Consider the following 72,089-nt stretch of genomic DNA (forward strand, 5'->3'; position numbering starts at 1 on the left):
ATGCTGAATAAAGCGAAATTTTTGGGGCTCGCGCTTTGACACAATACCCAACGGGGACACCACTAAATCTTTTATTGGCGGATCAACAAAAGGCCCCGCCATACGACCCAACGAAACCTCTTTAAACAATTTTTCCGATACGACCTCGGCATGCAAGTAGGCCGACTTAAGATTCCTCCGCGTAAACGGGACCTCATAAGGAGGCGGAGGAATAATAAAACCAACACAAAACCCTTCGAAAATTAACTTGGCCGCCGCCCTATCCGGATACTCATTTAGATAAGGGGCCATCCTTTCCACCCTCACCGGTGACAACCCCTTGACTAGCCGAGGAGGGCTGGTTCCCTGACCTCTTCTTCCGCATACATTTCGCAGCCCCGTGGGATGCACCGTTACACTCTGAACACACGTGCTTGAAATTGCACGTGGCCCCGAACTTACACTGGCCATCGTTGAATTGCCAGCAGAATCCCAACTTTGCCCCTGCACCTGGCCCGGCCTGACTGGACTGGCCTCCCTGGCAAGGACTGCCTAACCGGAGCCGTAACCCTTAACCAAAGAGCAATATCCTTCTGGTCCCACCGAATCGCCGGCCGAACCGCTTTTCGCTGACGGAATTGCTCGTCGTATCTTAGCCACGCCTGCCCCCCGTACGCCCTACGGGCCTCCCCAATGGCATCAAAATAGCAAAACAACGCCGAACAATTTTCCGGCGCCTTTTCCCCTATCACACTGGCTAATATGGCAAACGCCTGCGACCAATTGACGAACGTCTGCGGGATAAGCCTATACCGCCGACGTTCCTCCTCATCCTTCTTACTCTCGTCCCGCTTGCTCTTATCCAAATTGAATTTAGAGAAAAAATCTCGACATATTCGTCCTTCCAGATACGCTCACGCACCTCCTGCTTTAAATGCATCCCCAACGGACCATCGAAGCAAACGTACACCTCCCCACGAGCGCGATCATCAATACGCACCCTATCGCCATCTTTTTGGGCCTCAGTCTGTACTGACACCGCGACCGCCTCCTTAGCCGCCATCCCAGAACGCGCCTGTAACGATCCAACTTCCCGGGGACCCTCCCAAACTACCGCCGGGGACACCTCCGTAACTACTGGAGCCGCCGCCCTATCTAGACGTCCGACCAGCTCCCACAAGCAACCCACTAAATCCGCTAGACCCGCACCGTCGCGCCCGACCGCGCCGCTACCGGCAGCCAATGCTACGCTTACCGCCCCCCCACCGACACCCGACATAAAAATCGCTGGATATGGCAAAGACGGAGTTATACACTCACCGGGCTGCCCAGGCGCTGTGTTCCCGTCAGCCGGACCATCCTGACCTCGCCTATAAACGTCCAGTTCGCCTTCTTCCAGATCCTCTCTCGCAGACGACTGGCCATCCCACCGACATCTCCTACACGGGGACGACGACGCGCTGGCAGATGGGCCGGCAACCTGCCGCCCGACCGCTGGGACCCAGACTTCCGACCGGACCTGTTGTCTCGTCGTCGCTGCAGCTCTAGGCGTCCGTCTTGACGATCTCGATGAAGCCTGCCCCCTGGCCGGAATATCACCAGGTGGGGCGGCCGTAGATAGTCCTCCAACTCTTGCATCTGATGGGGGAGGGGTGACAGGGAGCCCGGCCTGCGACTCCCTGTTTATCGCCGGACCTCGTCGCGGCTGGGGATTCCTGCCAGGACGCAGGGCCTGGGAAGAGGCGGCCCTCCCAGCTGCCTGGCCTGCAGCGTCCTTTGTAGGGCTCCCCCTGCGACGCCGTGTCCGCGGGACCACCTCAGGGCTGAGGCGTTCTGGAGGGCGGGACCGCCAGGAGCGACGGGGAGACCCGGCCTGAGCCACCGTCGCCCCTGGAGACGCTCTCTGCCTCCTCTGAGCAGGAGCGGGTGTTTCCGACTCCCCCCCCGCCGCCATATTACTAATAGGGAGGGGGCCGGGGGAGGGGAGCCTGTCCCCATGTGCAACAAACCTCGGGTGCCGGGCCTGACGTGGCGATGCTTCGGCCTCCGGGATCCTGGTAAGTGCCGCCACGGTCTCCTCCAACCAGCCGGGACCGTGGTGAACAGCTGCAGCATGCAGCCGCTCGAGTATGTCGGCATCCGACATTACAGGGCACAGAGCGGAACAACGCAGGGAGCTTAAGAATTTCAGTGTTACTCCTCCCGCTGCTTCCGGCTCAATGCCGAAAGCAGCGGGAAGACCAGTAACGGCCCCTAACTCCTCCCTGCCTCCCATCCACCTCCCCCTACCTCTCCCTCACAGTTAACTCTTTCCCTACTAGGTCCCGTCATGGAGGCTTCCCTCTGAAGCCCTGCAGGCTGCGTCCAGCCTCTTCTGTCTCATCGTTCCACCGCCTCTGGCAGAGCTACCTCTGCAATAGGCAGCGGCAGCAGCAGCAGCAGCAGCAGCAGCCAATTCAGTTTGGAAAATATGATGACAACATTTTTACATCCAATACCCCGACCTGACACACATCGTAGTCAGCAAAGGGATGTTCACCATCACCAGCACCTAAACAACCAGGTTCACTCATACCTAGACTGTGCCCTTTCTCCGTCAGAAATCCTGATCCCAGACCCCATGGACTTCTGTGTCAGCAGATTGGATCATTGGCAAGAACTGGCCCAGTTTGCCATGGGTGTACTGTCTTGCCCACCCTCCAGTGTAGTGTCAGAGAGGGTATTCAGCACGGCAGGGGGCTTCGTCACCCCTAAGCGAACAAGATTGTCCGCCAACAGCTTGGAAAATCTCACGTTTCTGAAAATGAATCAAGCGTGGATCGGTGAGGATTTTAAAACTCCTGTGCCTGATGCCACTGATTAGATCTGACACTGCCGCCTGCTACTACGGGATTCTGTCCTGTCCACTCTTTTTTTAATGTGCCGCTGTTGGTGCTGCTACTACTTCTACCACCAATCCACCTCAAGTGCCGTCTGCTACAAGCAGGCCTGCCCCACCACAGGGCTTTGTCCTGTGACTGTCCAGTGTCTTTTAATGTGCTGCTACTACTACCACCACCCTTGCTGTCCGTTGGCTACCTCTACTACCACCAATACACCTCCACTGCCGTTTGCTACAAGCAGGCCTGCCCCACCACAGAAGAAATACAGGAGGAAAAAACGGGATACACGGCGCTGCTTAAGGTAAATGATTTAATAACGATAATTGCTACGCGTTTCGATACCGGACCGGCATCTTCATCAGGCATATCAAGGGGATAGTACAAAAAGACACATATATATACACAAATGTACAAAATTGAAAGCAAGTTCATTGGGCCAGTTCAGACCAGCCTCCTGGCCAGAAAAACCGCCAAAAACAGCAGGTCAAAGTTCAGCAATGTCAAAAAATAAAAAACATAGTAAACTGTAAAAATGGGGTGAATAAAGTCACAAATGGGTTGCTAACAGATAATAATTGATATTAAAGGCCACATTTAATACAGTTAATAAATAAACATAATGATCCATTCAGTCAAAGAACCACAGGGAATTGCGGCACTCAATACAAACGTTATGTTGTTCATACAAGTTTTTTATATGTCGTATGTGGAAGGGATAGATGATGTGGAGTTGTCAAGGGGATGGTGAGAAAGTATGTTGTTAAAATAATGTACGAGATCTTAATACAGCGCATAGTAGCGCGTTGTCATGGTAACCTGCAAACACAGACATACCAGAAGAGAAGGGAAACTATGTTGGAACGCATAGTGAAGCGCAAAGCGTGCAGGGGGGAAGCTTTACAAAAAGGCTAATGAGCCAGTCTTCGTTTTTAATAAATGGCAAAATAGAAGCAGCAGGGTATGTGTTTATTATAAGTGTAACAAAACTACTATAAAGACTATGTTAAATAGTAAGGTTTTGTAAATAAAGTGGTCATGACGAACACTAACAGCTACAGTGGCTGAACAGGTTCAATGCAGGGAAATATACCATGAGTCAAATGGGCAGCTTGCAGGAGCATATCGCATAATTATATCATAATTAAAGCTATTAGACAAAAATGCAATTGTATATGCAGTATAAATGTATAAAAAATAAAAATTATATAATAAAAATAACACTTAGTTGTGAGGATATATGTATACCCTCAGCATCGGACAGATCTGGAAATATTAGTAAATATAAATAACTAGATGTAGACATTAAAATATAATATATCAATGAAATTGAAATTAGTGCATAAACATTAATAAAATTAGATTAGTATAGACATTAAAATGCAACGTATCAATAAAATTAATAAATAAAATGAATACATTATAATAAATGAAATGAAATTAAATGGTTGAAACTGTAATGAGGAGTATTGACATTAGTCCAACGCGGACTCTGCAATGTCATTAAGGCCATTGGGGTATAAGGTCACCAGTTTATATATCCAAAAATTTTCTCTTTGCTTTAATCTAATAAATCTATTAGATATATCAAGGGGTATTTTTTCAATGGGAGTCACAGTGATAGAGTCAAAATTGCACTTATGTTCAGTAGCACAGTGACGGGACACGCTGTTTTTCAAACCCTGTCCTAACATTGAATCTATGTTTGTTAACCCTACATCTAAGGGTTTGGGTGGTACGACCCACATATTGTCGATCGCACGTGCATTGTAACAGGTAGATGACGTAGTCACTACCACAGTTGAGAAAACTTTTTATCTGAAAACTTTAATTCGTAATCATGGAAGTGAAGTGCGTTTTTTTATTTGCAATATTTAGACAACAAAGACATCTAGATTTGCCACAACGATACGACCCATTAATAATTAATGATGTTTTTGGAGGGTCTTGAGTAATTTTATGCAGTTTGCTCGGCGCTATCATATTTCTTAGCGTTTTTGCCCTTCTATATGTGATCTTAGGCCTGATGGGAAGGATACTTTTCATGAATTGGTCATTTTTTAGAATGTGCCAATGCTTCAGAAGTATAGCATTAATTAGTTTACTCCCTTTATTAAAAGTAGTGATAAAATTACAGTTAAAATCGGTCGGTTTCACAGCAGCTTGCGCTTTGAGGTTGATACACTCAGATTGCGTTAACGCCTTTGCTCTAGACTCTGCTCCCTTAATCAAACTAGTTGGAAAGTTTTTTTGTTTAAATCTTTTTTTCTAAATATTACATTCAATGGAGAAATCTTTATCGCTAGTACAATTTTTTCTTATTCGTTTGAATTGGCCAAAAGGTACTCCTTTAAAATGTGTCTTGGTACTTAAAAAGTGGCCATTTTTTTCAATTGTTAAGTCTAAAAAGTCTATTCGTTCAACGGATGATGTATGCGTGAATGAAATACCAAAATTGTTGTTATTAAGGTGGCTAACCCAATCAAAAATTACAGTTGCATCTCCTTTAATGATGAAAAAAAGGTAATCTATATAGCGTTTGTAAAAAAATAATATTATCCTTAACCCCTTAATGACCGGGCATGTTTGTACCTTAAGGACCAAGCCAGATTTGTTAAATCTGGTATGTGTGACTTTATCAGAGAATAACTCTGTGAAAGTTTTGAATATCCAAGTAATTCTGACATTGTTTTTTCGTCACATGTTGTACTTTATTTTAGTGGTAAAAGTAGACTGATACGATTTGCGGAACTTAATTAAAAAATTGAAAAATGGAAGAAATTTTGTAAAAATTACCATTTTCCCCTATTTTTAACTGCAATATGTCACATATGTACACACATACTGTACAATTTTTTTAATTAAATATATATTTCTATCTCTTTACTCCATTTTGGCAGCACTTTTGAAAAAATAAAATAAATTTTCAGCAATTTAGAGGACTTACAAATTGAATAATAATTTTATAAATTTTGAAGTACATTTTGTTTTCCTGCACGAAGCCAGGTTTTCAGAGGCTCATAGGTGTCAGAATGGTGGAAACCCCAACAAATGACCCCATTTAGAAAACTAGACCCCTTAAGGTATTTACCTAAGGGTATAGTAAGTATTTTGACCCCACAGTTTTTTGCTAAATTGAATACATAGCAGGTGAAAAAAAAAAAAATTCACTTTTTTTCATAAAAGTATCAGTTTGAAGACCAATTTCTTTGTAAAGCGACCATGAGAATGAAGAAACACACCACAAAATCTATCACCCTGTTTCTCCTGTTTTCAAAAATACCAACATTGTGGCCCTAATGCGCTTCCTGGACAAACGGCAGGACCCAAAAGGAAGGGAGCACCCGGAGGCTTTCAGGACTCATATTTTGCTTGAAAATGTTTTAGGCCCCACTGTACATTTGGAGAGGCTTTGAGCTGCCAGAACGATAGAAACTCCCCATAAACGACCCCATTTAGAAAACTAGACCCCATAAGGTATTTATTTAGGGGTATAGTAATTAATTTGACCCCACAGTTCTTTGCTAAATTTAATGCATATCAGGTGAAAAAAAAAATAATTTCACTTTTTTCATAAAAGTATTTGTTTGAAGACCGATTTCTTTGTAAAGCGACCATGAAAATGAAGAAACACACCCCAAAATCTATCACCCTCTTTCTCCTGTTTTCAAAAATACCCACATTGTGGCCCTAATGCGTTGTTTGGACACACGGCAGGGCCCCAAAGGAAGGGAACACCCGGAGGCTTTCAGGACTCATATTTTGCTTGAAAATATTTTAGGCCCCAATGTACATTTGGAGAAGCTTTGAGCTGCCAGAATGATAGAAACTCCCCATAAACGACCCCATTTCGAAAACTAGACCCCTTAAGGTATTTATCTAGGGGTATAGTTAGCATTTTGACCACACAGGTTTTTCACTAAATATATTGAAATTAGTCTGTAAGAATTAAAATGTACTTTTTTTCTGAAACAACATAGAAATTTTTATTATTTACAAGGAATAACGAAGAAAATGCACCCCAACATTTGTAAAGCAATGTCTCCCGATTACGACAATACCCCATATGTGGTAATAAACTGCTGTTTGGACCCACAGCAGGGCTCAGAAGGGAAGGAGCGCCATTTGGATTTATGATTTTGCTGGAATGGTTTTCGGTGCCATGTCGCATTTGCAATGCACTGGAGGGACCAAAACAGTGGAAACCCACCAAAAGTGACCCCATTTTGGAAAAACCTTCAAGGAATTTTTCTAGGGGTATAGTGAGCATTTAGACCCCACGGGTCTTTTGCAGAGTTTATTAGAATTAGGGCGCAAAAATTAATATCAACATTTTTTCCACTAAAATGTTGCATTTTCTCATTTTCACAAGGGATAAAGGAGGAAAAAAACAACCATTTTTTTATAAAGCAATTTCTCCCGAGTACGGAAATACCCAACATGTTGTCATACGGTTTTCATTAGAAATGAATTAACCCTTTCAGGACTGATCCATTTTTTGCTTTCATATTTTAGATTTTCACTCCCCGCTTTCCAAGAGCCACTTTTTTTTATTTTTCCATCAATAGAGTGGTGTGAAGGCTTATTTGTTGCGGGACAATCTGTAGTTTTCATTGGTACCATTTTGGGGTACATGCGATTTTTTTTTTTTGATCACTTTTTATTCAATTTTTTTGCAATCCTTAGCAAAAAACAGGAATTCTGACACCGTTTTTTAGGTTTTTTTTTTTGCGGCGCTCACTGTACGCTATAAATGACATTTTTACTTTATTCTGCGGGTTGGTACGATTACGGCGATACCATATGTATATAGGTTTGGTCCTTTTTTTTAGCGTTTGCGCAATAAAATGACTTATTTATAAAAAAAAATAATTCTGTGTCACCATATTCTGAGAGCCATAATTTTTTAATTTGTTAGTCAAAAAAGCTGTGTAAGGGCTTGTTTTTTGCGGGACGGATAGAAGTTTTTATTGGTACTATTTTCGGGTACATGCGACTTTTTGATCACTTTTTATTCTTTATTTAGGGAGCGGTGGTGACCCAAAAAATTGCGATTCTGTCGTCGTTTTTTATTGATTTTGTTTGGGGTGTTCATCGTGCGGGAAAAATAACATTGTAGTTTTATAGTTGGGGTCGTTACGAACGCGGTGATACCAGATATGTGTACTTTTTTAACGTGTTCATTTTTTTTCTATAATAAAAGTCTTATTATAGGAAAAAAAGCATTTATTGTTTATAGAACTTATAACTTTTATTTTTACACTTTTTTTAAAACATTTTTATTACTTTTTTTTACTTTTTTAACTTGTCCCACTAGGGGACACTTAGTCTTGCAGCTTTGATCGCTGCTAGAGTACATTACACTACACACGTAGTGTGATGTACTCTAACTGTCATTGTGACGTGACTGTCACACTGACAGGAAGCAGAGGAGGAACGGCCGGAGGCTGTTCCTCCGAGGCTTCCGTGCATGGCAACCCGGAGGTCATTATCTGACCTCCGATTGCCGTGACAAGCATCGGTAGCCCCCACGATCACTTAGTGGGGGCTGCTGATGTGCTTCAAACCACTTAAATGCGGCGACGGCAATCCGTCGCCGCACTTAAGGGGTTAACTGCCGAAATCAGCGGCGATGGTCCGCTGTCCGGCAAGACTGATGTCTCAGCTGTCGGGGACAACTGTCAGCGCGGGTCTGTCACTCTGTGTTTACACAGAGTGACAGTTTGAAATGCGGACGAAAATGAACGTCATGGTGCGGGAACTAGCAGCCGACCATGACGTTCATTTTCGTCCTTGGTCGTTAAGGGGTTAAAATTATGGTCACCGTATATATAAAAGTCTTCAAAGGCCCCCATGTACAGGTTAGCGTACGACGGGGCAAATCTTGACCCCATCGCACAGCCCTTTACCTGTCTATAAAATTTGCCCTCAAAAGTAAACACATTGCGTTTAAGTATAAAATCAATACAGTCCATCAGAAAATTGATCTGATTATTCGGGAAAAGAGGGTTAGAGGTTAAATAGGTTAAAGACGCTTTCATGCCAAGATCATGTGGGATATTCGTATAAAGCGATGTCACATCTACAGTTAAAAACCATAGATCCGTAAAATCGTGGGCGGTTTGTAATTTGTACAGTTCTCTAATTAGATGGGTAGAATCTACCACCACAGGGCTTTGTCCTGTGACTGTCCAGTCTCTTTTAATGTGCTGCTACTACTACTACCACCACCCTTGCTGTTAGTTGGCTACCTCTACTACCACCAATACACCTCCACTGCCGTCTGCTACAAGCAGGCCTGAGGCCAGCCCCACCACAGGGCTTTGTCCTGTGACTGTCCAGTCTGTTTTAATGTGCTGCAACTACTACTACTACCACCACCCTTGCTGTCCGTTGGCTACCTCTACTACCACCAATACACCTCCACTGCCGTCTGCTACAAGCAGGCCTGAGGCCTGCCCCACCACAGGGCTTTGTCCTGTGACTGTCCAGTGTCTTTTAATGTGCTGCTACTACTACCACCACCCTTGCTGTCCGTTGGCTACCTCTACTACCACCAATACACCTCCACTGCCGTCTGCTACAAGCAGGCCTGCCCCACCACAGGGCTTTGTCCTGTGACTGTCCAGTGTCTTTTAATGAGCTGCTACTACTACTACCACCACCCGTGCTGTCCGTTGGCTACCTCTACTACCACCAATACACCTCCACTGCCGTCTGCTACAAGCAGGCCTGAGGCCTGCCCCACCACAGGGCTTTGTCCTGTGACTGTCCAGTGTCTTTTAATGTGCTGCTACTACTACTACTAGCACCACCCGTGCTGTCCGTTGGCTACCTCTACTACCACCAATACACCTCCACTGCCATCTGCTACAAGCAGGCCTGAGGCCTGCCCCACCACAGGGCTTTGTCCTGTGACTGTCCAGTGTCTTTTAATGTGCTGCTACTACTACTACTAGCACCACCCGTGCTGTCCGTTGGCTACCTCTACTACCACCTATACACCTCCACTGCCATCTGCTACAAGCAGGCCTGAGGCCTGCCCCACCACAGGGCTTTGTCCTGTGACTGTCCAGTGTCTTTTAATGTGCTGCTACTACTACCACCACCCTTGCTGTCCGTTGGCTACCTCTACTACCACCAATACACCTCCACTGCCGTCTGCTACAAGCAGGCCTGCCCCACCACAGGGCTTTGTCCTGTGACTGTCCAGTGTCTTTTAATGAGCTGCTACTACTACTACCACCACCCGTGCTGTCCGTTGGCTACCTCTACTACCACCAATACACCTCCACTGCCGTCTGCTACAAGCAGGCCTGAGGCCTGCCCCACCACAGGGCTTTGTCCTGTGACTGTCCAGTGTCTTTTAATGTGCTGCTACTACTACTACTAGCACCACCCGTGCTGTCCGTTGGCTACCTCTACTACCACCAATACACCTCCACTGCCATCTGCTACAAGCAGGCCTGAGGCCTGCCCCACCACAGGGCTTTGTCCTGTGACTGTCCAGTCTCTTTTAATGTGCTGCTGCTACTACTACTACTACTACCACCACCCGTGCTGTCCGTTGGCTACCTCTACTACCACCAATACACCTCCACTGCCGTCTGCTACAAGCAGGCCTGGAGGGCATGTGAAAAGCCATTGCTTGTTGCTTTTACATCCATGTATGGATGAACCCCAGCAGGCATCTGCCACCATAAAGGGTACATTTTTTGAGGGCTTGTCAAAAGCCATTGCTTCTTCTTTTACCACCTTATTTGTATGAACCCTGGCAGGCATCTGCCGCCAAAAATGGTTAATTTTTGTATCTTTTTTAACAATGCATTAAGCATACAACATGCACAAGTGCAGTGGTTTCTGTTAGTTATCACCGTGTCCCATCCGTTTTCCTATAGCCATACATGTTGGCGTAATTTTGACACTAACTTTGCCTTAAAGGCAGCTCAAAAGTACTTGGATACACTCATGGGTGACCTAAGAGTGTTATACAGGGCTTCTAGGGCTTTTAAACAGTGTTATACGCGGTTTTTAGGGGCTTTCTTGAATTACAGGTTCGGTCAGAACTAGTTCGGTCCGAATCGAACTTTTTCATGAAATTCGGCGAACCAGCCGAACCGAACTTTTCATAAGTTCGCTCATCTCTACTGGCTAGTGCCAGGAGAAAGGAGGGGATTGAATGGTCAAACCTCCTACACTGTGTGTCGCCATTTTTTGAGCTAACACACAGTGTAGTAGGTTTACATACAGTAGTAATCACACACTAAAACATGTACATACACAGACCTAACTTACCTGTTCCTGCCGCCGCCGCTCCCTCCGGTCCGTCCGCTCCGTCTGCTCCCTCTGCTCCAAGTGCTTGCTTCAGAACACAAGTCCGGAAGCCGCGACCGGAAGTAGTAATCTTACTGTCCGACCGCGGCTTCCGGTCCACAAGAAAATGGCGCCGGACGTCGCTCGGCCGAAGACCTTCAATTTGGACTGTGTGGGAGCGGCGCATGCGCCGTTCCCACACAGACGGCGTACAGCATAATGGATGGAACGGGTCCCGTTCGCATTCACTATGGGGCTGTATGTGCCGTATTCCATGTCTGTATGTGTCGTTAATCGACACATACAGAGATGGAAAAAAAAATGGCAGCCCCATAGACAAGAAAAAGTAAAAAAATAAAAAAAAGTAAAACACAAACACGCAAATAAATAAACATTTTTTTTAATAAAACACTAAAAGCAAATTGATATTAAAAATATTTTTTTGCGAAACTCGTCCTTTGAGGACCAATGATGGGCAGATAAAATAAAGCAGCTGCAGCCTCGCATCACCAGGGTGGGAAGGGCCACGATTTTTGTCCCTTCCCAGCCTCATAATATCAGCCTGCGGCCTAACCGTTGTTTCAGATGGTCAGGCACTGAATCGTACTCGACTCTTTCCGGTATCCCTGGCGGCAGTGGGAATTGGGGTAATAATAGGGGTTAGTGATAGCCTTGTTACTGGCTAATGCGAAGCCCCAGCCTTAGTAATTGAATGCTGTCAATCAGACAGCAGCCATTACTAAGGCCATAATAAAGTATTAAAAAAAACAGCCATAAGAATTTTTTTTTATTGAAATGAAAACTCCCCCATGCAACCCTCTTTCACTATTTTTTTTTTTTTTTTTAAAAGTAGATCATTGAAGTAGTCCAATGAATCTACGACGTAGTCCAAACGGTCCAGTGGAACCTACCAAAAAAAAGTTAGCAGTATAACATTTAAAAGAACTTACATTTGCCACAATTTGCCCTGATCCTCCTTTTGCTGCGTTGTTGATCTATGATACTAAAGTAACACAGTAAGTAGAATTCTTAAAATCTTTTCTATACCTCAAACAGCACTTTAGCAAATAAACAACAAATGTTTTCCTATTTAACCCCTTAATGACCGGGCCATTTTACACGTTAATGACGAAGGATTATTTTTTGCTTTTTCATGGTTGCATTCCAAGAGTCGTAACTGTTTTTGTATTCCGTCTATATAGCCGTATAAGGGCTTGTTTTTTGCGGGACGAGTTGTATTTTGTAATTGTATCATTTTTAGATGCTTATAATATATCGATTAACTTTTATTAACTTTATTTTAGGAGAGAATTGAAAGTAAGCAGCTATTCCAGCATTGATTTTCACGTTACAAATTTACGCCGTTTACTATGCAGCGTAAATAACATGTTCACTTTATTCTATGGGTCGGCACGATTACGGGGATATCAAATATGTAAGGGTTTTATATGTTTTCCTACGTTTGCACAATAAAAAGCCTTTTAGAAAAAAATTACTTGTTTTTGCATCGCCGCATTCCAAGAGCTGTAACGTTTTTATTTTTCCGTCAATGTGGCCGTATGATTTTTGCGGGCCAATGTGTAGTTTTCATTAGTACTATTTTGGGGTACATAAGACTTATAGATTAATTTTTATTTATTTTTTTATGGGGGAATGGGAGAAAAGAGAGAATTTTGCCGTTGTTATTTGCGTTTTTTTTGGACGCCGTTCATCCGGCGGTTTAATTAATGTGTTCATTTTATTGTTCAAGTAGTTACGATCGCGGGGATACCATATATGTGTATGTGTGATTTGTTTTGACACTTTTACTAAATAAAACCACTTTTTATTTGAGTCGTTTTATTTGATTGTCACTGTAATTATTATTTATTTTTTTTCACCAACTTTATTTAACTGATTGACATTTTTTTTTTTAGTCCCACCAGGGGACTTCACTATGCGATCTGCTGATCGCATATATAATGCTTTGGTATACTTAGTATACCAAAGCATTATTTCCTGTCAGTGTAAAACTGACAGGCAATCTGTTAGGTCATGCCTCCGGCATCGCCTAACAGGCAGATGCTGAAGGCAGACCTGGGGGTCTTTGTTAGACCCCCCGCTGCCAAGGAAACCTGACAGCGACCCGCGATTTGTTTGCGGGGGCGCCGATGGGATGACAGAGGCCGTCTAAAGAGTTATTCCCAACTGGTGAGGCGCCCATTGGCCACAGATTCCAGATGGAAACTAGCAGACAGGGGGCAACGGCCTCCTGTTCACTAGTTCCAGCCTGGAATCTGCAGTCAGTGGCAGCCCCACTTCAGTGTGTGAACTACGGCATTAGGAATTTTCTCATTAGAAAGGAAAATAATTTCTTGTTTTGAATCATTTTCATTCAAGCATTGACTTCTCACTTCTGTTCAGAAACAAACCATTATCAAGTCATTTCAGTTGTATTATAGTCAGTTCCGTCATTAATTCTGGCCTATTAGGCATCACCCGGCAGTAACAGGATCCCAGCATCATTATTCTTCATTGTTGTTCATACTTAGATGGCCAGTGGAATTATTAGACCTGACATTCCCCAATATAAAGATAAATGATATTAAGGTGTACCTTGTGTACCATTTGTGACCCGCTTAAAAACCTTTTAGGATATGAATCTCAGTGTAAAAAATTCAAGTATCTAGTCTACAATAAAAAACAATGAGTGCTCTATACTTTTTATTAGCTTCAGTCACTTGCAGGCTGCACGCCCATTAATTTCAATATAAAACAGAGTAGACTTTTATTTTTTGATGTGTCATTACATCTGTATATTATATGTGGAGTTGTCATTATACACCGTCTCTATGATCTGATGACGGGCATATTCCCCAAACTGCACCACCATGCTGCCCATACACTGACTGTATAGTCTGTCTCGCCAGCTAAGTCCTTGGTCTCCGTCATCTAATGTTGACGGATAACTGGCATCGCTGGACTCCACCGGCCGGTGAGTCCGCGCCTTGTTCACACTCCTCGATGTAGGCCTGAGGCTCGTTCGCAAGTCAGACTGCTAACTCTGCCCCCTAGATGTTAATATTGATGTTCAGGTCTTGACAGCTGATATTGATGTCCACAATCATTGGATAGTACATGGGGAAGTGATCTACAACCTTGATGTCTCTGTCCTCAGCGGTTCATCCCTGATAAATGCATTTTATTTGTTGGCACTGCCGATGTAAAACCACTTGGTGGCCAGGATGGAGATGGCCCTTTCAGTGGCTTTTCTGATATTACATGAGAAGCCTTCGCAGTGCAGTGTGGCCAGAGCTAGGCTGAGACTATATAAGTCCAGGTCTTACATGATCATGGTTGATGGCATCTTTAAGAAATTCAACATGTCTGACTACAGCCTCCTTGTCCTCTGAGTTGACCAGATAGCTTGTGATCTGGAGGTGCACGGTCTTCATCAATTTTGGGTGGTTATGAGCCAGACAGCTGTAGATGGATTTCAGGTCATTGATGTTTGGAGAGATTTCCGTCCGGAAAAATCCCCGAATGTTGGCTCCTTTGATGTAGGAGAGGCAGCTCTGCAGAGATGAAGTACTGGCTGCTACTATCTCCTGGTTGTCACTATGTAATTTCAGGAGTAAAGTTGGTATACAGCTTCTGACTTTGGCTGTAAAATATCCAAATAGCGGAAGGCGGCAGCTCTCTGTCAGATCCCTTAACAGGTTTATGGCCGCAATCTGGACTTCTCCATCCGGATAGTCTATATGCTCCCGGGATATTTTAATGAATTGTCTACTGAGGACAGAAAGCTTCAGGCGTCTGATAATGGAGGACAGCGCCCTCAGTGCCGCCATGATGATCTTGATGCTGCTGGTTTTTGATAGTCTAAACTCCATGTGGGCAATGATCTTATTCTTGTAGCTCTCCACCAGTCTTGTAGCTCCGGTGGTGGCATTCCCCAGTGCCTCCATGGCGATGCTGCACAAGATGTTATCGTCCTCTTCTATGATCTTCAGCAGATGTTGGATTGCGCACTCTTGGTATTTCTGCTTTATAAGTCTTGGATGCTTCAAAGCCTCATTGAAGAACATAGCTGCTGTCATTTTGGCCTTTGGGTCCGCATTCTTCAGGGCATTGAGCAGAAACTGAAGGAAATCTTTTGTTATTTTCCTGCCAGATACCAGAGATGTCACAAGCATGTTCATCCCAATACGCTGCTTCTCTGTATCTTCCAGTTCCTTATTCTCTGCCGCAACTTGCTCCCTGTACTTTTCTAGGAGCTCGGCGTGAGGAAGGGTCTGTAACTCGTCATTGACTGGCTCGGTCGGCTGGTTCTCCGATGATTCGGGTACAGTAAAGAATTCCAGGGCAACTTTGGTGGAGTCTTGAAGCTCAGCATGGACATCAGGCAACCAGGTGGAAATGTTGGCCTTCATGTTGCTTATGGCCTTCATAAGTTGCACTTTGCAGCTGCCACCCTTCACAATATATTCTTGGATGCTGCCGCATAAACGTCTTATAGCATAGCACAACGTCTCCTTAGATAGTTGGTCAGGAGCATTTTTGACCACTTGGCCCAGCACTGGCAGCATGTCCAAGATGTGTGGCATGATGACTGTAGCACACGGAGATGTCACTTCTGTCAAAGTGTCGACAATGGCAGCATTGAAATCCTCATAAACGATGTTGTATCTCAGTTCCCCGACCACCGCTTCAAGATGGAGGATGCTCAGCCAGACAATAACCTTCTTAGTCATGGCGTAGGAATAGTATTGTCCCTTCATGTACTCCACCTTCAAGTGCTCACATAGCACATTGATTATATATTCCTTCAGGTAGTGTGCCGCGTCTCTTCTGTACTGAATGACTCTGATGAAGAAGCGGCACATGGCGGCGTTGTATTGAGATGGTAACAGGCTACTCAGAATGGCTTTCTGAAACACATCCGTATAAGTGAAGAGATCTTCAGCCACCTTCTCCTGGATGAAATAAGGGACACAGGCTCCTAAGACGTCTTCTTCCACCAAATTCCAGGTGTCCAAAGCATTTCTGAGCTCTTGATTTGTGTCCACACAGAATGTCTGATGTTTTCTATTCATGATCTTCATATCCACAAATCTGCTGAGGCGAGAAATCATCGTGTGGTTACTTGTTTCTAAAACATCTTCCAAAAAGAAAATAGATTCTAGACTTCTATGTCCTCAATTATCAGCCCCCTCCCCAATAAACATGTGATAACTGCATGAAGAGCGCCCTCCCAAGGCAGAGACAGGACAGTGCAGCCAGAGGAGACAGCGGCACTCCTCTACACTGCGCCCTCTGGTGGTGTAAGAATTTAAAGGTTTCAGAAAATGAAAGCCACATATAAGGTTATATGTAATATTATATAGGATATTTTATTTGGGTAAATCAAAGATGGGTATAGTTGCGTTTCTTAATGAAATGCGTCTCATCAGTTTGCAAGATTTATATTGTTTACCCTGATTCTCACACTAAATGACCCCGACGTTCACAGGTATCTCTTACAGGTGCTAACCAGTAGTGTGAACCCAGTCTTACCCATGGACAAACTCAGGATGTCATAACTGCTAAAGGTGGTTGTTAAGTGGCACCAGTATTCTATATCCGCATGTTACATGAGGGGGGAAGTTCTTTTTATCAGGAAGGTCACACTATTTGTCTCTAAGAGGGGCAGACAAGGGGGCATAAAAGACCCAAGCATGACATGAGGGCAGCCACTTGGGAGGCCACTTGAGGAGGGACATACTGGAAAGGAGACTTCCCGGAGTGTGGGGAGACCATGGATGGTAACTATAACCTGTCATGTAATTGTTGATGATAAGGAAAAAGTGTCTCTGTAAAGTTCCTTGTTTATGGCTGTCGCTATGTACAAATCTCCATAGAAGTCTCAGAATAACTAACAGTCATTTCACTCTTTATACAATATACATTTTCATACACTCAATCTTGTATTTCATTTATTGCGCCTGACCTTAGAATCTAACCCAGTAAGAGAAACATTCTTACAGTGGCAGCACATGGAACTCGCTGCAATACTTCACAAGAAACATTCTACATGTTCTCCTCTTACCTCTGAAACGTGGATCTGAAGCTTCTGGATAAAGCAAGACTTCTAGAAGTCACAGGACTCAAGAAAAAGTCAAGTGAGAGCGACGTACCAAAAAGCAAGAAACTATTGGTCTATAGCGGCTCAACGGAATGTGACTGATCTGCAGCTTTTATAGAGAAGGTGAATTATGACATCACTGATGACCTCACACTTACCTTACATTCTAACACACATCTAATGTTTTTTGTTTTTTTTCACATATCTTTATTGAATTTCAGTAATAAAAACATTACAACATTTCAATATCCAGTGATTATAAATATCATAATGCTCAACAATTTATCTGCACAATTTACATCAGGCAACATAGATCTCCCCAATCCCATCCCCCTCCCACCCCAAAGATCATTAAGTACCATAAAATTATAACCTTTTTATGATAAAATAATAATTATACCTTCCTATAGAACACCAATCAATTCCATATCCCCAATATTTCCTCCCACTTTGTTATACAATTTTTCTTGTCTGCTCTTATTTTCTCATATTCTTTAATTGTCTTAACCAACTTCAACCAATCCATAACAATTGGGGATTTACCAGCCATCCAATTTCTTGCAATTATTATTTTTGCGTAAAAGAGAACATTAACCCCTTTGTGCACCGTGACGTGCTATTACATCCGGGTGCGAGTGGTGATGTTTAGAGTGCGCTCCATATGCTGCGTGTGTCGGCTGTGTTTTACAGTGGACACCCGGGACTAACAGTCGGGAGCAGTGATCGTGCTGTTCCTAGCTGTTTAACCCCTCAAATGTTGCGGTCAATGGCGAGCATCTGAGGCATTGAAAAAAGGGGGGCGGCCCCCTCTGACAGTTCATCACCCCCCCAGTTAGATCAGGGGGTGACAATGATTGTAATGGCAGCTCATGGGCCTAATGATGGCACCCAGAGCTGCCTTCACTTAACTTAAGCCTGTAAAAATGACAATATACTGCAATACGTTAGTATGATCGCTGGTTCAAATCCCCTAGGGAGGCTAATAAAGTGTGTAAAAAAAGTGAAAAAAAGTTTTTAGTAGTGAAAAAAAGAAAAGACAAATAGTTTAAAAAAAACTTTTCCCATTTTCCCCCTAAAGTATTGTAAAAAATAAAAGAAGTAAACAAAATTGGTATTGCTGCATGCGTAAAAGTCTGAACTATTACAATATAGCGTTATTTAATGTGCAAGGTGAATACTGTAAAAAATAGAAAATGTAAAACGCCCAAATCGCTGTTTCTTGGTCAACTTAGCTCTAAAAAATTTTGAATGAAAAGTGATCAGAAATTTCTACGTACCAAAAACTGCTACCAATAAAAACGACAGCTCATCCCGCAAAAAATAATCCCTCACACTGCTCAATCAGTCAAAAAAGAAAAAGTTATGACTCTTAGAATGTGGCGACACAAAACATTTTTATTTGAACTAAACGCTTATTATCAATAAAAGTAGTAAAATATTTAAAAAAACGTATATAAAATTGGTATCACCGTAATCGTATTGAGTCACAGAATAGAGATAAGTTGTCGTTTGTACCGCACGGTGAAAGCCGTAAAAACGAAACCCAAAAAACAATTGTGGAAAAAGTTTGTTTTTTATGTCATTTGGCTGCTCTGAATTTTTTACCTCAGATTGTGTTGGTCATCAAGGCTTTTCTTAGAAGGATGGGTTTTGCTGTCGCATTACCACTGTCATGTTGGTATCTCCACACGTTTGATGGCTTCTGCTTTCGGATTATTAAGAATGGTACTGTGCTTTTCCTCAATTAACGTCAGAGGACTTAAAAGCCCCTTTAAAAGAAGCTTGCTCTGGCGTGAGGCCAAGGCTTTAAAATGTGACGTTCTATTGGTGTAGGAAACACATTTTCATGTGGAGAAAATTCCTAAATTCTCGAATAAATTTTTCCCACATATTTTCACCTCTTCGTGCCCGGCTAAACGTAAGGGGGTTATGATCGCTATTAAAAACTCGGTAGTTTTCACTTTTAAATCTCTTATTAAAGATCCCCAAGGAAGATTCTTGGGATTGGTGTGTGAAATCAATAACATACTGTATACTATCTTTAATGTGTATTTCCCCAATAAACGGCAACATCATTACTTGAATTCCCTACTCCCGAAAATCAAGGCGTTAACACAAGGTATGCTAGTTGTAGGTGGAGACTTTAATATGACTATTGACCCAGATATAGACTCCACTGCTAGAACTAGACAGTCTTCTCCTTTTGCATCGTCTTTGTTAGAGGGAGGCCTGTATGACGTGTGGAGATGCCAACATGGGGGTGAGAGGGATTATACTTTCTTTCATGTTTCTAGGATCGATTTGTTTCTGGGTAATAATAGGGCACTCCTACAGTCACAATCTTCTGTAATTGGACAGATAACCTGGTCTGATCACGCTCCAATCTCGCTTTCCATAAATGAGAAAATGTCGTCTTCTCTTCCTTCACAATGGCGTTTGAATGATTACATACTCCATCACTCTGATCATGCCCCAACCTTGCTAAAAGAATTGAAGCATTATTTTTCAGGCAATGTGGGTTCTGTTTCATGTCCTTACATTTTGTGGAATGCGCATAAAGCATTTATGAGAGGGTTATTGATTAAAGCTTGTTCTCAGGCTAAGGCCGGGTTTACACGAGCGTGTGCGTTTAGCGCACACAAAAAAAGTGCCGTTTTGCGTGCGCAAAAGGCACTTACCAGCTCCGTGTGGCATCAGAATATGATGCACGGCTGCGTTAATTTCGCGCAGCCGCCATCATTATGACACTCCGTTTGGATGTTTGTAAACGTGCTTTTCTGTTTTCATTCATCCTTTTCAGTGCTGTTGCGCGTATCACGCTTGTCCCACGGAAGTGCTTCCGTGTGACATGCGTGGTTTTCACGCACCCATTGACTTCAATGGGTGCGTGATGCGCGAACAGCGCACAAATATAGAACAGGTCGTGAGTTTTTCACAGCGGACTCACGCTGCGTAAAAATCACGCACCTATCTGCACGGCACCATAGACTATTATAGGTCTGTGCGACGTGCGTGAAAATCATGAGCGCTGCACGGACGTATAACACGCTCGTGTAAATGAGCCCTTAGAGAAAGAGGGAAAAGGAGATTTTTAATATCACTAATCAGATAGCAGTTATAGATTTAAAAAATAAAGCTACGCCCACACCTGCTTACCCTTCAGAATTGAGGACCTTGCGTTTGACATTACAGTCATTGCTTGCGTCTCAGTACGACATTTATCTCAAACGCATGCAAATGACTACCTATTCACATAATAATAGAGCCGGTGCTTTTTTGGCTAAAAAAATAAAAAACAGTCCTCGCCACGCTCCCGCATTATGTATCTCTTGGATAAAAAGGGTAATAAAGTTATAGATCCTAGGCCAACAGCCGAACAGTTCCAATCTTATTATAGTGCCCTTTTCAATACGGTAGTCACCCCTCCTAAACCAGATAAGGATCCCACGTCCCCAGCTAATTTTCGTCCTATTTCTCTGTTAAACTCAGATATTAAAATATATGCAAAAATCCTCTCGACTAGGTTGTATCATATTATTCCTCAACTGGTTAATTCAGATCAAGTTGGGTTTGTGGCGGGACGTCAGGCCCCTGATGGAACTCGGCAGTTTATGGACTTGGTTCAGTGTGCAGAGACCTCTCGGACGCCTTCTCTGCTTCTTGCTTTGAACGCAGAGAAGGCGTTCGATAGAGTACATTGGGGCTATCTGTCTCAGCTTCTTGAATATTTTGGATTTAAGGGTCGTATAAAATCCTCCATTCTTGCATTATACCTATTTCCCTCTGCTAGAGTTCTCTCTTAGGGGTTTTTGTCTGACCCTTTTATAATAAAGAACGGTACGCGTCAGGGTTGCCCACTCTCTCCCATTGTGTTTGCCTTAGCGATGGAACCCCTCGCAGAACGAATACGACTTAATCCAAAAGTTCAGGGCATTAAAGTAGGATCTAAGGCTCATAAAATTGGTCTTTAGGCTGATGATGTGCTCCTGGCAGTCTGTGACCCCTTTAATTCTCTATCCGCCATCCAAGATAACCTTTCTCATAGTTACATAGTTACATAGTTAGTACGGCTAAAAAAAGACACATGTCCATCAAGTTCAACAAAGGGACGATCATGTCCCCCTTAGTCGTCTTTTTTCAAGGCTAAATAGATTTAATTATTTTAATCTTTCCTCATAACTTAGATTCTCCATGCCCCTAATTAGCTTCGTTGCTCTTCTTTGTATTTTTTCCAACTCCAGGGCATCCTTTCTATGGACTGGAGCCCAGAACTGAACTGCATATTCTAGATGAGGCCTCACTAATGCTTTGTAAAGTGGCAATATTACATCCCTGTCCCGCGAGTCCATGCCTCTTTTAATACATGACAATATCCTGCTGGCCTTTGAAGCAGCTGATTGACACTGCATGCTGTTATTTAGTTTATGATTTACAAGTACACCCAGATCCTTCTCAACAAGTGAATCCACCAGTGTAGCTCCCCCTAGGACATATGATGCATGCAGGTTGTTGGTACCCAGATGCATAACTTTACATTTATGTACATTAAACTTCATCTGCCAACTGGATGCCCAAACACTTAGTTTGTTTAAATCCACTTGCAATTCACGAACATCTTCCATAGACTGAACTATATTACATAGCTTGGTGTCATCTGCAAAAATAGAAATAGTGCTATTAATCCCATCCTCTATATCATTAATAAATAAGTTGAATAATAGTGGTCCCAGCACTGAACCCTGGGGTACACCACTTATTACCGGGGACCATTCAGAGTAGGAATCATTTACCACAACTCTCTGGATACGGTCCTTGAGCCAATTATCAATCCAATTACAAACTATATTTTCTAAACCTATAGTCCTTAATTTACTCATTAGGCGTCTATGGGGGACAGTGTCAAATGCCTTTGCAAAGTCCAAAAACACTAAATCCACAGCGGCCCCTCTGTCTAGGCTTCTGCTCACCTCATAAAAACAGATTAGGTTAGTTTGACAACTTCTGTCCTTAGTAAAACTGTGCTGGCTGTCACTTATAATACTATTTTTTTCACATAATCCTCTATATAGTCCCTCAATAGCCCCTCAAACATTATCCCCACGATAGATGTTAAGCTTACTGGTCTATAATTACCCGGGGAAGACCTAGAGCCCTTTTTGAAAACAGGCACCACATTTGCCCTGCGCCAGTCCCTTGGCACTATTCCAGTCACTAGAGATTCTCTGAATATTATGAAAAGGGGGACAGAAATAACTGAACTAAGCTCCTTAAGAACTCTAGGGTGTATTTCATCTGGTCCCGGGGCCTTGTGCACATTTATTTTGTTTAATTTAGCTTGGACCATATCTACATTCATCCAATTCAGTATATCAACTGATATATTAACAGCACTGGCACCGGCTACATCAGCTGCTCTTTCTTCTGTTGTATATACAGAGCTAAAGAACCCATTTAGTAACTCTGCCTTCTCTTGATCCCCTGTGACCAACTCCCCATTACCATTATCTAGGGGTCCTACATGTTCAGACCTTGGCTTTTTAGCATTTATATACTTGAAGAATTTTTTACTATGTTTTACTATCCTTGGCCACCTGCCTTTCATTTTGTATTTTTGCTAATTTTATTACATTTTTACAGATTTTATTAAGCTCTTTATATTTTACAAAGGCTGCAGATGTACCCTCAGATTTGTATTTTTTAAATGCCCTTTTTTTGTCATGTATTGCCCCTTACACAGAAGGTGTAAGTAAGCCATGTGGGATTTAGTTTTAGTCGTTTATACTTGTTACCTATAGGAATACATTTTGCACTATAATTACCCAAAGTAGATTTGAAAATCTCCCATTTATCATTTGTCCCATTATTTGACATTAGTTCTTCCCAGTCCATATCCTGAATTGCAGCCCTCATCTTGGGGAAATTGGCTTTCTTAAAAGTAAATGTTTTTGCCCTCCCAGCCTGCGTTTGTTTTTTACAGTATAGGTAAAATGTAACTATATTATGATCACTGTTACCAAGGTTTTCACGAACATTGACATTCCCAACAAGATCTGCATTATTAGAAATGACCAGATCCAACAGAGCTTCACCTCTAGTCGGGTCTTCCACAAACTGGCCCATAAAATTTTTCTGCAACAGGTTCAGGAAATGTCTCCCCTTTACAGTTGAAGCCGAACCATGACACCAATTAATATCCCGGAAATTAAAATCTCCCATTATCAGTACAGTACCCGCCTGTGCAGCCCACTCCATCTGTTTATATAGCTGACCTTCCATCTCCTCAGTTATATTGGGGGGTCTATAGATTACACCAAAAGTAATTTTTTCAGTGTTTACCTCCCTTTCTAGTTCCACCCACAAGGTTTCAACCTCCTCACAGTATTCACCCACTATTGTCTCTTTCACGCTCGCCTTCATATCACTTCTCACATACAGACATACACCACCGCCTTTCCTATTTATCCTGTCTTTCCGAAAAAGTGTAAAACCCTGTAGATTTACAGCCCAGTCATGTGAAGAGTCCAGCCATGTTTCAGCAACACCAACTATATCTATATTTTCTTCCAGTACCAAGGCCTCCAGCTCCCACAGAGAAAAAAAATAAAATGTCTAACCAACCTGAGTCCATATTTGGACCATCCACTCCAGTTATCAGTTATTTTATTAACCTCTAATATATTAAAGTTGCCAATTAATGTTGTGAAACTCAATGCTCCATTTAAATGAAACATTTTTCTTAATTTAACCCCAATTTCATGCATCATATATATTGTTGGATACTCCTTACAATTTCTCAATTGCCCGGACTCCATTACCTCAAGTGTATTCTGAAGATGGCCCCTACTAGACTTAGTAATATTTTGTATAAATGGAGATTGTTTCCCTCTCAAAATATTTCTCCAGTCCTGACAAAAAATATATTCTCAAGTCAGGTACTGCCAGTCCACCCTCTTCTCCTCTATCCATCAAGTATTTTAACTTTACCCTGGGTTTCCTTCCTCTCCAAATTAGCTCCCTCATTAAACTTTCTATGTCTTTTCTCCTATCCACATGGGACTGATAATCAGTGGATACAACAACTGGGGTAATACTATCATTTTAATTACGGCTATTCGATCTGCCATAGAAGGGGGTAACCTATTCCATATCTTACTTTTTGGGTGAGAATTTTGTAGCGGGTGTCGATCCACGTAGGGTAGTCTCTTCAATCAACCCATCGGGTTGACCACCAGATCATGGGTGCAGGGGATTTAACAGGAGAGTAATGGCTGTTTTTTCATTTCAAAACATTCCATGCAACTAGTTTAATTTCTCGGACAATCCTTTTAAGGAAATATTTATCGGGGCACAATGCACCATTTCTGGGCGCTGTATCCAATGTTTATCTGGACAGTCGTCTGGTTATTTTTCTGGACTTTGTATGCACTATTTACCTGGATGCTGGGTAATAATTATCTGAGTTAGAAACAGGAGGACCTGCAATCTCATCAACATTGTCCTTTCCTCATAAAATGTTCTTCTTGAGACATCTGATGGATTACTCTGAAAATATGGCGTAGGTGCCAATCAAGCTCCAAAGGTTGACATACTCAATGGCCTCCAGGATCTGAATTATACCTTTTTCTTTCACTAACCCATTTCTCTAGGAGTCATATATAAAGGTTGGGTCTATGGAGCCCAGATGAGCTACATTAGCAACTTTAAAAGAGAAGCCTCAGAGACATTCAGCTCCAGGATGGTCTGTGCCAGATAAGTAGTGGTTCAGAACGCACTGGACGATGTAGGTGCATGAATAGGGTCCCAACCCAATCGTAGTCAAAATAAGTATTCGGCAAACAAAGCTGAGGTTTAAAGAAGAAATCTTGTTTTATTTCAAGTGGTTGTAGATGCCAGAGGCTAAGGCTGGATTCACACGAGCATGTTACGTCCGTAATAGACGGAAAGTATTTCGGCCGCAAGTCCCGGACCGAACACACTGCAGAGAGCCGGGCTCCTGGCATCACAGTTATGTACGATGCTAGGAGTCCCTGCCTCGCTGCAGGACAACTGTCCCGTACTGTAATCATGTTTTCAGTACGGGACAGTAGTTCCACGGAGAGGCAGGGACTCCTATCATCATACATAACTATGATACTAGGAGCCCGGCTCCCTGCAGAGTGTTCGGTCTGGGACTTGCGGCCGAAATACGTTCCGTCCATTACGGACGTAACATGCTCGTGTGAACCCAGCCTTAGTGAGACGCTTCGGTCATTACATGACCTTCATCAGGCACTGTGCCGTTCTGGTTGCTGGTACATCCAGTAGTTGGCGCTTCGTTCCGAATGGCGGCTGACCACTGTAGTTGGCGCACTTGAGATTTCTTAAAACTTTAGCTTTGAGTGCCGAATACTTATTTTGGTCTGTGTCAGATGTTAGGGATGAAGTCTACAACTGGCCAGACCACCTATCTTTCCTTCGCTCTGGAAATATAGGACAGTCCACGAGGCAGCACATCATGTCTGGTCAATTCCCCTACTACTCTGTACACTAACATCTTCAAAAGAGAAGAGGAAGGTGCAGATGTGACGTTCAGGTTAGGTATTTGCAGTATTGAAGTTGTATTGTGCTCCCCTTGGAGCACTGTGCAAAGGCAAAACTCCTTTATTGGCATGATGTGTAGATGGTTGGTACTCTATTTGGGTGTGCAGGCTTACTTTGTTGTGTGCTCACTTGGCTAGGTTGGCATTAATGAGTGAAATGTATACAGTACCTTAGGAAAATACAGTGTGATAAAAAGATGCTAACAGGAGCGCTCCCTAGGGTAATACCTTGAAAAAAAATGTAAACTAGTCTTCTCACCTTGTGAACCTCTTGGTTGATAAGAACATCGACTGGATGCAGTTGTCTCTCTTTTTGTAGATTCTTGTTCTTCTGACACGGAGTACAGTATGTCTCAGGCTGGGGGATTTCTTTGCTGGACTTTGTTGTATGGTGGTGTACGTTCGTCCTGATTATGACCTGTTTTTGTAGCAGGAAGATGTCTTTCTTGTTTAGATGTTACTCCACGGGTTACCCAGCCTACTCATTCTTCAGTGAATCAGTGACCATGTCCACAATTGATTACACATGTATAATATAGATTTCATGATAGTTCTTTGGAATTAAAACAAATTCTTTTTATGTATTTGTCTATCCATTTTTATTAGAAATACAATAATTACATTGAGGTATGTTTTTATTGACATGTCTTGCTATCAGCCAGACAGGAAAAAAAATATAGAAGGCCTTGGGAATCTGTAGAGGCAGCTGTTCTACAGGAAAGGGAGTGCAGAGACCCTACCAAACAGGACGAGGGGAGGCAGTCCATTGCCAGGCATCTGAAGAGACTTGCCATTAAACACCCAAAACCATTGTACTTCACCGCAGCCCTGCGAATCATGGACAAGGCTTCATTTTCAAAGACTTCTGGACAGTTGTCTTTTAATTGGATGGATCTTAAAAACCCCTTCTGGACAGTGGGGGATGGGAAGGAGGAGGTGTGGACGGATGACATTACGGCATTCTTAGATGGACATTAGTGGTTCATATCTGCTGCCTCTTTAGCTTTCAGACCTTGATCTGGCACATCCCTTTCCATGGCTGACGTTCTCGACACCAGGGCTTCCTCCTGCTGATGTACGGTACATTCCCTTCAGTTCTGAAACAAGAATAAATAAAATGTCCTAGTGAAGAGTTGCTCTCTTGAACATATTCCCCGTGACCCACACCAAGACCCTTTGTCTGCCAGGTAGGTAGATAGTGCGTTCTATGTTCAACTAAGTTAAATAAATTCACAAGTAAATCTGCTCAACTAAGATGCGGTTAACACAAATGTTTAAAAACGGGGACAGATAGGGCGCCAAGCGATGGTAGAATTTTATTTAAATACACGTTTCTGGCACGACTGGTCCCTTTATCTGATCTTAACCTGACGAAGGGACCAGTCAAGTTTAGTCCCGGACCAGTCCGGTCCAGAAATACAGTCAAAATAAAATGGGCTTTACTTTACTGTCCCCGTGTGAAGTATTTGTGTTACTCGCCGCTTACCTATTTTTGAAGGGGAACTCCAAGAAAAATGTGTCATGCAATCAAAGGCGCAGTGCCCACCCAAACTACATCGCAAGATTTAATTAAAAAAATTGGCTGTTATCTATTGGATTACTCCAATATGTAAAGGCCAATATCACTAACAGCTCCTGGCTTAGCCAGCAGAGGTGGGGTCCGGAGCCGAATGGGACCCAGAGCTGCTGAAGGAGCGGGAAGTACATAAAGGGGATTTGTCCGGGGTCTGAATACATTTTAGGGTTTGGTATTAAAGGGGTTTTCCAGGCTTTATAAAAATTGTAATTCAAACTGAAAATTGCACCATTTAGCAAATACCCACCTTCTAATTCTCTGCGGCTCCAGTGCCGGCGGTTCACAATCCCCTGCCGGCCTGTTTACATAGGCCGGACCAGTGATGTCCCGTATCGGCACATGATCGCACTAGTCAATCACTGGCCACAGTGGTCACGTGCCATACTTACTTAGATCACTTCTGCAGGCGATACCCTCCCTCTATACTGTCCTTACTGCAATGTTTTTATAGTGAGGACAGAATACAGGGAATATCTGGTACACAAAGCGTATTCTCACTAACCCTGCCCCATGACAAGCCATGCCCAATGACCCACGTTCTGTCAAAGGTACGCCCTGTCAAGTCCTGTCTCAATCCATCTGAAACCGAAGTGTCCCTAGAAAGAAATTCCAAATGTTGTTAACTATGCTATATTAGGGTATAGTATGAAGAATCAGTGCAGCACGGTCTATATACTACTATATACACAAAGCTGCCATGTGCTGAACATTGCAAAACACACTTTTCATAAAAGAGCGTTAATTCCAGTCCTGCAGTCACCCTGATGACCTTATACTGTGCCAGTACTTCAGGTAGGTGTGCCCCTTTATATATTACTTGCAGTCAGAATTGGCACCGGGATTATCAGCTCATTGACGAATTCTTGAGGTCACATTTGTGTCTTGATGTCACCAGACTTATCCAATCCTACGCCACTTGCTCTTTATAGAATTTTCAGAAAAAAAAATACCCCTAACAATAAATACTGCATGTAAATAATATTCTCATTACAGTACAACAACAAATAAATGGAAAAAGAGCCATATCCATATTAGGTCCCGCGGACATCATAGAGGTGGTCCTTGACTTCCAGTCCTGCAGTCACCATGAAGACTTTGTGCTGTCAGTGAAGGCAGAATAAACCTGACATGGTGACAATGTAATGTTTTATATGTACTACTACTCCCTGTACTGACTGATAGTAGAGAGAATGGACTAAGCTGAAGGATTCCCGACTCTTATCAATTCTTTAAATAGGGAATATGCCCTGAATACTAACCCCAAATTTATATTACATTTATAGTAGGGCAGATTTACTATTCAAATTGAGCCAGAATTATGGCGTACATGTTGTGGGCCATATTTATTAATTGTTTTAGACACATTTTGCGGCGTGCTTGACAGGGGGCGTGGCCTAGAATAAAGGGGCGTGTCTTAAACTAAGCCAACCAAGAGGTGGTATAAGGAAGAGAAAAGTGTCTAACATGTCTAGCAAAATCTATCATACATCGTGCACCACTGTGATAAATTTGGCGCAATTTCTGACTTCCTTGTATCAGTTTACACTGTGTAAAACTCAGATAGTTTTAGGCCCCATGCACACTAACTTATTTTTGCGGCCGCAATTCACCCGCAAATCTGCAGGTGAATTGCGGCCCCATTCATTTCAATGGGCCCATGCACACGACCTTGGTTTCCACGGTCCGTGCATTGCCCAGGAACCTGGACCGCAAAAACAACGGACATGTCTTATTACGGTCGTGTTTTGCGGTACAGGCTCATAGAAAATAATGCACGCGGTCATATGCACGGCCCGCGATTTGAGGGCGGCCGCGGGTGACACTCCGCGGACGTACGAGCCGTAAGTCCCGGTCAATGCACCTCACTATGGTCGTGTGCATGAGGCCTTAGTAAATCTGCCCCATGGTAATACCAGTGACAGCCCGCTCTTTCCCGGTGGGGTACAGTCCTCCGCACATCTTCATCCACGTCTCATCTTGTCTATGCCGGTTACTTTTCTTCTTATACCTGAGAAGTAACAAAAATAACATCAGAAACTAAAAAACACAATTCCAAGTATTTCTCCCCATTTCTAAAAATAACATTTCCTGCAGGTGAATAATGGAAAATATAAAGATATAAATATATTCAGGCCTATGTGTCTGTCCAGGGGGTCAGTGAGGGTCCTGCCTGTTATATGTGGGGAGGTCGTGCTGCACAATAACGGAGGGGAAAATGTCTGTACATCAATATATATTTGTCTCTAGGAGCCCCTACAAAGTCTCAGTGAGGGCCCTGTCTGTTATACGTGGGAGCTTGTATACAGCGTTAGTAACACGCATGTCACTCCAGTATAGATATTTTGGGTGCCGGTTCTTCGACCTCACTGTCCATAGTTTAATTAAACACCTTAAGAAAATGGATCATCACTAAGAAGTTTTATTTAAAGGGGTACTCCCATCTTACTATTTCTCTGGGACTCACACCTATGTGGAAAACGGAGGTCTCTCCCTGACCCTGTCCTGCTTTGTTCCCAGATCCCTGTCCCGTCTAATGGCTGCTGATTCCAGGTGGAGAATGACTTGGGAAAGGCCTCGCACGTCCCTCTCCCTATTCTGTTCTATGGAAGTTTCGGAAACAGCTGAGCGCTGTTGAACTATTTGTGTAACTCCCATAGTACAGAACGGAGAGAGCTGCGTGCATGAGCATAGGTGGATATCACATAAACGTCTGAGATGGAGAAAACCCTCTAAAGAGATTATTTCATTAAAGGGGTTGTACATAATTAGAAAAATAGAGCTGATATCTTCCAAAAACAGAGCCACACCTGTCCACAGGTGATGTGCCGTGTGTGGACAGCTTAGCCCTATACATTTCAATACAGAAAAGCTGCAATACCACACACAGCCTCTGGACAGAGGTGGCGCAGAGCTTCCATTTGGGTCATAGAGAGGGTCTCCAGCGTGATACCCCCCTCTATGATATCTAAATACCCTTATAGGGCATTTCAGGTGTAACCAGAAGTTAAGGTGATACAAAAAAATATTCCATACATGAGATTTCCTTAATGGAGATATTGTAACAATAATTACTGAAAATATGTAATTGACTTTTTCCCCCATTGTAGGAATAGAACCCGAGAAGTGACGTTTTGGACTACGGAACAGTCGATCCTCCGGATGAAATGTTGTGTGGTTGGAGCGCAGTCCCAGGAGCGCTGGTGTTGATGTGCTGATCCATGTTCTTCTTATCTGGAGCTTGTATACAGAACACGCGATCCTTCTGGTCCGACCTACTAACATATATAAGCACAGCCTAAACACACACGTAATGATATATAATAACATAACATTAACATAACATTACTATGTATCAGCCCTGATACGTCAGTCTCATCATATTTCTGGGGTCCCCGCACACAGGATATACGTTACCTCCTGTGATGATGTCACTTCCCTGTATTTCCTGTATGACATGGCTGCTCTTCCTCTTCCCCTTTCTGATGTATTTCCTCTTCCTGTGTGATAAGACGTGTGCTGTTGCCTCCTGCTGTGTATAACACGAGATGCAACATGTCTTATAAAACATGTCAATAATAATCGCAGAAAGCGAAAAACATTTTGTTCATTTCCATTCACACCAATGGTTATTTGTTTGCAGCCGTTTTTCTGAGCCATACTTGTCTGTTTTTAGAATCAACTACAGGGAGATTTGAGATGTGGTTTGAGAATTTCTTTCCTATGTAAACCCCATCGATAAGGACAGCTAAGAAGCCTCAGTTATCAGCGAGCGACCCCATCATTAGACTAAGCAGAGTGCCCCCATACAGTGCCAGCAGAGTATTGTCCCTTAAACAGTGCCAGTATACTGCCCCCTCATAAACAACACTACCAGCAGAGACCCCTCAATAACCCATATTGCCAGCAAAGCGCCTCCAATAATTAGTGCCAGCAGACCCCCCAATAACCACTACAAGCAGAGTTCCCCCTCACAAATAGTCCCAGCAGAGTGCCTTCCTTTATGCAGCTACATCATGTAAGATCTTCCCTAGTTTGGAAGTCTCCAGGACAATCTGGGAGAGAAGACAAGTGTGATGTAACCTGGTTGCAGTGTGTAAATGTAGCCTGAAACATCACATGTAGCCCCTAAGTCTATGTTCACATGTTACATATTTATTGCAGATTTCCATGGTCAAATTGACACATGAAGTATGAATGTGAATAGGGTTCTAGAAAACTGCATAAACTTGCAGCAGTAACAATCTGCAGTAGATTGTAATGAAAAGGATGCACAGCCAAATATGCTGCAGAAATCCACATGTAATATATGGAGAAATATTAGGCCTAGTTCACACAGAGTTTTTTTGGAGCGTTTTTGACGTGGAAACCGCATCGAAAACCGCATCGAAAACCGCATCAAAAAACGAATCTTATTGATTTCAATGGGATGCAGAGGCGTTTTTCCCACGAGAAAAAAACACAGGAAAAAGCAGCGTCAAGCCCTTTCTTCAAGCGTTTCAGTCTCTGACCTCCCATTGACATCAATGGGAGGCAAAGAAAACGGTTTTCGCAGCATTTTTGTGTGCGGTGCTCAATGGCCGTGGTCGAAAAATGCGTAAAAAAAGCGGCAGAAGGAATTTTGAGGCAGATTTTTCCACCTGCAAAAAACTTGGTGTGTAAACAGGGACTTCGTGTCCACATGTGACCTACTCTATCCAATCACAGCTGTAATTCCAGCCAAGGCTGCCTAAGATTATGTTCACACCCCCCACTTCTCCTGCGGTTTGGCCGCTGCAGCCCGATGAGGAGGGATTATAACTAGAAATTGTGGATATAAAGAACATGCAGAGGTTTCTGTGTGACAGTCTAAGGGCATGACCAGACGTGGCGTAGTTCTGCATACACTGTCCGCATCAATGCCGCACATAATCTGCGTTGCAGATTCTGTCGCGGCTTTGCCTAAAATGGGCATTAAATTGATGCGGACTGGCCGTTGCGTATTGAGGGGGAAAGGGCTTCCCTTCTCTCTATCAGTGCAGGATACAGAGAAGGGACAGCCCTTTCCCTAGTAAAAGAAAAAGAAATTCATACTTACCCGGCCGTTGTCTTGGTGACACGTCCCTCTTTCGACATCCAGCCCGACCTCCCTGGATGACGCGGCAGTCCATGTGACCGCTGCAGCCTGTGATTGGCCTGTGATTGGCTGCAGCCGTCACTTGGACTGAAACGTAATCCCGGGAGGCCGGACTGGAGGAAGAAGCAGGGAGTTCTCGGTAAGTATGAACTTCTATTTTTTTTACAGGTTGATGTATATTGTGATCGGATGTCACTGTCCAGGGTGCTGAAACAGTTACTGACGATCGTTTAACTCTTTCAGCACCCTGGACAGTGACTATTTACGGACGTCGCCTAGCAACGCTCCCGTAATTATGGGTGCACACACGCAGTCACCCGTAATTACGGGAGCCCCATTGACTTCCTCAGTCTGGCTGTAGACCTAGAGATACATAGGTCTAGCCAGAATGAAGAACTATCATGTTAGTAAAACCAATACGCTCCGCAGCAAATATAACATCTGCGGACTTCATTGCGGAATTTTCACTCTCCATTGAAGTCAATGGAGAAATTCCGCAATGAGTCCGCTACACGTCCGCAACAGCCAAATTCTGCACCGCAGCCTATGCACCGCAGCGGAATTGTCCGCAACGTGTAAACTAACCCAATTAAAAAGCTGTGGAAAGCAATGGAGAAACGTGTACGCTGCAGATTTCTGCTGCGGACTATCCGCAGCGGAATTCCAGAGCAATTCCGCCACGTCTGGTCATGCCCTAAGGCTCTGTTCACATCTGCATTGGGGTCCCGTTCTGACGTTCCCGTCAGAGGTTTCCGTCAGAACAGGACCCTGAGCAGACACAAACTGACACAGACGGAAACCAGGGGTTTCCGTTTCCATCACCATTGATTTGAGTAGTCGACTACGCTATTGCTTCCGGCAAAACGAAGGGTCCGGTGCACAAAAGAGACAAACCGAAACCACGGGCACCGGCTCCGTCACCATTGAAATCAATGGTGATGGAAACGGAAACCCCTGGTTTTCGTCGGTGCCTGCTCAGGGTCCCGTTCTGACGGAAACCTCCGACGGAACGTCAGAACGGGACCCCAACGCAGATGTGAACAGAACCTAATATGGATGAGAAAGGGGAGGTGGGACTACTCATTGTTTATTATGCCCGGATACTGAACTGGTATTACTAGTATTATACCCTGTTCTATGAACTCTACCCGCTGGAGAACCCCAAAGATGCTTGTACCACTGATCGAGGTGCTATGTGTTTTGTAGTAAAATTAAATTGGTATTTGATTATTTTTTTTACAGTTAATATTTATTAAAAATGAGGTTTTAAAGTTTTTTGCCTGGCAGTGATAGTTTGATATTTGTCCAAAACCTATTTATTTCCATTTTTCATGGATATTATGAGGTGGGACGACTCACCTAACCAGTATGTACCTGACGGGAGCTGCATGCAGGGCCGCCATCAGGAATTTCAGGGCCCCCTACAGCTACATTTTCTGGGCCCCCCTACCGTGGCACCGCCTGTTAACGGTACTCCGTCCAGCACCATATCATGGTACCCAGGGCCGCCATCAGCGGGGGTATTATGGGTACTGATGTGAGAGGCCCGGCCAAACCTAATTGAAAGGGGGGCCCGGCAACTGCCGCGACTTGCCTTTGGTAGAAAAGAAAAACAAACCCCTGCAATGGGGCTTGTTTTTTTCACCAAAAGAATGTCGTGAGCTGCGAGCCCCCCTTTCAATTAGGTTTGGCCGGGCCTCTCACATCAGTACCCATAATACCCCCCCTGATGGCGGCCCTGGGTAGCATGGGGGTCGTCATGGGGGCCGTCAAACACTGCCGCCCGTGCGACCGATCGCGCGCACCCGCAAACTCCCGCGCATGCGCACCGGCGACCGCCTGGAACCGCGCACCGAATTTTGAGGCAGATTTTGACCTGCCCACACTATCTTGCTGCGTTATTTGTCCGCGGCGATTGAGGACAGCAGACAAAAAACGCAGGGAAAAATGCATTTTCTACCTCCCATTGATTTCGATGGGAGGTCAGAGGCGGAACCGCGGCAAGAAAGGACGTGCTGCTTTTTCTTTTTGCCGCGACTGGCTCCCATTGATTTCAGATTAAATCAATGGGAGGCGGTATTGGAAGTTCTTTGGTGCTGATTCTGACGCAGTGTCCGAGTCAATATCAAGGCCCAAAAACTCTGTGAACTGGGCCTTATTGTTAGGGCTTATTCAGACGAACGTGTAATACGTCCGTGCAATGCGCGTGATATTCACGCGCCTCGCACGGACCTATGTTAGTTTATGGGGCCGTGCCGACTGTCAGTGAGTTTCATGCAGCGTGTGTCCGCTGCGTAAAACTCACGATATGTCCTATATTTGTGCATTGTTCGCGCATCACGCACCCATTGAAGTCAATGGGTGCGTGAAAATCACGCCCAGCACTTCCGCAGCCGTATAAACTATGAATGAAAACAGAAAAGCACCACGTGCTACAAACAGAGTGTCATAATGATGGCGGCTGCGCAAAAATCACGCAGCCACGCATCATACGCTGCTGCCACACGGAGCGGTTATGGACCTTTTGCATGCGCAAAACGCCATGTTTTTGCGCACGCAAAAAGCACACGCTCATGTAAATCCGGCCTTAGGGTAGGAACACACTAGGTATGAACACTGCAGATTTTATGCAACACATTTTATTGTGGAAAATCCGCAGCGTATTACAGTCGCAGCAGAGTGAAAATCACTGACAGTCTGCACGGCCCCATAGAGTAACATAGGTCCGTGCGAGGCGCGTGAAAATCAGACACATTGCACGGACGTATTACACGTTCGTCTGAATAAGCCCTAACAATAAGGCCCAGTTCACAGAGTTTTTAGGCCTTGATATTGACTCGGACACTGCGTCAGAATCAGCACCAAACAACTTCCAAAACCGCCTCCCATTGATTTAATCTGAAATCAATTGGAGCCAGTCGCGGAAAAAAGGAAAAGCAGCACATCCTTTCTTGCCGCGGTTCCGCCTCTGACCTGCCATCGAAATCAATGGGAGGCAGAAAATGCATTTTTCGCTGCGTTTTTTGTCTGCTGTCCTCAATCGCAGCGGGCAAAAAACGCAGCAAAAAACGCGGCAAGATAGTGTGGGCAGGTCAAAATCTGACTCAAAATTCTTTAAGGAATTTTGAGGCAGATTTTTTCGGCCTGCAAAATACTCTGTGTGAACAGGGCCATACATAAACAGCACTTTGAGACACTTTACTCACCGTGTCAGAAGAGCTGCTCCCACTCCAGTCCTCTTCAGGCGATGTCTTCGGTCCAGATGTCGTCCTTGACCTCCAGGCTCCAGAAAATGGCGGGGATCGTAGAACTCCTGCCGCCGCGCAACAACTAGACTCCTCCCCCTCTCCTTACGCAGCTACGCTCTGGAGAAGGAGGACGAGGCGGAGTCGGACGAGGAGGACGACGAGGAGGTGGAGTCGGACGAGGAGGCGGAGTTGGAGGCGGGCCAGCAGGTAAGTAAACTGTGCGCTGCTGTCCCTGTGTGGCTGTCCTTCCCCGTAGATCGGACTTGTGTTGCGGGCGCACCGCCTCCCTCTCGGCGGCGCGCCTGGTCGTTCGCGCGTGGGCGCGCGCTTGCGGTCATGCGCGCGCGGGTGCGAGCTTGCGGTCATGCGCGCGCGGGTGCGAGCTTGCGATCGTTCACGCGCGCAAGCGGTGTTTCACGGCGGTGATGAGAGGGGGGCCCGCAGCTCACGGCGGTGTTTGACGAGAGGGGGGCCCGCAGCTCACGACATTGTTTTGGTGAAAAGAACAGGCCCCATTGCAGGGGCCTGTTTTTTTCTACCAAAGGCAAGTCGCGGCAGTTGCCGGACCCCCCTTTCAATTAAGTTTGGCTGTGCCCCCTACACTAGTACCCCTAATACCCCCCTGATGGCGGCCCTGTGTAGCGCGAATCACGCGCGTCACCCGGAAGTGCTTCCGTGTGCCGTGCACGATTTGCACGCACCCAATGACTTCAATGGGTGTGTGCTGCGCGAAACACGGGCAAGTATAGGACATGTCGTGAGTTTTACACAGCGCACACACGCTGCGTGAAATTCACTGACAGTCTGAACGGCCCCATTCACTAACATAAGTCCGTGCGACGTAATAAGTATCACGGACGTATAACACGTTCGTGTGAATAAGGCCTTATATTGTCATTTGTAGTGAATTTTCAGTGCACAATCCGCACCAAAAATAGGAGGCAAGTAAGTGGCTTATTCAGATGTCCATGTTCGGTCTGTGATATACGGAGCGTGTATCGGCCATATTTCCCGGACCGACCACAGTTCAGGGAGCCGGGTTTCTAGCATCACAGTTATCTATGATCATAGTCCCTCCCTTCCCGTGGGAATACTGTCCCCGGTCCCGTACTGAAAGCATCATTACAGTATGGGACAGTATTCCCGCAGAGAGGCAGGGACTCCCAGCAACACTGATAACTATGATGCTAGGAGTCCGGCTCCATCACGCTCCGTATGTCACGGACCGAATGCGGCCGTCTGAATAAGGCCTTAGTCTAGTTACACAGTGCGGTGAAATCCCATTTTTTGCCACAATTTTTGCAAAAAAACGTGACTTGACCGCACTGTGAGAATATAGCCTAACAGCACTTTTCATGTTTTGTATCTTTTTTTTATGCAATTTTCGTAATTGCGGCACAAATCACGCGGTTTTGCCGCGATTTTTATATAATCGCGGCGAAACTGCGCCATTTTTGCCGCGATTACGAAAATCGCGGCAAAAAAGCGCTAGGAAAACGAAAAAATACCAAAAAACTTTTTAACCAACTTTATACAATCTACAAATGGGGTCAGGGGGATGGGAATCAGAATGGATAGGGGAACATACTCACCAGCCTGCAGGTCCGGTCGGCAGTGTAGAGGAGCTGGGGGGCGGGATCTCCACACGCAGCTTCAGCACATGCTGCATCTTCCTCTCCAGTGAAGCTACAACAGGTATGCAGGGGCTGCCGCGAGTGTTGCTAGGGGAGTGTCGCTAGGGGGGTGACGCTAGGGGGGTGCCGCGGGCGTTGCGAGGGGGGCCCGTGAGCGTTGCGAGGGGGGGGCCCGTGAGCGTTGCGAGGGGGGGGGCAACAGTCCGAAGGGGGGGGGGTGCGACGGCAGCCCGGCGGGCCCCTTTTACTTCATTCATGTGGCCGGGCCCCTGACGGGAGTACCAGTAATACCCCCCTGATGGCGGCCCTGGCTGCATGCGTCCATCTCATCAAGTCTCCGATCTCCTGGCAGCTCCACTTTGTACAGATCCTACAATGAAAATCTATGCAAAAAGTTTACACCAAAAAAACGGAAAATTCTACTGCGGAACCAGGATTGTTGTTGTGTGGCAGGGCTGCACCTCGCCCTTCTGCTGCCGGAGGTAAACAGTGAAATAGCGCCCCCACCTGCATCACCATAGAGTGGCCATGTGGGGTAGAGAAAAGATAGCAAAGAAAATATAGAAAACCTTTATGTTTACATGTAGTAGAAATCTATTTAATACAAGAGAATAATATTTATAAAAATCGTAATCACATGCTGCGTTAGGCCTCATCCACACGACAGGGCCGATTTTCCCGGCCGGTTTGCATCCATTCCGATTCCGTTCCGGGCCGTGTTGCCGTTTTTACCGGCCGATTTGGACCCGATTTCATCCGGTTTTTTCCCCAACCGTTTTTTAATCGGATGAATTTTTTGCACTCTACTTATTTTTTTATTATTATGGTCTGTCCCTCAAAGGTCAAAAAAGACCTTTTTGGAACTTGTAATATTTTTTTTCTTTCTTTTACACCATGTTTTTCCCTGTAACTGGAGCTGCACAGCAGCCCCAGTTACAGGGGAAATCAGCCCTCTCACAGTGACGAGTTTCACTAATAGGACTGTGCTAGGTCTAGTAAGACCCAGCAGCAGTCTGTCACTAACGGCACCTGGCGATCATGTGACCAGTCACATGATCACCGGGAGGAATAGAGACAGCACCGCTGCTGCTGCTGTCTCTATTCCTATACACAGCGTTCATTGAGCGTTGTGTAAAAAGACATCGTAGAAGACAGAAGCAGTGAAAGCTGCTTCTATCCTCTCCTCAGAGTCCCCGGCAGTCACTGACAGCCGGAGACCCGACATTCAGCTGCCCGATCGCGCGGGCAGCAAGTTAAAACCTGAGCCGTAAAAAGTCTATGGCTCGGGCTTTAAGGACCCTGACCGCTGGCCATAAAAACACAGCCAGCGGTCGGGAACCGTAACAAGCAGGGGAAGGGAGCCAGCGCAGCGCTCCCTTCCACCTGCTGTACAACCCGACCCTGCCACACAGTATCACCAGCGTAGCCATTCGTCCGAATGGCATCAACTCCTCCTCCTCACATGCACTCTGCACTGTGAGGAGGAGAGAGTGCGCGAGCGACGGTTGACCCGGCCATCACTCGGGACACATTCTGGTGATTGCCGTGTATTACCCGACCCCATAGACTTCTATGGGAGCCGGGCGGCCGGGCACCCGGCCGAAAATAGGGCATGTCCCATTTTTTGACGGCCGGTTTTCCTGGCCCGTCAAAAAATCGGTCGTGTGAATAGCCCCATCCTAATGGTCTATTATTGCTAATGCAGCCGGGTGCCGGCCGATTTATGAACGGCCGGCACCCGGCCGGGAAACCCTGTCGTGTGAATCCCGCCTTAATTCTGCAGTGTATTACTGACATACCTACCTGCCTGCACTCATTATATTACACTCATCCATTATATACCTACCTGCACTCACTATATTACACTCATACATTATATACCTACCTGCACTCACTATATTACACTCATCCATTATATACCTACCTGCACTCATTATATTACACTCATCTATTATATACCTACCTGCACTCACTATATTACACTCATACATTATATACCTACCTGCACTCACTATATTACACTCATACATTATATACCTACCTGCACTCATTATATTACACTCATCCATTATATACCTACCTGCACTCATTATATTACACTCATATATTATATACCTACCTGCACTCATTATATTACACTCATACATTATATACCTACCTGCACTCATTATATTACACTCATACATTATATACCTACCTGCACTCATTATATTACACTCATCCATTATATACCTACCTGCACTCATTATATTACACTCATACATTATATACATACCTGCACTCATTATATTACACTCATATATTATATACCTACCTGCACTCATTATATTACACTCATCCATTATATACCTACCTGCACTCATTATATTACACTCATACATTATATACCTACCTGCACTCATTATATTACACTCATCCATTATATACCTACCTGCACTCACTATATTACACTCATCCATTATATACCTACCTGCACTCATTATATTACACTCATACATTATATACCTACCTGCACTCATTATATTACACTCATACATTATATACCTACCTGCACTCATTATATTACACTCATCCATTATATACCTACCTGCACTCATTATATTACACTCATCCATTATATACCTACCTGCACTCATTATATTACACTCATCCATTATATACCTACCTGCACTCACTATATTACACTCATACATTATATACCTACCTGCACTCATTATATTACACTCATACATTATATACCTACCTGCACTCATTATATTACACTCATCCATTATATACTTACCTGCACTCACTATATTACACTCATACATTATATACCTACCTGAACTCATTATATTACACTCTTCCATTATATACCTACCTGCACTCACTATATTACACTCATACATTATATACATACCTGCACTTACTATATTACACTCATCCATTATATACATACCTGCACTCACTATATTACACTCATACATTATATACCTACCTGCACTCATTATATTACACTCATACATTATATACCTACCTGCACTCATTATATTACACTCATACATTATATACCTACCTGCACTCACTATATTACACTCATCCATTATATACATACCTGCACTCATTATATTACACTCATACATTATATACCTACCTGCACTCACTATATTACACTCATCCATTATATACCTACCTGCACTCATTATATTACACTCATACATTATATACCTACCTGCACTCACTATATTACACTCATACATTATATACCTACCTGCACTCACTATATTACACTCATACATTATATACCTACCTGCACTCACTATATTACACTCATACATTATATACCTACCTGCACTCACTATATTACACTCATCCATTATATACCTACCTGCACTCACTATATTACACTCATCCATTATATACATACCTGCACTCACTATATTACACTCATACATTATATACATACCTGCACTTACTATATTACACTCATCCATTATATACCTACCTGCACTTATTATATTACACTCATACATTATATACCTACCTGCACTCACTATATTACACTCATCCATTATATACTTACATGCTGGCCCTTTAAGAAACGGCCTGGGCCAGCGCGCACTTGGGATCCGGCTGCCGTGAGCAGGAGACATCAGTGGACGTGGGCGGCCTCGTGTGGGAGGAGGCTGTCAAGCAAGGTACAGGATCCAGCGACGGAGACCACTGGCAGGAGAGGGACCTGCCACCAGCATTACAATAACTTTACCCCAGTCCTCTGCAGTCCAATCAATATACTTAAAACAGGATGTCAGTCTGTCCTTGATGTTTTTCTTGGAGAGAAGTGGCTTCTTTGCAGCTCTTCTTGACACCAGTCCAGCCTCCAAAAGCCTTCACCTCACGGTGCGTGCAGATGCACTGACAGATGTCTGAGGAAGCTCTGCACTGCTGTTGAACCGATCCCATAGCTGAATCCTCTTTAGGAGAAGGTCCTGGTACTTGCTGGAATTTCTTGGACACCCTGAAGCCTTCTTCATAGCAAATGAACCTCTCTCCTTGAAGTACTGGATGATCCGATAAATGGTTCATTTTGGGGTAATCTTACAAGCAGCAATGTCCTTGCCTGTAAGGCCCTTTTGATGCAAAGCAATGATAAGCAAGTTAACGACATCTACCGGGATCTGTTATATGTCAATGTGGTGATGTATCTAGACGAAATCAAGATTTTCTCACCCACTTTGACTACACATTGGAAACGTGTTCGACAGGTCTTTCAACGGTTGCTGGAGATTAAGCTCTGTGGAAAGTTGGAGAAGTGGGTCTTCCAGAAATCCTCCCTTCCCTTTCTAGATTATATAGTCTCTGACCAGGGATTGAAGATGGACACCAACAAAACATCTGCTGTGTTGTACTGGCTTTGTTCTCAGGGTCTCCGTGCAATTCAACGCTTTCTGGGATTTGCACATTTCTGCCGGCAGTTTATTCCCCACTACTCTTCATTACTGGCGCCTATTTCAGCTCTTACAAAGAAAGGAGTGAATGCCAAAAATGAGACCCAAGAGACCAAATTGGCATTTCTTCAACTCAGTCTGTCTCTGCCGCCCCTATATTGCAGCATCCGGACGTCTCCAAGCAATTCTTCTTTGAGGTGGATGCCTCTATTATCGGTGCAGGTGCAGACCTGACGCAAAAAGGTCTTACCGGCAAGACTGTTACCTGCGGCTTCTTCTCCTAGTTATTTTCTCCTGCCGAGAAGAATTACTCTTAGAGATCAGGAGCTTCTGGCCATTGAACTGGCATTGGAAGAGTGGAAACATCTGCTAGAAGGGGTCATGCATCCTGTAATTATTTTCAGACCACGAATATTTGGTCTATCTACAGACCGCTCAGCGGTTGAATCCGCGCCAGGCCAGGTGGGCGCTCTTCTTTGCCTGATTTGAAATTCTGTTACATTTCCGTCCTGCCGAAAGGAATACTAAGGCTGACGCTCTGTCTCGGTGATTTGAAATTCATTTGGTTTTTATTTTTCCAAAGTACAATACAAAAGTATACAACATCCCAATGATACAGTCTCACAGTGTTGTATACAGAACACAGAAAAAGCTTGCACCTTTAGATATCAGAAACGTGCCTCGGACGTTGACATACTGACATATTAACAGACAAACAAACATAAAAACAGACATACAAAGAGCGGTGGTGATAAATACAAGCAATTATACATATGAGATGTCAAAAAGGAACAGGATGATGCAGGATACGAAAACCATGTATAAGTTAGCACAGATACATTCACAGAGTGACAGAGTTCTTGCGGAGCAGCAGTTGAACATGGGGTAACTCCGTCCAAGGGGCCCATTGAGACAAACACTTCTGCCTATAACCTTTAGATGTAGCAAAGTGCAATACGTAATAGAAGTGAAGATAAACCCTGTTTAGCACCTCCAAGAGATTCAGAGCCTCAGCTGTTTTCCATCTCTTGGCTATATGGAATCTGGAAGCGATAAGAATATGGCTTATTGGCCACCTATATTCTAAAGGGATCTCATCCATCTGCATATCCAATAAAGCCAATGCAGGGGAAGGTAAAAGTTCTGCTCCCATTAATTCTGATATGTAGCGGAAGATACGCTTCCAGAATGGGTAGACTGATTTACATGTCCACCATAGATGAAATAATGTGCCCCTTGCTCCACATTCCCTCCAACACAAAGGAGAAGCCCAGGCTTGCATATGTTGTAACAGGTGTGAGGTACCAACGAAACTGAATTATCCTAATGGCTTCTATATGATTGACATATTTGGATATCCTATGTGAGTGATGTAAAGCAGCCCTCCAGTCCTCCTCCGAGAACTCCCGACCCATATCCGTCTCCCACTGAGACATGTATTTCAATTTGAGAAATGAGCTGTGGGTGTTTAAGGACAAGTAAGCTGAGGCCAAACCTTTCAGCGATGTAATATCCGAATCTGTCTCGGTGATTTGATGCCTCTGATCAAGTGAAACATATTATATCAATCCTTCTCGCATCATTCTGGTGGCTCCAGTCCTACTGAAGGATATCCATTATCGTAAAACCTTTGTTCCCTCAGCCAGAAGAAGGACAGTGCTTTCCTGGGGACATAACCCTAAACTGGCCGGTCACGCAGGTGTGCGTAAAACCAGAGAGCTCATTTCTCGTCAATTTTGGTAGCCAGCCATGGTCCAGGATGTTCAGGACTATGTCGCTTCCTGTTCCTTCTGCTCCCGGAACAAGACCTCCAAGTCCAGACCACCTGGCCTTCTTCTACCTCTTCCAGTCCCTGATTCTCTGTGGCAACATATTGCGATGGACATTGTGAGGGATCTACTCCTTTCACCCGAATGCAATACCATCTTGGTGATGGTAGATCGCTTCTTCAAAATGGCACATTTTGATCTTTTGTCTTGTTTGCCTTCTGCTCCTCATCTTGCCGGTCTCTTTATACAGCATATATTTTATCTGCATGTTCTTTCCCATCATATTGTTTCTGACCACGGTGTACAGTTCACCTAAAGATTTTGGAGAGCTCTGTGTGGCCTGCTGGAAGTCAAGTTAGATCTTTCTTCTACATACCATCCACAGTTCAATGGCCAAGTGGAGAGGGTCAACCAGATCCTAGAGAACTTTCTATACCATTTCAGGCAACGTGTCCGCTAGTATCAATTGTATCAGTTATTACAAAATGTTTCTTCACATTTAAGTGTTTTATCTGCTCCTGGGGCGCAATCGCCACCTCCTCAATTTGCTGCCTTCAGTCCTGGATTGCATCTACAACTCCTCCACCTTACAAAGGCGACTCCAAGCCTTGTAGAGGATTAAATCAATGCACAATCCGTTTTGAGCTTTTAGCGCAGCAATTTGCTTCCGACCACGCTAAGGTAGCCAACATCTTGTCTCTACTGTCTGGTGAGGCGGCAGGCCTGGGCTTCACCTCTACGGAAAAGGACAACCCCATCATGTTTGTTACCCAAGAATTTTTCACGACTTTTAAAAAAGTCATCATCTGCTTCTTCGTCACTACTCCAGTAGGACAATATGCCATCCAGTTTTGCACATTATCCACAGAGTAAGGCCCCATGCACACGACCGAAAAAAACCTCATGGTCGTGTGCATGGGGCCTTACAGTGGAACATTGATTCTCTTGTCGCTATGTTTTGGAAAGGTCTGGCAGAGCGCATCAAGGATGAACAGGCCCTGTATTAACTAACGAGGTCTTAATGAAATCACAATAAAAAAAAAACCACGTTCATTTCCAAGCTCTTTGACTGACTGCAAGTTGCTAAGATTTTCACCAAGCTAGACTTACGTGGTACTTACAATTTGATTCACATCTGTGAAGGGAATGAGGGGAAATTCATGTTTAACACTAGATATGGAAACCATGAATATCTAATTGTGGCTTTTGGTCTCAGAAATCCCCCGGCTGTCTTTCAAGAACTTGTTAACGACATTTTGCAAGATCTGTTATACGGCTGTGTTTTGTTATATTTGGATTACATTTTTGTTTTCTCCCTAGACCACTATACTCATCGCAAGCAATAGAGTCTTGTTCTGCACCGACTTACAGAGAATCATCTATATGCCAAGCTTAAAAAATTGCTTTTTGAGTGATCCAGACTGTCTTTTGTAGGATAAATCTCTGATCAAGGAATTCAAATAGATCCAGCAGTACTTAAATTGTCTAGTCTAGGCCTTCTCCTCTGCCTTAGTTCTCCATGGAGCGGACTACAGTAAAACCTCCATCTTGAAGAAGCAGGTCTCATCTGTAAGGAGTGCGTGCTGTTCTTTTTCAAAAAAATTATAAAGCAAAAACGATTTCCTGTGGATTCTTCTCCAATGCCTTGTCCCCTACCCAGAAAAATGATGGCATTGGAGATCAGGAACTCTTGGCCATAAAATTAGCTCTCGAAGAATGGAGACGTTTGCTAGAAGGTGCTCATTATGCCATCACTGTCTACACCGACCACAAAAATGTATTGTATCTGCAAACGGCATATAAACTAAACCCTCATCAAGCAGGTTGGACTTGGCTTACCAAGTTGCTCTGGTTGTACTGTAATCTGGTTCGTAGTTGACTGTTTTTTGAAGATGGCACACTTTATTCCTCTGACCGGCCTTTCTTCTGCTAAACGTCTGTCTACTCTCTTCAGTAAACACATTTTTCGTCTGCGATGACTCCCTAAGCATATCGTGTTCGATAGAGGAGTGAAATTTACTTCAAAGTTCTAAAGGCCACTCTGCAAGTTGTTTGAAGTTAAGTTGGATTTTCTTTCCGCCTACCACCATTAATCTAATGGAGAATTGGAATGGTTCAACCAGGTTTTGGAAAACTTTTTCAGCAATTTTGTGTCCGCACTTCAAGATGACTGGACTAGTCTCCTTCCCTGGGCAGAGTTTGCTTATAATAACTACACCTGGGAATTCACACCTTTTTTCTTGATTTATGGACAGCATCCAAGAATCCCTCTGCCAGTTCCAACACTGTCCAAAGTTCCAGCAGCCAGTTTCACTCAATTCTTGCACAGAGGGCAGGAGGCCAAGGAGTCTATAAGTAAAGGAGTAGGCCGATTGAAGGGAAATGCATACAAGAAGTATAGAGTTCCTCCACAATTCCACCCAGGAGACAAGGTCTAGTTATCCACCAAGTACATTTGTTTGAGGACCCACTGTTTTAAATTGGATCCTTGGTTTTCTACAAGCTCCGACTCCCACAGTCTTTGAAAACTCCCAAATGTTTTCATGTGCCTCTTCCCAAGTCTCTGTTCCGGAATCACTTCTCCAAGAAGTTTCCTCGTTCTCCTGCTTCCTCCACTCCTGATAGAGAGTATGAAGTCAACAGGATTCTGGGCACCAAGAGGTCCAGAGGGAAGCTCCGGTACCTGGTCAATTAGAAAATCTTTGGTCTGAGGAGAAATCTTGGGAACCTGAGGAAAATGATGATGCTTCATCTCTCCTCTGGAAATGTTGTCTTCACTTTCCCCACAAGGCTAAAAAGAGGGGGCATAAGGCTCTCTGCGGCTGCCATATACTTACCTCTACATGACGTCCTCTGGCTCCTGGCCACCACCACATACCTCCATCACTACGTGACATACACCTACTAACCCACACTTACTATATTGCACACATCCATTACATACCTACCTTCCTACCTGCACTCACTATATTACACTCATCCAATATATACCTACCTATCTGCACTCACTATATTACACTCATCCAATATATACCTACCTATCTGCACTCACTATATTACACTCATCGATTATATACCTACCTACCCAAACTCACTAATTTACACTCATCTATTATATACTTCTTTGCACTCACTAAATAACACACTTCCATTTTACACAAACCTACCCACACTCACTATATTATACTCATCCATTACCATTTATTTTAGCCTCTTTAGGGCTCTATGTGCTCTGACCCTTCTAGGGCATCTGTTTTTGGCCCCACGCAGGCACCATTTCAGTGGTCCTCGGGCACTATTTATATAGTCCTTACTCGGGAACCATTTCTATGGTCTTCATCTAGGTACCATTTATTTTGCCTCTTTAGGGCTCTCTTTGTTTTGGCCCTTTTCTAGGTCATCATCTGTTTTTGGCCACACGCAGGCACCATTTCAGTGGTCCTCGGGCACTATTTATATGGTCCTTTCTCGGGCACCATTTCTATGGTCCTCATTTGGGTACCATTTATTTTGGCCTCTTTAGGGCTCTATTTGTTTTGACCCTTTTCTAGAGCATCTGTTTTTGGCCACACGCAGGCACCATTTCAGTGGTCCTCGGGCACTATTTATATAGTCCTTTCTCAGGAACCATTTCTATGGTCTTCATCTAGGTACCATTTATTTGGCCTCTTTAGGGCTCTCTTTGTTTTGGCCCTTTTCTAGGGCATCATCTGTTTTTGGCCACACGCAGGCACCATTTCAGTGGTCCTCGGGCACTATTTATATGGTCCTTTCTCGGGCACCATTTCTATGGTCCTCATTTGGGTACCATTTATTTTGGCCTCTTTAGGGCTCTATTTGTTTTGACCCTTTTCTAGAGCATCTGTTTTTGGCCACACGCAGGCACCATTTCAGTGGTCCTCGGGCACTATTTATATAGTCCTTTCTCAGGAACCATTTCTATGGTCTTCATCTAGGTACCATTTATTTGGCCTCTTTAGGGCTCTCTTTGTTTTGGCCCTTTTCTAGGGCATCATCTGTTTTTGGCCACACGCAGGCACCATTTCAGTGGTCCTCGGGCACTATTTATATGGTCCTTTCTCGGGCACCATTTCTATGGTCCTCATTTGGGTACCATTTATTTTGGCCTCTTTAGGGCTCTATTTGTTTTGACCCTTTTCTAGGGCATCTGTTTTTGGCCACACGCAGGCACCATTTCAGTGGTCCTCGGGCACTATTTATATGGTCCTTTCTCGGGCACCATTTCTATGGTCCTCATTTGGGTACCATTTATTTTGGCCTCTTTAGGGCTCTATTTGTTTTGACCCTTTTCTAGGGCATCTGTTTTTGGCCACACGCAGGCACCATTTCAGTGGTCCTCGGGCACTATTTATATAGTCCTTACTCAGGAACCATTTCTATGGTCTTCATCTAGGTACCATTTATTTGGCCTCTTTAGGGCTCTCTTTGTTTTGGCCCTTTTCTAGGGCATCATCTGTTTTTGGCCACACGCAGGCACCATTTCAGTGGTCCTCGGGCACTATTTATATGGTCCTTTCTCGGGCACCATTTCTATGGTCCTCATTTGGGTACCATTTATTTTGGCCTCTTTAGGGCTCTATTTGTTTTGACCCTTTTCTAGGGCATCTGTTTTTGGCCACACGCAGGCACCATTTCAGTGGTCCTCGGGCACTATTTATATAGTCCTTACTCGGGAACCATTTCTATGGTCTCCATCTAGGTACCATTTATTTGGCCTCTCTAGGGCTCTCTTTGTTTTGGCCCTTTTCTAGGGCATCATCTGTTTTTGGCCACACGCAGGCACCATTTCAGTGGTCCTCGGCCACTATTTATATAGTTCTTACTCAGGAACCATTTCTATGGTCCTCATTTGGGTACCATTTATTTGGCCTCTTTAGGGCTCTCTTTGTTTTGGCCCTTTTCTAGGGCAACATCTCGTTGTAACCTTTCATCTACAGCGTAGTCTCGCGAGATTACGCTGTGCTCTACTGTAACTACCATAGACACATTAACGAAGTGCAGGGATTGTGAATAGACATCCCGTGGAATGTCTATTCACTGTCAAAACTGTCTTCGGTATTGTTTATGTGTTAGTATAAGACAGCACATAGCGATCTAAAAGGATCCCTATGTGCTGCCTAAATGAATGGAGAGGAGTGCATGATGCTGATTGGTCAGCGTCATACACTCCTCTGTACAACGCCCACTTGGTCTGAAGTAAAAACACGCCCACTTGGGCATTAAGACACTCATTAGCATAAATCTAAAATCGCTAATAAAGTGGTGAAAATAGATCGTTTTTTTTAAAATAGAAAGCATTACTGTCACCTACATTACAGCGCCGATCTCCTAATGTATGAGATTGGGCACTTATAATGTGGTGACAGAGCCTCTTTAACCCCCTCCCGCTGTGGCCACTTTTGACCTTCCTGACAGAGCCTCATTTTTCAAAGCTGACATGTTTCAATTATGTGGTAATAACTCCAGAATGCTTTTACCTATCCAAGCGATTCTGAGGTTGTTTTCTCGTGACACATTGGACTTTATGTTACTGGCAAAATTTCCCCGATACATTCAGTATTTAATTGTGAAAAACACCAACATTTGCATTTTTCTCAATTTGAATGTATCTGCTTGTAAGACAGGCAGTTATAACACACAAAAATGTTGCTAATTAACATCCCCCATATGTCTACTTTAGATTGGCCTCTGTTTTTGAAAATCCTTTTATTTTTCTAGGACGTTACAAGGCTTAGAAACTTAGCAGCAATTTCTCACATTTTCAAGAAAATTTCAAAAGGCTATTTTTACAGGGGCCAGTTCAGCTGTGAAGTGGCTTTGAGGTCCTTATATATTAGAAACCCCCAATAAGACACCCCATTTTAAAAACTGCACCCCTCAAAGTATTCAAAACAGCATTTAGAAAGTTTCTTAACCCTTTAGACATTTCGCAGGAATTAAGGCAAACTAGAGGTGAAATTTACAAAGTTCATTATTTTTTTCCAGAAATTCAATTTGAATCCATTTTTTTTGTACCACAGAAGGTTTTACCAGAGAAATACAACTTAATATTTATTTCCCAGGTTCTGCAGTTTTAGGAAATATCCCACATGTAGCTCTAGTGTGATAAAGGACTGAAGCACCGGCCTCAGAAGCAAATTAGCACCTAGTGGATTTTGGGCCTCCTTTTTATTAGAATATATTTTAGGCACCATGTCAGCTTTGAAGAGGTCTTGTGGAACTAAAACAGTGGAAACTCCCCAAAAGTGACCCCATTTGGGAAACTACACCCCTCAAGGAATTTATTTAGGGGTGTAGCAAGCATTTTGAGCCGCCAGTTTTTTTGCAAAAATTTTTGGAACTAAGCCATGAAAATTAAAATCTACATTTTTTACCACAACATTTGTGGAGCAATTTCTCCCGAGTAAAACAATACCCCACATGTGGTAATAAACGGTTGTTTGGACACACGGCAGGGCTGAGAAGGGAAAGAGCGCCATTTGGCTCTTGGAGCTCAAATTTAGCAGGAATGATTTGCGGAGGCCATGTCTCATTTGCAAAGCCCCTGAGGGGACAAAACAGTGGAAACCCCCAACAAGTGACCCCATTTTGGAAACTACACCCCATGAGGAAATTATCTAGGGGTATAGTGAGCATTTTGACCCCACAGGTTTTTTGCAGACATTTTTGGAAGTAGGCTGTGTAAATGAAAATCGATTTTTTTTCAAATAAAATGTAGGCTTAGCTATTTTTTTTTCATTTCCACAAGGACTAAAGGAGAAAAAGCACCATAAAATTTGTAAAGAAATTTCTCCCGAGTAAAACAGTACCCCACATGTGGTAATAAATGGCTGTTTGGACACACGGCGAGGCTGAGAAGGGAAAGAGCGCCATTTGGCTTTTGGAACTCAAATTTAACAGGAATGGTTTGCGGAGGCCATGTTGCATTTGCAAAGCCCCTGAGGGGACAAAACAGTGGAAACCCCCACCAAGTGACCCCATTTTGGAAACTACACCCCATGAGGAAATTATCTAGGGGTACAGTGAGCAGTTTGACCCTACAGGCGTTTTACAGAACTTATTGGAAGTAGGCCGTAAAAATGAAAATCTACATTTTTTCAAAGAAAATGTAGGTTTAGCTAATTTTTTTTCATTTCCACAAGGACTTAAGGAGAAAAAGCATTTGTAAAGCAATTTCTCCCGAGTAAAACAATACCCCACATGTGGTCATAAACATCTGTTTGGACACACGGTAGGGATCAGAATGGAAGGAGCACCATTTGGATTTTGGAATGGTTTCTGGGCGCCATGTCACATTTGCTGAGCCCCTGTAGTACTAGTAGTCATTTGTGTTGCACATGATTAGAAATTCCCATGTAGCCCCAACCTAAAGCATAAAGTTCCTTCATGGGCAAAGCTGCCAACAAAAATAGGTATTTCCCATGATGCAGTAAAGTGATTTGGAAGGATATGGGGGCTGTAGATGGGATCTGCTCCCAATCGTACACGCATTCTCATATGTCTCACTATAGAGACTCTCTCCATGTAAGGGGCAGACATTACAAGATATCTGCAACCCCGGCATTATTCCCCATGTAGAAGATCATTCCCACAAAAATCCTTCATGTGTCTACAACTGTCCATAAAAGAGAGTCATTCATTCCTAAATATGTCACCAATCTTTCCTGATTACACCATTTTATGGGTGCAACACGTCCGGCCATGTGTAGCAGTATACATATATACTCTATGTGAATAACGCAGACAATACATTCATATTAAATAGTCACCTACCTCTTGTAACTTACCTGTTCACCACATAAGAGTAGGACTGATGACATCATATGAAGGCACGTCATCTCTAAAAAGGGAAGAAAAAACTGTAAATAGATTGTAAATAAAAATAATAATTCTCAGTTAGACCCCGTTTATACAGAGTTTTTTTGCAGGCAGAAAAATCTGCCTCAAAATTCATTCAGGAATGGAAAATCTGCCTGCAAATTCTTGCCGCTATTTTCGTGGCCTTTTTCGCTGCATTTTTCGGGTAAAAAACGGCGGAAAGAAAGAGTATGCCGCTTTTTTGTAACACAAGCGGCTGAAAGCCGCCGCGGAAAAAAACGCCTCCGCCTCCCATTGAAATCAATGGGAGGTGGTTTGGGACTTTTTTTTACACTAAATCTGATACGGTTTCCGCATAAAAAAACTTTGTGTGAACTGGGCCTTACAGATGTGTTAGCCCTTAACTTGCATCAAGTTATACAATGTATCATAATACCAATTCAATACAATCTCGTGCCATCTAGCAAAAAAAAGCAACATACACTTGTTTTTAACATGGGAGTCTATGGGCGACATATGGCATCCGTCGGAGTAAATACTTTCTTTTACATCTTCGTTTAACATCTCGCGCCATATATCTCGGGTTAGGCCCCATGCACATGACCGTATTTTCATCTATCCGTAAATACTGTCGGTAAATACGAATCCGTAGTCATCCGTATATATATGGAACGATATCCGCAAATACGGTCTGTAGTGCATCCGTATTTGATCCGTATATACGTATACGTAAAAAAAAAGGGAGGCTGCAAATGATGTCACTAACATGTTGCTTAGCAACGCTTCTGTAAATACGGATGGTTTATGCATACACATCCGTAGCCGTCCATATATACGGAAGCGCCCATAGGCTTCTATGGGAGAGTGGCAGGTTCTATCATTTTTTCAGCAAAAATACAGAAAGGTGTCCGTGGCCAATAGAAGTGAATGGGTCCGTAATTACGGATGAAAAATACGGTCGTTTGCATGGGGCCGAAGACATAAGTTAAAGAGGCTCTGTCACCAGATTTTGCAATCCCTATCTGCTATTGCAGCAGATCGGCGCTGCAATGTAGATTACAGTAACGTTTTTATTTTTAAAAAACGAGCATTTTTGACCAAGTTATGACCACTTTTGTATTTATGCAAATGAGGCTTTCTAAAGTCCAACTGGGCGTGTTTACAGTAAAAGTACAACTGGGCGTGTATTATGTGTGTTACATCGGGGCGTGTTTACTACTTTTACTAGCTGGGCGTTCTGACGAGAAGTATCATCCACTTCTCTTCACAACACCCAGCTTCTGGCAGTGCAGACACAGCGTGTTCTCGAGAGATCACGCTGTGTCGTCACTCACTTCCTGCCCCAGGTCCTGCATCGTGTCAGACGAGCGAGGACACATCGGCACCAGAGGCTACAGTTGATTCTGCAGCAGCATCGGCGTTTGCAGGTAAGTCGATGTAGCTACTTACCTGCAAACGCTGATGCTGCTGCAGAATCAACTGTAGCCTCTGGTGCCGATGTGGCCGACACGATGCAGGACCTAGGGCAGGAAGTGAGTGACGACACAGCGTGATCTCGCGAGGACACGCTTTGTGTCTGTGAACTGCCAGAAGCTGGGTGGTAACGAAGAGAAGTGGATGATGCTGATTCGTCAGCATCATACACTCCCATTCCTAACGCCCAGCTAGTAAAAGAAGTAAAAACGCCCAGATGTAACACACATAATACACGCCCAGTTGTACTTTTACTGTAAACACGCCCAGTTGTACTTTTGCAAGCCTCATTTGCATAAATACAAAAATGGTCATAACTTGGCCAAAAATGCTCGTTTTTAAAAAAATAAAAACGTTACTGTAATCTACATTGCAGCGCCGATCTGCTGCAATAGCAGATAGGGGTTGCAAAATCTGGTGACAGAGCCTCTTTAAGGAAGGACACTTCTGTATATCTGCCCAGAGAAAACCCAGACAACTGTTGTCACCCAAATTGTCCACACTCCTGAATGGCAAGACTGCTTAGTAATGTAACGCCACAGTATGGTGAGGTGACATATCACTTCATAACTAGACAGATTTACTATTTATATAGAGATATGATAAAATCAATGCTACGGGGGCTGAAGGGAGGCAGAAAAGAAGAACGTTTTGCTTCGGAGTTATTTCCTGTTAACCCTTTCCTGTCGCTGCACTGGCTATTTATGTAAAGGAAAGGGTATTTAAATATGGCGCCTGCTCAGAAGCAGAGCGGGCGCCATAGCCGCTGGGTCTCTGCTGTGTAACACCGGCTCACACGCGGCAAGATGGTGGGAGCCGGTGTGTTCCTCTAGCAGCTGGCCGCCTTGTGAACGCTCCCAGCCCTGCTATAGGAAGATTGCTATTAGGACCTGCCTGTGGCAGGTCTCAATAACAAAGTACTGATTTCACCAGACTGCAATACTGTGATATTGCAGTCTATGGCACAAGCGATCCAATGATCGCCGGTACAAATCCCCTAGAGGGGCTAAAAAACAATAAAAATAATTCCCTAGATCACAATATAAAAATAAACATAAACACATTAGGTATCCCTGCGTCCGAAAATACCCAAACTATAATAATATAAAAATATTTATCCAATATGGTGAACACCGTAGCGTGAAAAAAAAAAAATGTCTGAATCGCTATTTTTTTGCCACTACAACCGCCCACAAAATTTAATGAAGTGTTTGAAATGCCCGATATTCCCCAAAATGGTATCAATAAAAAACACATCTTTCCACGTACAAAAAGACGCCTTACACAGCCCTGTACACAGAAATATAAAAACTTTATTATGGGGGTCACAATATGGTGCAAATATTTTTTTCAAACTTTGTCGTTTTTTTAAAGGTAATAAAACATAACAAAAACTATATAAATTTGGTATCACCGCGATCGTACTGACCCTCAGAATAAAGGTAACACGTCACTTTCACTGTACAGTGAACACCGTAAAAACGAAATCCATAAGAAAATGCCGGCCTGCTGTTTTTTTCCAATTCCACTCCATTCTAAAAAAAAAATTCCAGCTTCCCAGTACATCACACATAATATTAACCCCTTCCCTCTTTAGCCACTTTTGACCTTCCTGACAGAGCCTCATTTTTCAAATCTGACATCTTTCCCTTTATGTGGTAATAACTTCGGAATGCTTTAACCTATCCAAGCGATTCTGAGATTGTTTTCTCATGACACATTGGACTTTATGTTACTGGCAAAATTTGCTCGATACATACAGTATTTAAATGTGAAAAACACCAAAATGTAACGAAAAATTGCAAAAATTAGCATTTTTCTAAATTTAAATGTATCTGCCTGCAGATAGTAATACCACACACAATTATTGCTAATTAACATCCCCCATATGTCTACTTTAGATTGCCCTCGTTTTTTGAACATCCTTTTATTTTTCTATGATGTTACAAGGCTTAGAACTTTAGCAGCAATTTCTCACATTTTCAAGAAAATTTCAAAAGGCTATTTTTACAGGGGCCAGTTCAGTTGTGAAGCGGCTGTGAGGTCCTTAGATCTTAGAAACCACCAAAAAGTCACCCCATTTTAAAAACTTCACCCCTCAAAGTATTCAAAACAGCATTTAGAAAGTTTCTTAACCCTTTAGACGTTTCACAGGAATTAAACAAAAGTAGAGGTGAAATTTACAAACTAAATTTTTTGTTGTTGCAGAAATTAATTTTTAATCCATTTTTTTTGTAACACAAAGTTTAACCAGAGAAACGCAACTCAATATTTATTGCCCAGGTTCTGCAGTTTTAGGAAATATCTCACATGTGGTCCTAGTGTGCTAATGGACTGAAGCACCGGCCTCAGAAGCAAAGGAGCAACTAGAGGATTTTCGGGTCTCCTTTTTATTAGAATATATTTTAGGCTTCACGTCAGTTTTGAAGGGCTCTTGTGGTACCAAAACAGTGGAAACCCCCCAAAAGTGACCCCATTTGGGAAACTACACCCCTCGAAGGAATTTATTTAGGGGTATAGTGAGAAATTTGACAAGACAGTTTTTTTGCATAAATTTTTTGGAAGTAGGCTGTGAAAATGAAAATCTACATTCTTTCAAATAAAATGTAGGTTTAGCAAATTTTTTTTTATTTCCAAAAGGACTAAAGGAGAAAAAGCACCGCAACATTTGTAGAGCGATTTCTCCCGAGTAAAAGAATACTCCACATGTGGTCATAAACGTCTGTTTGGACACATAGCAGGGCTTAGAAGGGAAAGAGCGCTATTTGACTTTTGGAGCTCAAATTTAGCAGGAATGGTTTGCGGAGGCCATGTCGCATTTGCAAAGCCCCTGAGGGACCAAAACAGTGGAAACCCCCCACAAGTGGCCCCATTTTGGAAACTGCACCCCTTGAGGAAATTATATATGGGTATAGTGAGCATTTTGACACTGCAGGTTTTTTGCAGAAATTATTGGAAGTAGGCCGTGAAAATGAAAATCTATATTCTTTCAAAGAAAATGTAGGTTTAGCTAATTTTTTCTCATTTCCACAAGGATTAAAGGAGAAAAAGCATTTGTAAAGCAATCTCTCTAGAGTAAAACAATACCCCACATGTGGCAATAAATTGCTGTTTGGACACACGGCAAGGCTTAGAAGGGAAAGAACTCCATTTGGCTTTTGGAGCTCAAATTTAGCAGGAATGGCCAGGACACATTTTCAGAGCCCTTGAGTGGACAAAACAATGAAAACGCCAAAAAAGTGACCCCATTTTGGAAACTACACCCCTTGAAGATCTACGTGTGTGGTGATCATTTTGACCCCCACAGGTGTTTCATAGAATTTATTAGAATTGGGCAGTGAAAATAAAAACAATCCTTTTTCATCAATAAGATGTAGCTTTAGGTCAACATTTTTAATTTTCTCAACAAATAAAGGAAAAAAAGAACCCCCCCCCCCCCCCAATATTTGTAAAGCAATTTCTCCTGAGTACGGCAATACCCCATTTGTGGTCATAAACTGCTGTTTGGGCACATGGCAAGGAACAGAAGAGAAGGAGCGGCATTTCGCTTTTGGAGCCCAGATTTTGCTGGATTGGTTTCTTGACACCATGTCACTTTTGCAAAGCCCCTAAGGTACCAGTACAGTGGAAACTACCCAAAAGTGACTCCATTTGTGATACTACACCCCTTCAGGAATTAATCTAGGGGTGTAGTGAGCATTTTGACCCCACAGCTGTTTCATAGATTTTATTTGAATTGGGCAGTGAAAATAAAAATTACATTTTTTTTCCCAATAAGACGTAGCTTTAGCTCAAAAAATTTAATTTTCTCAAAAAATAAAGTAGAAAAAGAACCCAAAATTTGTTAAGCAATTTCTCCCGACTACGGCAATACCCCATATGTGGTTATAAACTCATTTTTGGGCACACAGCAGGGCTCAGAAGGGAAGGAGCGCAATTTAGCTTTCAGAGTACAGATTTTGCTGGATTGGTTTCTGGTCGTTATGTCGCATTTGCAAAACCCCTGTGGGACCAAAACAGTGGAAACCCCCCCAAAAGTGATCCCCATTTTGGAAACTACACCCCTCAATGCATTTACATAGTGGTGTAGTGAGCATGTTAACTCTGCAGCTGTTTTGCATAAATTAGTGTGCACTCGATATTGCAGAGTGAAAATGGGATATTTTCCATAGATATGCCAATATGTGGTGCCCAGCTTGTGCCACCATAACAAGACCGCACTCTAATTATTATGCTGTGTTTCCCGGTTTTAGAATCACCCTACATGGGGCCCTAATCTTTTGCCTGGACATTTGACAGGGCTCATTGCGAGAGTACCATGCGAAATTGAGGCCTAATTTGGCGATTTACACAGAATTGGTTCACAATTGCAGAGGCTCAGATGGGAAATAATAAAATAAACCCACCAGAAGTGACCCCATTTTAGAAACTACACCCCTCGAGGCATTTAGTAAGGGGTGTAGTGAGCATTTTCACCCCACAGGTTTTTTCCATAAATAAATGTGCTGCGTATGGTGCAAAGTAAAAATTAAATTTTTTCCCCAGAATTGCCAATTCAGTGGCAATTATGTCGTGCCCAGCTTAGGACACTGTAGACACACACCCCAAAAATTGTTAAAAGGGTTCTCCCGGGTATGGCGGCGCCATATATGTGGAAGTAAACTGCTGTTTGGGCACACTGTAGGGCTCATATGGGTGGGAGCGCCATTTGGCTTTTGAAGCGTAGATTTTGCTTGGTAGTAGTTTTGTTTGAGTATTACTGGTGTTTCCATTTATAATGTGGGGGTACATGTAAGCTGGGCAGAGTACATCAGGGGCATAGTCAGGTGGCATAATAATGGGGTAAAAAACCAATAAAATGATCCATAGATGTGTGTTACGCAGTGAAGCAATCCTTTCTGCACAGGCCCGTGTCGCACTGATATATGGCATCCTTTCTTATCCCCCTTTGGTCCACACTCCGCACCTTTGCAGTTTGTGGAATTTTGCTGGGAAGTGTTGTCCTGGTATAATACGGGCACCCTCGCTTCCAGCAGATATGTTTGGGTCCCCCCTTCATGGTTCAATAATTTGAGGGCCCTGATAAATCGTATCTTGAAACAGATGAAATGTTCCCCTCTGATCTGCACAACTGCATGTTTTTATTTCCTGACTTATTGGAGCCATAACTAATTTTATTTTTTCATAGACGTAGTGGTATGAGGGCTGTTTTTTTGAGGGACGAGCTGTAGTTATTATTGGTACCATTTTGGGGTACATGCAACTTTTTGATCACCTTTTATCCTATTTTTTGAGAGGCAAGGTGACCAAGAAACAGCAATTCTGCCATAGTTTTTTTAGGTTTTTTTTATACAGTGTTCACCGTGCGTTATAAATTACATGTTAACTTTATTCTGCGGGTCGGTACGATTCCGGCAATACCTAATTTATGGCACTTTTTTATGTTTTACAACTTTTTGCACAATAAAATTACTTTTGTAAAAAGAATGTATTTTTTCTGTCGCCAAGTTGTGAGAACCAAATATGTATGCTTTATTTATTTTTTTCAATAATAAAGGACTTGATAAGGGAAAAAGGGCGATTGTGTTTTATTTTATTACTTAAAACTTTTATTATATTTTTTACAACTTTTTTTACACTTTACTTTAGTCCCGATAGGGGACTTGAAGGTCCAACTGTCAGATTTTTTTTTCTAATACATTGCACTACCTACGTAGTGCAATGTATTAGATCTGTCAGTCATTCACTGACAGCAAGCCGATTAGGCTTCGCCTCCGAGCGGGGCCTAATCGGCTTCCGTAATGGCAAACAAGGAGGCCATTGTTAGGTCTCCTGGTGTCATAGTAGCAGTCGGCAGTTGTGCGATTGCAGGGCACAGCTGCCGATCTGCTAGCAACCACAAAGATCCAGCGATCGGATCTGATCGCTGCATCTGAGGGGTTAATGGCAGGGATCAGCGCTAGCTCCAGTTCCTGCCGTTACATGTGGATGTCAGCTGTAACATAAAGCTGATATCCACCGCTGATGGCGCCGGCTCATCTCCTGAGCCGGCGCCATCTTGCCGGCAGCTACGGAAGCCTTTCAGGCCACGCCTCCGGGCGGAGGCTGGAAGTTTTCCGTGCTAGGCACACCGGGAGGCCACTATTAGGCCTCCGGTTGCCATTGCAGCCACCGACACCCCAGCGATTTCATTGCTGGGGTGTCGATGAGATGCAAACACCTTTAATGTAGCCATCGCTTTTGACGGCTGCATTTAAGGGGTTAATGTCGGGGATCGAAGTTAACTTCGGTCCCGCCGTTACAGCAGGATGTCAGCTGTCAGATACAGCTGACATCCGGGGATGATGGCACCGACTCAGCTTCTGAGCCGGTGCCAAACATTTGGCGTAAGTATACGACATTTTGCGGGAAGCACTGGCTTTCCATGTCGTATACTTACGACAAATTCGGGAAGGGGTTAAATAGCACCATTAGAAAGTACAACTTGTCCCATAAAAATGAAACCCACACATGGCCGTGTCAACGAAAAAATAAAAAAAGTTATTACTCTTGGAAGGCAGGGCGGAAAAAAAAAGCATAAAAACGAAAATCAGTCTGGTCCTCAAAGGGTTAAAGGGCTATTCCAGTTTCTGCGAATAAAAATTATTTTTTTGTATAAAGGAAACATATAACATTTTTCAATATACTTTCTGTATTATTTCCTTACGATTTTAAGATCTCTTCTTGCTGTCATTGAATAGTAATGTACATTTTTTTTACTTACATTGGATAAAAATCTGTCAGATGTCAGACCCCAAAATTAAATTCAGACCCCAGACCAGAACCCTAAATTAATTCAGAACCTGATATTAATACTGTCTCTAGACCAGACACCTGAATATATTCAGACCCCTGACTAGACCCCAAATTCAATTAAGACACCAGACCCAGAGCGGCCATTAGTAGTATCTGGGCCCTGTACTGACAAATGGTTAGGGCCCCTTTGGCTCCCAACCTCCATTGTTTACTTTTGGTGGAGACTTGGGTATTCCATGATCCTGCTCCAGTATAATAATTGGGGGATCCCCACACACAGTGCTCCTTGATTTGTGGGTTTATATTGCAGTTCTGTGCTAGAAACAAGTGCTGAATTATCAGAGTGTCTGGATTATTGGATGCCGGATTAAAGGAATTACACTCTATGTTTATATTAACACACAAGCTGTAGACATATGAACATTATATACACAACATATATACAGCGTGGCTGCGGGGGAGGGGGGGCTGCTCTGTGTAATGACAAGGAGAATTGTGGGTAAACCAGTGGGCGGACAGGTGTGAAGCTCCACCCCCGCTCTCACCTGTCTTACAGGAAACCTCCGGCCACAGATGAAGACTTCCCAGCGCTCCTGAATCCTCCGCTGCGGTATCTGGGTGACGTCTTTCTGTTCAGGGCTCGGCCGTTTGCTGTACTGACGTCTCCTGCCTCCTAATGCAGAAGCAGGAGGGTCTGTCACACGGGAGGACTTGATGGAGGGGCTGCTCGGTCCTCTGGTCTGGACGCTGCTGCCGTCCCCTCGTCCTCATTTCCATGGAGTGATTGTCACCCCCAGAATCATGGAACTGCTGAATAGTGACGTCACTGGGAGGTCCTGAAGCTCCGGCGTCTGCAGAAATGGAGGGATCGCAGGTCCTTGTGCAGCTTCACTCAGATCCAGATAAGATAAAACCGCTCTCCTGCAGGAGTGTCCCCATAATCCAGCGCTTTTATTATCTCCCCTGTGGACATGTCCTGGCGTCTTCTTGTTATAGTCACCGGACGTCTGATTTACCCTCTAACACTGAGATGTCGGCTTCTGATCAGAGGTTATGGCGCTCTACCTGCCCCCGATATGTCACCTGAATGGCGCCGTTCTGGAGATCCCCCGCTGTCCTCTACTAGGCCGCAGCTGAAGCCGGTAATAACCATGACAACAGAGCAGCGTTGCCATGAGCCACCCAGGAGCTCGTATAGGAAATATTACAACTGCCATTACCAGTGAGCGGAGATATTGGAGGAGATTTATTATTAGTGTCATGAGGAACATTGTACATAATAAATGACTTGTGACGCGTTTCTCTTCTTTACGACACCTCATGACTGACATTTATATGCACCCCAAAAAATTGGACAGCTGCGTGTATGGTAAAATAAAAAAAAGCCCATAGTCCCCTGGAAATTCCCCGCTGCTCCAGCGCCGATGACCCTGTGGTCTCCCGCCAGTCTCTGTTTTATTTCCTCAAAACCTGGACAACCCCTTCATTTGTGAGAATTGAGAACCTCCAAGAAGAAAGGCCGAAATAAAGCGCTTAAAGAGGCTCTGTCACCACGTTATAAGTGGCCTATATTGTACGTGATGTGATCGGCGCTGTAATGTGGATCACAGCAGTGTTTTTTTATTTAGAAAAACGATCATTTTTGACGGAGTTATGACCTATATTAGCTTTATGCTAATGAGTCTCTCAATGGACAACTGGGCGTGTTTTACTATATGGCCAAGTGGGCGATCACATCATGTACAAGATAGACCACTTATAATGTGGTGACAGCGCCTCCTTAAGGTTTGTCTCATGAAGAACAGCCTCTTCTGCAATCAGGGTATGATCACACGGAGTGTTTTCAGGCGTATTTTGGGGCGTTTACGCATCGAAAAATGCCTGAAAAAAATGGAACGCCTGCAAACATCTGCCCATTGATTTCAATGGGAAATACGGCGTTCTGTTCCAACGGGGCGTTTTTTTACGCCTCGTTTTCCAAAATAAGGGTATTCCTTTAACATGGAATATGCTGCGATCACTTTTTGAGTCATACCTGCCATACCTGCCCACAGGTTGTGTGTGTTATTGCAGCCCTGCCTCTTTTACTACAATGAAGCTGAGCTGCAATACCAGGCACGACCCATGGACAAGTGTGGCGCTGTTTTTGGAAGAAAGCAGCCATGTTTTTCCAATCCTGGACAACTTCTTTAACCCTTCCCTGTCAAGATGGGAATCTCATACGTCCCGGCAGGAAAGCACCTTGGTAGACAAGGACGAATAAATCAGGAACTAACATGAAGTTTAACCCCTTCCCGACATTTGACGTATCCATACGCCAAAGTCGGGAAGGTGAAGTATGGAACAGGCTCACGGAGTGAACCCGCTCCATACGATGCCGGTGTCGGCTGTATATGACAATCGTGCGAGATCCCGCTTGTTTAACTCGTTAAATGCCGCGGTCAATAGCGACCACAGCATTTAAATCGTTAGAAAGAGGGGGGCGACCCCCTCTAACAGCTCATCACGCCCCCCACAATGCAATCGTGGAAAGCGATGGTTGCTATGGCTGCCTGGGGGCCTAATGAAGGCCTCCAGGTCCACCATCTTTGTGCGCCTCTTAAGCTATGCCGCAATCGAATTGACCCACAGAATAAAGTTAACATGTTGTTTTAATTGCACAGTGAATTCGGTAAAAACGACGCCCAAAAAACAATGGAGGAATCGCTGTTTTTTTTCATTTTCTACCCCACAATTATTTTTTTTCCCGTTTCCAAGTACATTATATGGCACGATAAACTGCAACTCGCCCTGCAAAAATCAAGCCCTCATAGGACTATATCGACGGAAAAATAAAGACGTTATGGCTTTTGGAAGGTGGGGAGGAAAAAACGAAAATGAAAATCTGAAAAAGGGCTGCGGCGGGAAAGGGGTTAAGGACTTGTCCACATGTAATCTCATCCTCACGATGCGTAAAATTTTGGAGCAGAAATTCACCTGCGGTATGTATTTTTCGTACCGCAGAATGTGAATTCCTGCTGCGGAAAGTGGACTGAATTGCTGCAGTAAAAAATGCAGGAAATGTTGCTGTTTTAGGCCCCACCCGTATTTACGGACCCATTTTCTCTGCACTAATCGCCAGCCCCTTCTCTCTATCAGGATAGAGAGAAGGGGCAGCCCTTTCGGTCAGAGTTTCCGCAGCGTTTGAAAGTACAAAAAAGTTCATACGTACCCCGGCCGTTGTCTTGGTGACGCGTCCCTCTCTTGACATCCAGTCCGACCTCCCTGGATGACGCGGCAGTCCATGTGACCGCTGCAGCCTGTGATTGGATTGGAGGTAGAAGAAGAAAAAGCCTAAGTCTACAATCATTTTGTACATTGAAAGAATCCAAAATCAAAACACAGAACTAGAGTGGCATCTAGTGGAGAAACAACAGAATGCAGGAACTCATATTCATATATATACATATATATATATACATATAAATAAAATAATATTTCTAGAGCAGCCTTTTTTCAGACTGTCCCTAATGAGTTCCTCCCAAGTGCCCAATCACAATCCCGCGTAGCCCCTGCCGAGTAGGAGCTCTTGCTACGTGAGAGTGGCCACAGATTCATTGTGATTGGGGCACTGTGCTGGTGCTGTTGTGGGAAAGATATTATTGGAGCGTTGTGGGTGAAAACTGGGACTTGGCTATAAGGAGTGCAGAGGCAGCAGTCGTATCTGGGTTCCAGTGCCTGAGGCGGCGCAAAGGCCCCTCTATCACATAAGAAGACACCAGTATTATAAATGGCACCTGGTAGGTGGGGGTCCCCGTTGCAGATCTCTCAATGGGACCCATTACACCTGACTAGAACTGTTGTTGCAGCTATCACTGTGACTGTGGTTGGCACTGTTATGGGAGTACTGTGGCTGTCATGATTATTGGATCACTGGCTGGCATGGTTATGGGAGCACTGTGGCTGGCACTGTTATGGGAGCACTGTGGCTGGCACTGTTATGGGAGCACTGTGGCTGGCACTGTTATGGGAGCACTGTGGCTGGCACTGTTATGGAGCACTGTGGCTGGCACTGTTATGGGAGCACTGTGGCTGGCACTGTTATGGGAGCACTGTGGCTGGCACAGTTATGGGAGCACTGTGGCTGGCACTGTTATGGGAGCACTGTGGCTGGCACTGTTATGGGAGCACTGTGGCTGGCACTGTTATGGGAGCACTGTGGCTGGCACTGTTATGGGAGCACTGTGGCTGGCACTGTTATGGGAGCACTGTGGCTGGCACTGTTATGGGAGTACTGGTTGGCACTGTTATGGGAGCACTGGTTGGCACTGTTATGGGAGCACTGGTTGGCACTGTTATGGGAGCACTGGTTGGCACTGTTATGGGAGAACTGGATGGCACTGTTATGGGAGCACTGGCAGGCACTGTTATGGGAGCACTGTGGCTGGCACTGTTATGGGAGCACTGTGGCTGGCACTGTTATGGGAGCACTGTGGCTGGCACTGTTATGGGAGCACTGTGGTTGGCACTGTTAAGGGAGCACTGGTTGGCACTGTTATGGGAGCACTGGATGGCACTGTTATGGGCGTACTGGCTGGCACTGTTATGGGAGCACTGTGGCTTGCACCGTTATGGGAGCACTGTGGCTGGCACCGTTATGGGAGCACTGTGGCTGGCACCGTTATGGGAGCACTGTGGCTGGCACCGTTATGGGAGCACTGTGGCTGGCACCGTTACGGGAGCACTGTGGCTGGCACCGTTACGGGAGCACTGTGGCTGGCACCGTTATGGGAGCACTGTGGCTGGCACCGTTATGGGAGCACTGTGGCTGGCACCGTTATGGGAGCACTGTGGCTGGCACTGTTATGGGAGCACTGTGGCTGGCACTGTTATGGGAGCACTGTGGCTGGCACTGTTATGGGAGCACTGTGGCTGGCACTGTTATGGGAGCACTGTGGCTGTCACTGTTATGGGAGCTCTGTGGCTGGCACTGTTATGGGAGCACTGTGGCTGGCACTGTTAAGGGAGCACTGGATGGCACTGTTATGGGAGCACTGGATGGCACTGTTATGGGAGTACTGGCTGGCACTGTTATGGGAGCACTGTGGCTGGCACTGTTATGGGAGCACTGTGGCTGGCACTGTTATGGGAGCACTGTGGCTGGCACTGTTATGGGAGCACTGTGGCTGGCACTGTTATGGGAGCACTGTGGCTGTCACTGTTATGGGAGCTCTGTGGCTAGCACTGTTATGGGAGCACTGTGGCTGGCACTGTTATGGGAGCACTGTGGCTGGCACTGTTAAGGGAGCACTGTAGCTGGCACTGTTATGGGAGCACTGTAGCTGGCACTGTTATGGGAGTACTGGTTGGCACTGTTATGGGAGCACTGTGGTTGGCACTGTTAAGGGAGCACTGTGGTTGGCACTGTTAAGGGAGCACTGGATGGCACTGTTATGGGAGTACTGTGGTTGGCACTGTTAAGGGAACACTGGTTGTCACTGTTATGGGAGCACTTTAGCTGGCACTGTTATGGGAGCTCTGTATCTGGCACTGTTATGGGAGCACTGTGGCTGGCACTGTTATGGAAACACTGTGGCTGGCACTGTTATGGGAGCACTGTGGCTGGCACTGTTATGGGAGCACTGTGGCTGGCACTGTTATGGGAGCACTGTGGCTGGCACGGTTATGGGAGCACTGTGGCTGGCACTGTTATGGGAGCACTGTGGTTGGCACGGTTATGGGAGCACTGGTTGGCACTGTTATGGGAGCACTGATTGGCACTGTTATGGGAGCACTGGATGGCACTGTTATGGGAGCACTGGCTGGCACTGTTATGGGAGCACTGTGGCTGGCACTGTTATGGGAGCACTGTGGCTGGCACTGTTATGGGAGCACTGTGGCTGGCACTGTTATGGGAGCACTGTGGCTGGCACTGTTATGGGAGCACTGTGACTGGCACTGTTATGGGAGCACTGTGGCTGGCACTGTTATGGGAGCACTGTGGCTGGCACTGTTATGGGAGCACTGTGGCTGGCACTGTTATGGGAGCACTGTGGCTGGCACTGTTATGGGAGCACTGGATGGCACTGTTATGGGAGCACTGTAGCTGGCACTGTTATGGGAGCACTGGTTGGCACTGTTATGGGAGCACTGGTTGGCACTGTTATGGGAACACTGGTTGGCACTGTTATGGGAGCACTGGATGGCACTGTTATGGGAGCACTGGCTGGCACTGTTATGGGAGCACTGTGGCTGGCACTGTTATGGGAGCACTGTGGCTGGCACTGTTATGGGAGCACTGTGGCTGGCACTGTTATGGGAGCACTGTGGCTGGCAATGTTATGGGAGCACTGTGGCTGGCACTGTTATGGGAGCACTGTGGCTGGCACTGTTATGGGAGCACTGTGGCTGGCACTGTTATGGGAGCACTGTGGCTGGCACCGTTATGGGAGCACTGTGGCTGGCACCGTTATGGGAGCACTGTGGCTGGCACCGTTATGGGAGCACTGTGGCTGGCACCGTTATGGGAGCACTGTGGCTGGCACCGTTATGGGAGCACTGTGGCTGGCACCGTTATGGGAGCACTGTGGCTGGCACCGTTATGGGAGCACTGTGGCTGGCACCGTTATGGGAGCACTGTGGCTGGCACCGTTATGGGAGCACTGTGGCTGGCACCGTTATGGGAGCACTGTGGCTGGCACCGTCATGGGAGCACTGTGGCTGGCACCGTTATGGGAGCACTGTGGCTGGCACCGTTATGGGAGCACTGTGGTTGGCACCGTTATGGGAGCACTGGATGGCACTGTTATGGGAGCACTGGATGGCACTGTTATGGGAGCACTGGTTGGCACTGTTATGGGAGTACTGGTTGGCACTGTTTTGGGAGCACTGGTTGGCACTGTTATGGGAGCACTGGTTGGCACTGTTATGGGAGCACTGGATGGCACTGTTATGGGAGCACTGGCTGGCACTGTTATGGGAGCACTGTGGCTGGCACTGTTATGGGAGCACTGTGGCTGGCACTGTTATGGGAGCACTGTGGCTGGCACTGTTATGGGAGCACTGTGGCTGGCACTGTTATGGGAGCACTGTGGCTGGCACTGTTATGGGAGCACAGTGGCTGGCACTGTTATGGGAGCACTGTGGCTGGCACTGTTATGGGAGCACTGTGGCTGGCACTGTTATGGGAGCACTGGATGGCACTGTTATGGGAGCACTGTAGCTGGCACTGTTATGGGAGTACTGGTTGGCACTGTTATGGGAGAACTGGTTGGCACTGTTATGGGAGCACTGGTTGGCACTGTTATGGGAGCACTGGTTGGCACTGTTATGGGAGCACTGGATGGCACTGTTATGGGAGCACTGGCTGGCACTGTTATGGGAGCACTGTGGCTGGCACTGTTATGGGAGCACGGTGGCTGACACTGTTATGGGAGCACTGTGGCTGGCACTGTTATGGGAGCACTGTGGCTGGCACTGTTATGGGAGCACTGTGGCTGGCACTGTTATGGGAGCACTGTGGCTGGCACTGTTATGGGAGCACTGTGGCTGGCACTGTTATGGGAGTACTGGTTGGCACTGTTTTGGGAGCACTGGTTGGCACTGATATGGGAGCACTGGTTGGCACTGTTATGGGAACACTGGATGGCACTGTTATGGGAGCACTGGCTGGCACTGTTATGGGAGCACTGTGGCTGGCACTGTTATGGGAGCACTGTGGCTGGCACTGTTATGGGAGCACTGTGGCTGGCACTGTTATGGGAGCACTGTGGCTGGCACTGTTATGGGAGCACTGTGGCTGGCACTGTTATGGGAGCACTGTGGCTGGCACTGTTATGGGAGCACTGTGGCTGGCACTGTTATGGGAGCACTGTGGCTGGCACTGTTATGGGAGCACTGGATGGCACTGTTATGGGAGCACTGTAGCTGGCACTGTTATGGGAGTACTGGTTGGCACTGTTATGGGAGAACTGGTTGGCACTGTTATGGGAGCACTGGTTGGCACTGTTATGGGAGCACTGGTTGGCACTGTTATGGGAGCACTGGATGGCACTGTTATGGGAGCACTGGCTGGCACTGTTATGGGAGCACTGTGGCTGGCACTGTTATGGGAGCACGGTGGCTGACACTGTTATGGGAGCACTGTGGCTGGCACTGTTATGGGAGCACTGTGGCTGGCACTGTTATGGGAGCACTGTGGCTGGCACTGTTATGGGAGCACTGTGGCTGGCACTGTTATGGGAGCACTGTGGCTGGCACCGTTATGGGAGCACTGTGGCTGGCACCGTTATGGGAGCACTGTGGCTGGCACCGTTATGGGAGCACTGTGGCTGGCACCGTTATGGGAGCACTGTGGCTGGCACCGTTATGGGAGCACTGTGGCTGGCACCGTTATGGGAGCACTGTGGCTGGCACCGTTATGGGAGCACTGTGGCTGGCACCGTTATGGGAGCACTGTGGCTGGCACCGTTATGGGAGCACTGTGGCTGGCACCGTTATGGGAGCACTGTGGCTAGCACTGTTATGGGAGCACTGGATGGCACTGTTATGGGAGCACTGGCTGGCACTGTTATGGGAGCACTGTGGCTGGCACTGTTATGGGAGCACTGTGGCTGGCACTGTTATGGGAGCACTGTGGCTGGCACTGTTATGGGAGCACTGTGGCTGGCACTGTTATGGGAGCACTGGTTGGCACTGTTATGGGAGCACTGGTTGGCACTGTTATGGGAGCACTGGATGGCACTGTTATGGGAGCACTGGCTGGCACTGTTATGGGAGCACTGTGGCTGGCACTGTTATGGGAGCACGGTGGCTGACACTGTTATGGGAGCACGGTGGCTGACACTGTTATGGGAGCACTGTGGCTGGCACTGTTATGGGAGCACTGTGGCTGGCACTGTTATGGGAGCACTGTGGCTGGCACTGTTATGGGAGCACTGTGGCTGGCACCGTTATGGGAGCACTGTGGCTGGCACCGTTATGGGAGCACTGTGGCTGGCACCGTTATGGGAGCACTGTGGCTGGCACCGTTATGGGAGCACTGTGGCTGGCACCGTTATGGGAGCACTGTGGCTGGCACCGTTATGGGAGCACTGTGGCTGGCACCGTTATGGGAGCACTGTGGCTGGCACCGTTATGGGAGCACTGGATGGCACTGTTATGGGAGCACTGGCTGGCACTGTTATGGGAGCACTGTGGCTGGCACTGTTATGGGAGCACTGTGGCTGGCACTGTTATGGGAGCACTGTGGCTGGCACTGTTATGGGAGCACTGGTTGGCACTGTTATGGGAGCACTGGTTGGCACTGTTATGGGAGCACTGGATGGCACTGTTATGGGAGCACTGGCTGGCACTGTTATGGGAGCACTGTGGCTGGCATTGTTATGGGAGCACGGTGGCTGACACTGTTATGGGAGCACTGTGGCTGGCACTGTTATGGGAGCACTGTGGCTGGCACTGTTATGGGAGCACTGTGGCTGGCACTGTTATGGGAGCACTGTGGCTGGCACAGTTATGGGAGCACTGTGGCTGGCACTGTTATGGGAGCACTGTGGCTGGCACTGTTATGGGAGCACTGTGGCTGGCACTGTTATGGGAGCACTGTGGCTGGCACTGTTATGGGAGCACTGTGGCTGGCACTGTTATGGGAGCACTGGATGGCACTGTTATGGGAGCACTGTAGCTGGCACTGTTATGGGAGTACTGGTTGGCACTGTTATGGGAGCACTGGTTGGCACTGTTATGGGAGCACTGGTTGGCACTGTTATGGGAGCACTGGTTGGCACTGTTATGGGAGAACTGGATGGCACTGTTATGGGAGCACTGGCTGGCACTGTTATGGGAGCACTGTGGCTGGCACTGTTATGGGAGCACTGTGGCTGGCACTGTTATGGGAGCACTGTGGCTGGCACTGTTATGGGAGCACTGTGGTTGGCACTGTTAAGGGAGCACTGGTTGGCACTGTTATGGGAGCACTGGATGGCACTGTTATGGGCGTACTGGCTGGCACTGTTATGGGAGCACTGTGGCTGGCACCGTTATGGGAGCACTGTGGCTGGCACCGTTATGGGAGCACTGTGGCTGGCACCGTTATGGGAGCACTGTGGCTGGCACCGTTATGGGAGCACTGTGGCTGGCACCGTTACGGGATCACTGTGGCTGGCACCGTTATGGGAGCACTGTGGCTGGCACCGTTATGGGAGCACTGTGGCTGGCACCGTTATGGGAGCACTGTGGCTGGCACCGTTATGGGAGCACTGTGGCTGGCACCGTTATGGGAGCACTGTGGCTGGCACCGTTATGGGAGCACTGTGGCTGGCACCGTTATGGGAGCACTGTGGTTGGCACTGTTATGGGAGCACTGGATGGCACTGTTATGGGAGCACTGGTTGGCACTGTTATGGGAGCACTGGTTGGCACTGTTATGGGAGCACTGGTTGGCACTGTTATTGGAGCACTGGATGGCACTGTTATGGGAGTACTGTCTGGCACTGTTATGGGAGCACTGTGGCTGGCACTGTTATGGGAGCACTGTGGCTGGCACTGTTATGGGAGCACTGTGGCTGGCACTGTTATGGGAGCACTGTGGCTGGCACTGTTATGGGAGCACTGTGGCTGTCACTGTTATGGGAGCTCTGTGGCTGGCACTGTTATGGGAGCACTGTGGCTGGCACTGTTATGGGAGCACTGTGGCTGGCACTGTTAAGGGAGCACTGGATGGCACTGTTATGGGAGCACTGTAGCTGGCACTGTTATGGGAGTACTGGTTGGCACTGTTATGGGAGCACTGTGGTTGGCACTGTTAAGGGAGCACTGGATGGCACTGTTATGGGAGTACTGTGGTTGGCACTGTTAAGGGAACACTGGTTGTCACTGTTATGGGAGCACTTTAGCTGGCACTGTTATGGGAGCTCTGTATCTGGCACTGTTATGGGAGCACTGTGGCTGGCACTGTTATGGAAACACTGTGGCTGGCACTGTTATGGGAGCACTGTGGCTGGCACTGTTATGGGAGCACTGTGGCTGGCACTGTTATGGGAGCACTGTGGCTGGCACGGTTATGTGAGCACTGTGGCTGGCACTGTTATGGGAGCACTGTGGTTGGCACGGTTATGGGAGCACTGGTTGGCACTGTTATGGGAGCACTGATTGGAACTGTTATGGGAGCACTGGATGGCACTGTTATGGGAGCACTGGCTGGCACTGTTATGGGAGAACTGTGGCTGGCACTGTTATGGGAGCGCTGTGGCTGGCACTGTTATGGGAGCACTGTGGCTGGCACTGTTATGGGAGCACTGGATGGCACTGTTATGGGAGCACTGTAGCTGGCACTGTTATGGGAGCACTGGTTGGCACTGTTATGGGAGCACTGGTTGGCACTGTTATGGGAACACTGGTTGGCACTGTTATGGGAGCACTGGATGGCACTGTTATGGGAGCACTGGCTGGCACTGTTATGGGAGCACTGTGGCTGGCACTGTTATGGGAGCACTGTGGCTGGCACTGTTATGGGAGCACTGTGGCTGGCACTGTTATGGGAGCACTGTGGCTGGCACTGTTATGGGAGCACTGTGGCTGGCACTGTTATGGGAGCACTGTGGCTGGCACTGTTATGGGAGCACTGTGGCTGGCACCGTTATGGGAGCACTGTGGCTGGCACCGTTATGGGAGCACTGTGGCTGGCACCGTTATGGGAGCACTGTGGCTGGCACCGTTATGGGAGCACTGTGGCTGGCACCGTTATGGGAGCACTGTGGCTGGCACCGTTATGGGAGCACTGTGGCTGGCACCGTTATGGGAGCACTGTGGCTGGCACCATTATGGGAGCACTGTGGCTGGCACCGTTATGGGAGCACTGTGGTTGGCACCGTTATGGGAGCACTGTGGCTGGCACCGTTATGGGAGCACTGTGGCTGGCACCGTTATGGGAGCACTGTGGCTGGCACCGTTATGGGAGCACTGTGGCTGGCACCGTTATGGGAGCACTGTGGCTGGCACCGTTATGGGAGCACTGTGGCTGGCACCGTCATGGGAGCACTGTGGCTGGCACCGTTATGGGAGCACTGTGGCTGGCACCGTTATGGGAGCACTGTGAATGGCACCGTTATGGGAGCACTGGATGGCACCGTTATGGGAGCACTGGGTGGCACTGTTATGGGAGCACTGGTTGGCACTGTTATGGGAGTACTGGTTGGCACTGTTTTGGGAGCACTGGTTGGCACTGTATGGGAGCACTGGTTGGCACTGTTATGGGAGCACTGGATGGCACTGTTATGGGAGCACTGGCTGGCACTGTTATGGGAGCACTGTGGCTGGCACTGTTATGGGAGTACTGTGGCTGGCACTGTTATGGGAGCACTGTGGCTGGCACTGTTATGGGAGCA

General features: G+C 45.3%; 1 protein-coding gene and 1 long non-coding RNA gene across 2 annotated transcripts; both read right to left on the reverse strand.

Annotated features, from left to right (window-relative positions):
* Positions 1-13,913: 13,913 nt before the first annotated feature.
* On the reverse strand, positions 13,914-17,345 carry LOC142699061 (uncharacterized). Its single transcript, XM_075847976.1, has 2 exons — positions 17,239-17,345; positions 13,914-16,265 (listed from the first exon to the last, which is right to left on the reverse strand). The coding sequence occupies exon 2, from the start codon at positions 16,253-16,255 to the stop codon at positions 14,477-14,479; it is 1,779 nt and encodes a 592-aa protein (XP_075704091.1). The 5' UTR covers positions 16,256-16,265; positions 17,239-17,345; the 3' UTR covers positions 13,914-14,476.
* A 9,101-nt stretch (positions 17,346-26,446) lies between these two features.
* On the reverse strand, positions 26,447-31,663 carry LOC142699058 (uncharacterized). The gene is made up of 3 exons (XR_012865956.1): positions 30,502-31,663; positions 29,343-29,437; positions 26,447-26,950 (listed from the first exon to the last, which is right to left on the reverse strand). It is a non-coding gene; the product is annotated as an uncharacterized LOC142699058 (long non-coding RNA).
* Positions 31,664-72,089: the final 40,426 nt, after the last annotated feature.

This window comes from Rhinoderma darwinii, unplaced genomic scaffold, assembly GCF_050947455.1.
Source record: "Rhinoderma darwinii isolate aRhiDar2 unplaced genomic scaffold, aRhiDar2.hap1 Scaffold_122, whole genome shotgun sequence".
Taxonomy (NCBI): domain Eukaryota; kingdom Metazoa; phylum Chordata; class Amphibia; order Anura; family Rhinodermatidae; genus Rhinoderma; species Rhinoderma darwinii.

What these genes read in the sequence shown, in the direction of transcription:
- LOC142699061 (XM_075847976.1), bottom strand. Translation starts at nt 16,255, where the DNA reads ATGAAGATCATGAATAGAAAACATCAGACATTCTGTGTGGACACAAAT.